Source organism: Ornithorhynchus anatinus, chromosome 13, assembly GCF_004115215.2.
Source record: "Ornithorhynchus anatinus isolate Pmale09 chromosome 13, mOrnAna1.pri.v4, whole genome shotgun sequence".
In the NCBI taxonomy this organism is placed as follows: domain Eukaryota; kingdom Metazoa; phylum Chordata; class Mammalia; order Monotremata; family Ornithorhynchidae; genus Ornithorhynchus; species Ornithorhynchus anatinus.
In genome coordinates, this window is record NC_041740.1 from 37,419,490 (window position 1) to 37,485,608 (window position 66,119).

The following is a 66,119-nucleotide window of genomic DNA, read 5'->3' on the forward strand; positions in this document are numbered from 1 at the left end:
TTTGCACATAGTAAGCGCTTAGCAAATGCCATCATTATTATTCCACTTTTCCGGGGTTCATCCTTCCCCTAGAATGGGTTCAGTTCTCCCAGCCTCATAGGGGTGATGGGAGGTGAAGTAATTCCGCTTGCCAGCTGTGTGACTTTGGACAAGCCATTTAACTTCTCTTGCCTCAGTTCCCTCAACTGTAAAATGGGGATGAAGACTGGGAGCCCCACGTGGGACAACCTGATCACCTTGTATTCTCCCCAGCGCTACAGAACAGTGTTTGGCACATAGTAAGCGCTTAACAAATGCCATCATCATTAATTTTGCAATCCTTACGAAAGGAGCGATTTGGGCAAGAGAAGTGTTAAGTCTTCCTTCTGATTTCTGTTTGTGGCAACACCTGTTCCTCCCCCTCGGGGACATGGGCACTTAGGGACCAGCTGGGATCAGCGTGGCTCAGTGGAAAGAGCCCGGGCTTGGGAGTCATAGGTCATGGGTTCGAATCCCAACTCTGCCACTTGGCAGCTGTGGGACTGTGGGCAAGTCACTTCACCTCTCTGGGCCTCAGTGACCTCATCTGTAAAATGGGGATTAAATGTGAGCCTCACGTGGGACAACCTGATGAACCTGTATAATAATGTTGGTATTTGTTAAGCGCTTACTATGTGCAGAGCACTGTTCTAAGCACTGGGGTACATACAGGGTCATCAGGTTGTCCCACGTGAGGCTCATAGTCTTCATCCCCATTTTACAGAGGTAACAGGCCCAGAGAAGTGAAGTGACTTGCCCACAGTCACACAGCTGACAAGCGGCGGAGCAGGGATTCGAACCCATGACCTCGGACTCCCAAGCCCGGGCTCTTTCCACTGAGCCACGCTGCTTCTCTCCCCCAGCGCTCAGACCAGTGCCCTGCCCAAAGTAAGGTCTTAACAAATACCAACATTATTATTAAGCGCTTAACAAATACCATAATTATTATTAAAATGGGGATGAAGACTGGGAGCCTCACGTGGGACAACCTGATTCCCCTGTCTCTCCCCCAGCGCTTAGAACAGTGCCCTGCACATAGTAAGCGCTTCACAAATACCAACATTATTATTAAGCGCTTAACAAATACCATTATTATTATTAAAATGGGGATGAAGACTGGGAGCCTCACGTGGGACAACCTGATTCCCCTGTCTCTCCCCCAGCGCTTAGAACAGTGCTCTGCACGTAGTAAGCGCTTCACAAATGCCAACATTATTATTAAGCACTTAACAAATACCATAATCATTATTATTAAAATGGGGATGAAGACTGGGAGCCTCACGTGGGACAACCTGATTCCCCTGTCTCTCCCCCAGCGCTTAGAACAGTGCTCTGCACGTAGTAAGCGCTTCACAAATACCAACATTATTATTAAGCGCTTAACAAATACCATAATCATTATTATTATTAAAACGGGTTTGAAGACTGGGAGCCCCACGTGGGACAATATGATGACCTTGGATCCTCCCCAGCGCTTAGAACAGTGCTCTGCACATAGTAAGCGCTTCACAAATCCCACCATTATCATGGTCCTCAAGACCCCAAAGGGGGGGGGTGGAGGGGGAGGAGAGGGGGCGCCCCCTGGCGGTCAGGCGGCGACTTCCGGGGCCAAAGAGGCCACGGTGGCAGCAGCCAATGAGAGCGGGGCGTTCGGCGCGGGCCACGCGGTAGCCGGTGGGGATCGCGGGCGGCCGCCTGGGTTTGGTGCAGGTGAAGCCGGACTCCTTCTTTCCCCCCGCCCGGCCCGGGCCCCGGCTCGACGGACGTCGTCGGGCGGTCCAGGTAAGAAGGCCGGGCCGGACCCGCCTCATCTTCCTTCCCTCAGACCCCCGCTTCCCAGGGGGCTCCGCGCCCGGCCGGCGCCCGAGGGCGGGAGGGGCGCGCATGCGCCGCCTGCGCGCGACGGCCGCCTCTCCTCAAGCCGGCCCGGAGGGCAGAGAGCCCGCCGGAGACCCGTTGGTGTCCGCCTGTCCGATAATAATAACGTTGGTATCTGTGAAGCGCTTACTAGGTGCAGAGCACTGATTACAGGGTAATCAGGTGGTCCCCCGTGAGGCTCCCGGTCTTCCTCCCCGTTTTAGCAGAGGAGGCCACCGCGGGCCCGAGAAGGGAAGCGACTGGCCCCCGGCTGACAGGTGGAAGAGCCGGGATTCGAACCCATGACCGCATGGGGGTTTGTGGCGGTGTGTGTGTGTGTGAGCGGCTGCCTGCCGTCCGTCGGGGCCGGTCGGGGAAGGGGAGGCCACGGCGCCTGCGCAGAGCCGGTCGGGGAGGGGGAGGCCACGGCGCCTGCGCGGAGGCGGCCAGCGGTGGGGAGACCACGGCGCCTGCGCAGACGCGCGGGGGGGGGGGGGGGGGGGGAGGTGATGGCGCCTGCGCAGACGCGGCCGGGCTCGGTCCTGCGCCCCACGTGCTGCCAAGAGAAACTGGAGCGGTGCTGGCGGTGGGGCGGAGGGGGTCACGATGAGGTGACGTGGCACCTCTTTGACCAGGCGGCCTCTCTCTCCTTTCGCTTTCGTTTTCTCCACCTCCCTGCAGTGTGTGTCACCTCCTCCAACAGGCCTTCCCAGCCTCTGCTCCGCCTCCCCTCGGCACCGTGCTCACTTGTTGGCATTTGTTCAGCGCTTACTCTGCGCCAAACACCGTTCTAAGCGCTGGGCTCACTTGTATATAGCATTTAATCGTCATCATCGTCATCGTGGCATTTGCTAAGCACTTACTGTTCTAAGCGCTGGGCTCACTTGTATATATCATTTAATCCTCATCATCATCATGATGGCATTTGTTCAGCGCTTACTATGTGCCAAGCACTGTTCTAAGCGCTGGGCTCACTTGTATATATCATTTAATCATCATCATCATCATGGCATTTGTTAAGTGCTTTCTATGTACCAAACACTGTCCTAAGCGCTGGGGGGTTACAAGGTGATCAGGTTGTCCCACATGGGGTTCACAGTCTTCATCCCCATTTTGCAGATGAGGTCACTGAGGCCCAGTGAAGTGACTTGCCAAAAGTCACACAGGTGACGAGCGGCGGAGCCGGGATTTGAACCCATGATTTCTGACTCCCTAGCCCGGGCGCTTTCCACTGAGCCACGCTGCTTCTCATCATTTATTACCCTATTTATTTTGATAATGAAGTGTACATTCCCTTGATTCTATTCTTCGTGATAATGTTGTCTGGTTTTTCTTTCGTTCAGTTTGGTTCTGCCGTCTGTCTCTCCCCCCGTTTAGACTGGGAGCCCGTCATTGGGCCGGGATGGGTGCTATCTGTTGCCCGATTGTCCGTTCCAAGCGCTTGGTACAGTGCTCTGCACATAGTAAGCGCTCAATAAATACTATTGAATGAATTGAATGAACGAATGAATGAGGGGCGAAGCCTCCCCTTGTCCTTGCCCGCACCCACACAGTGGAGGCGCTTTCGGAGAAGCAGCGTGGCTCAGTGGCAAGAGCCCGGGCTTGGGAGTCAGAGGTCGTGGGTTCTAATCCTGGCCCTGCCGCTGGTCAGCTGCATGACTTTGGGCAAGTCACTTCACTTCCCTGGGCCTCAGTGACCTCATCTGGAAAAGGGGGGATGAAGACTGGGAGCCCCACATGGGACAACCCGATGACCGTATATCTACCCCAGAACTCAGCAGTGCTTGGCGCATAGTAAGCGCTTAATAAATACCATCATTATTACGATTTTGGAGTCGCCCGGTGTCCCCTCTAAGCCCAAAGAGCGCGCTCAAAAGAGCGCAATTGCCTTTCCCCAGATTCCGAATTGTACATTCCAAGCGCTTAGTACAGTGCTGTGCACATAGTAAGTGCTCAATAAATACCATCGAATGTAAAGGCGCCGGCACCGTTTCCTTTGTTTTGGCTCTCCTGGAGCGTGTTTGGAAGGTGTTTGATGATCTCGTGGCAGAGATCGCGAGTCATCAGTTATTTCTCTCTTCCTCGTGGTGGAGGGCCAGCTTGGGATTTCCAAATAGACAGGATGGGGTTCTGGAAAAGGTGTGTGTCGGAGGGGGGGAGCGGGGGACAGACAGAGAGAGACTCTGCAGCCTTCATTCATTCACTCGTATTTAATAATGATAATCATGGTATTTGTTAAGCGGTTACCATGTGCCAAGCACTGTTCGAAGCGCTGGAGGAGATACAAGGACATCAGGTTGTCCCGCGTGGGGCTCACAGTCTTAATCCCCATTTTACAGATGAGGTCACTGAGGCACAGAGAAGTGGCTTGCCCAGAGTCCCACAGCTCATAAGCGGCGGAGGCGGGATTAGAACCCTTGACCTCTGACTCCCAAGCCCACGCTCGTTCCACAGAGCCACACTGCTTCTCATTTTTTGAGCGATTACTGGGGGCAGAGCACTGTGCTAAGCACTTGGAAAGTACAATTCAGCAATAGAGGCAGTCCCTGCCCACACTGGGTTTACTGTCTAGAAGGGGGGAGACAGACATCAAAATAAGTAAACAGGCATCAATATAAATGAATGGAATTATAGATATAGACACGTCAAAACAACCGCACGCATCTAGGAGGGCTGTCTGGGTCCAGCTTAAAGGGACAGTGGGCAGAGAGGCCCCCAGTGAAATTGAGAGCTCTCTGGGTTCAGAGCGACCCGGCCTTTTCCTGGCTACGAAAATGTGGCCTGAGACCAAGGCAGAGTGGGAAAGGTGGGAATTTTCCCTGTTGTGCGCTCCTAGAGGCTTAGTACAGTGCCCTGCACAGAGTAGCCACTCGATAAATCCCAGTGACCGATTGCCAGCTCTCCCCCAGCCCATGGTGGAGCTTGATCCTTTGTGGCAGGAGAAGCAAACCCCTTTCCAAGTCGCCGGGAGGGGAAATTGGTCAATCACTCTATGGTATTGAGCACTTTTCTCTGCGCAGGGCACTGTGCGAAGCGCTTGATCACTTCCGTCAAGGAGCTCTCACTTTAGAGGGGGAGACAGAGACTAAAAGTATGTACGGGAAATACCACCTGTCTGCTATGTGACCATGGGCAAGTCACTTCACTTCTTTATGCTTCTGTTACCTTATCTGTAAAGTGGGGATTAAGATGGCGTTGGGCATGGGCTAATCAGAGTGTATCTACCTCTTGATGGTTAGATGGTCAGCGCTTAGTACAGTGCCTGGTGCTTAGTAAGCACTATCTCCTTGTGGTCAGGGAACAGATCTCCTAATTCTGTTATATTGTACTCTCCCAAGCCCTAAGTACAGTAGTCTGCACATAGTAAGTGCTCAATGAATACCATGATTGATTTAATGAATATCATAAAAAGTACTGTGGGGTCGGGGTGAATATCAGAGTTCTTAAAGGGTCATGGACCGAATTAAAAAAAAACAACCACGATTCGGGCAGCAGAGGGAAGTATGGGTCGGAGAGACAGGATGCGGGGAGGTCACCGAGGATTTTGATGCAGCCGTCGAGGCAGGATGTAAGTGCTTAGAACAGCGTGGTAACAGTTTGCTTCGGGAGGAAAGGGCAGATTTTAGCACCGTTGCGAGGCAGAACTGTCAGGCCTCGCCGACAGACTGACTTAGTGGGTTGAATGAGAAGAGATGAGGATAAGGCCTGTGTTAAGGGGAGGATGATGGTGTTGTCTACAGTGATGGTAGATGTTGGCAGAGTCAGGGCCTTTGGCTGGCTCCCCTCCTGCCACCGCTCAGTCTCCCTCCTGCCCAGAACCTCTTTAGGCGCAAGTCAGGCAACCTTCTCCCTCAGAGAGTTAAGGGGGAAATATAAATGGGATTGATTGTTCAGTCAATTTATACCGATTTACCCCTTTGAAAATATTTCTATGCCTGTCTCTCCACCTGGAGTGCAAGCTTCTTGTGGACTGGGAACGTGTCTTGTGCTTCTCTCGGGCTGTTCCAAGCGCTCAGTACAGTGCACCACATCCAGTAGGTGCTCAAAAAATACCTCACTACGACAACTGCTGCTGCTACTTTTGCTTCCACTTAGCTTTCACTTCACTTAGACTGTGAGGCCCATCTGGGTCAGGGACCGGGCCCCACCTGACAGTCCCGTATCTAACCCAGCGCTTAGTGCGGTGCTTGGCGTATAGTGAGAGCGCTTAGTAAATATATTATTCTGCTGCTGCTGCTGAGGCGGAGAAGTCCCAAGGAGCTGAGAGTTTCTGCAGCAATAGCGATCCCCTACTGGAAAGCCAGGTGTGCTGAAAAGCCGGTGGTCACCGTCCCCGGACCCCAGAGCTAGTGGGTGCTTGCAAGGAGGGGGAGATACTGTGACGCTGAGGCCGCCCACCTGGCACTGGAGACCCCACAGAGGGAGAGTCAGATGGTGGTGGGGTGGGGGAAAGCTGTCAAGGAAAAAAGCAGGAGCAGGTGGAAAAAAGGCGGCCTCCTTCTGTCCCCTGTGTCCCGGGCACGGAGAGGCCAGTTTGGCAGGTGAGGGTTTGTCACCGTGGCCGGGGGAGGTAGGAGGAAGGGGCGAGCAGAGCGGTGGAGGGGGTCTCTAACTGAAACCTCGAGGCGTGGGGAATTCACAACAAAAAGGATGGCACCCTACCCCCACCTAGGGGATTCATGTTCTTAAAAAGATTTCTGTTCTCATGTGTTTTCACCAGTGAGTCCCTCTGAGGAAGGGCAGGCTGGTCAGAACATGAGCGATGGTCTGTGGACCAGCAGATGTGACACCATTTGCTAGGCTGCTGTGGCAAAAACCTAGTGCAGAAATGCCTGGGGCCAGCGGGCCCTCGTGGCCGGGGTAGGGGGACCCAGTGTGGCCATTGGACGATGGGGGGTCGTGGGGGGTATGTGTGTGTCGGGGGAGGTGGGTGGAAGCGAGTCGGTGGTTCAGCAGCGGGAGGGGGCGGGGGTCTGTGCCCTCCCAGCCCAGGGGAGCCGCCGGGACCTCCCATCAGGACTGAGCTCAGTGCTTCTCAGCAGAGGCGCCTCCCCCTGCCGCGCGGGGCCAGTACCTCCCCCCAACCCTGGAGCGGCGGGGACCCACCCCTCTGGAGATGCCACGTGGCGGGGGGGCAGGGGGTGCAAATGTCAAAGGAAGGGTGTGGCCCTGCAACCATGCAGCAGGCTGGCCGCTTGCCTGGGGAGATCAGAAAATGAGGGAAGGAAGAGCGTCCCAGGCCATAAGCCTGCTCCCAGGGCCCTACCCCGCAGCAAGCTTTTTTTTTCCCCCGTGGTATTCGGTAACGGTGTGTTATGTGTCAGGCACTGTACCGAACACGGGTTAGATATAAGATAGGTTGGACACAGTCCGTGTCCCACATGGGGCTCACGGTATCGATCCCCATTTTACACGTGAGGGAAATGAGGCACCGAGAAATTAAGCGAATCGCCCAAGATCGCGCGGCAGACGAGTGGTGGAGCCGGGATCAGAATCCAGGTCCTTCTGACACCCGGGCCCGTGCCGTTTCCCTCAGGCCACACTGCTTCTCAGGATGCTTCTCGTCCTGTTGGATACGGGATGTCATCTGCTCTCTAGGGGCCACCCGCTGGGGCACTGTATCCCAGTGCTAGCCGGAGCAGCGGACTCCAAGAGAGGAAGTGGGCGAGGCACCTGCCCGGTTTTCCGAAAGGAAGGAAGCGTTGGCAGGGGATCCCCAGGAAGTCAGTCGTCGGGCAGGGTTAATGACCAGGGAAGGCCCCGCGGATGGTGTGCGGGTCCGTACGGCGGTGCGGCCAGAGGAGGGGTCATGAGGCTCCCGGGAAGCCGGGCCCAGGGCCGGCTCGGGGAGAAGCGGGTATTTCATTCATTCGATAGTATTTATTGAGCGCTTACTATGTGCAGAGCACTGTACTAAGCGCTTGGAATGTACAAATCGGTAACACATAGAGACGGTCCCTGCCCTTTGACGGGCTTACAGTTTATTGCTGGGTCCGGTTAAAGAGTGCTGCACAACTGCTGTGGCTGTTGAAATCTCTCAAGTAATTCGGTGTGCCGGGGGAGAGAGAGATAATAGGTAAACTTTCTGTTGCACTGAAGTCTACCTATCGCTCAGTCCAGTGCTCTGCACATAATATGCCCTCAATAAATATTATGGCTTGCTCGAGACTCACCGTCTCGGGATGACCTCGGGCTTCAAAGGCCAGTCCTGAGGGCATGGGCCTGGTTAGCCGAACCCCAAATCCTTCCCGTGCCCTTTGTGAGAACCAAGTCTTCAGTCAGTGTGATCGACCGACTGATTGGGCACCAGCGTGGACCTCCACGAGCCAAGCATTCACTGCAAGCACTAGGACCCCGATGCTAGAAAGAGATCCGCGCCGCCCCCCAACCCCCCAAGGCTGTCCGCCTGGGGAGTCCGCATCCTCATCTGGACTTGCTGGACTCACAGATGTTTGTTTTGCCTTCTGTGAAAGCTCTTAGGAAACCCCAGCTTCCAGTGACTCATCCTCCCCTTCCTCCCCTTCCTCCCCCCACTCCCCTCCCAGGCCCGGCCCCTCCGGCGCCCAGAGAAGAGACCCGGTAGTTCGGTTTGTGAGCGGGTCTTAGCAGGGTCCCAAACCGGGCTGCCTAACCACCCCGGGGCCGGGGCGGGGGCGGGGGGCCGAGGGGATGGGGGTTTCCACTTCAGATACAGGCCCGGGCTTGGGGTGGGGAACCGGGGCCCCCGGTTTACGCGGGAAATCTGGGCCTTCCCACCCGAGGGCCTTGTCTAGGACCCAGCCCTGCTGATTCTGTCGGATTTTTTAGGTGCCGCCAGGCCAGGTCAGGGGTCAGGTTTGTGGTGCACGCTCCCTTCGCCCGAGCCGTGTGTCACTGCCCCGCTCCGGCCGCCTTCCTCCCCCGCCGGCCCCCCGGGTCCGCCCGATTCGGGGCTCTCTGATCCTTCGGCCCCAGATCCCCCTCCTCTGGGTGCCCGTCTGCCTCTGCCCGGCCCTCTCCCCTTTCTGCTTCCTCCCTCCCTCCCCCCAAATCGGTTCATGCACCTCACTGAGCAGACTGCTCCTCTGCCCACCGCCCTCCCTACCCAGGCAGCCCCTCAGCCCACCACCTTCTCCACCCAGGCAGCTCCCCGTCGCGGGGCCTCACGCCCATCTCCCCTAACTCCCACAGATGCAGCCTCTTGCCCCGTCTCCTCCAGGAGACAGGAACGATGGCCAGGTTCCCCATCTCCCCTGACACCCCCCACCCCCTAATGGCTTGAGTAGAGGTGGGAGCCAGAGCTCTTGGCCTTGTCGGGGAGGGAAGCGGCCCATCTTCTACGCCCCTCTGACACCCCTCAGACAGACGGGTGGGAGTCCCTGAGAAGGGGAGGGGGCCGAGGACAGCGGCCCAGGGCTGGGGGGGTGGGGCGGGCCTGCTCGTGTCTCTGGGCAGAGAAGCCCAGGGCTCAACTAGTAATGGTGTTTGTGTTGGTATTCATCCAGATATGGTGTATTAAGCACTTTCTCCGTGCAGAGCACTGTACTTAAAGTGCTGGCAGAGAGGCAGAGTGTACACGGGAAGGAATTAGACGTGGACCCTTTCTCTCTCTCCCCTCCCCCCCGCCCCGGCCCCGGGGGTGCGAAACTTAGGCGGGAAAGAGAGAGGGGGAGGGAGGAGTGTGTGGGGGAGTGTGTGTGTGTCGGGGGTGGGGGGACGGACACCCCAGAAGGGCGCATCAGGAGTACCGAAACAGTAGAAGACAAGAAATGCAAAATGTCAGTCAATTAAAGGTGTTTATTGAGCACTTCCTGCTTGGAGAGCACTGTGCTAAGCGCTTGGGGGAGGGCAGGAGAGTGAGCGGGCCCGATAGATCTTAGCAGCCGCTTGGTTGATTGATTGCGGGAGTAGGGCAGGCCGACCCTAAAGGGAGTTACGGGTTGGGGGAGCGGAGTGGCAGATGTGGGGGGGTGGTGCTGGGGGTGGGGGTGAGTGCCCGCCCCCCCCCCCCCCCCCCGTCTCCGGGCAGATCCCGCCCGGCCCGCAGACTCGCAGACCCGCAGACCCCAAGACCCGGAGGCGGGGGCGCAGCGGGGCACGGGGTGAGTGAGGAATGGGGAAAAGCCGCTCTGGTCGTGGAAGGGGCCGGGGGGGTCGGGGGGGACCCGGGGGGCGGAGCCGGGGCCGGGGGCGGATCGGGGGAAGAAAAAGGAAGTGCCCAGCTCTCCGTGGGTCCGGGCTCGGCGGCCGCCGGGGCAGAGAGGGTGAGGGGCCGTGGCCGGCGGGCTCCCGCAGGCTCTGCCCGCACCCGCCTTCGCTCCAGCGGTGAGTCCCCGCCCTGCCCCCCGCGCCCTGACCCCCTCGCCCTGTCCCGCTCCCCCTAACGGGCCCCGCGCGGCCCGGCCCCCGACCCTGCCGGGTGGGAGGAAGTCTGCCCCGGTAACCCTCCCCTCCCACCTCTTCTCGCAGCTCCGGCTCCCGCCACCTTCCCTGGGGGCACCTCGAGGTGGGGGAGGGATGGGGGTCCCCCGGCCTGCCTCCGCTGCTTGGGAGGGGGGAAGAGGGTGTCGGGGTTCAGCCCGAGGGAGGGCAGCCCCTGCCCTGCCTGCCCCCTCCTCGGCCCAGGGGCGGTGGACGGAGCTGCCGGGCCCGCAGAGGGAGGAGAGGATGCGGGGGGCCGCAGGGGTGCGGGCGGACGGAACTGAGGCCCCGGGCTAGGCACTGGGCTAGGTGATCCCCATGAAAGACATCCTCCTGGGGGCGGAGGAGGATCTGTCGCCGGCTTCGGCGGGCAGCTCTAGAGCGGGGGCTCCTTGTCCCGTCCCAGCCCCTACCAACCCACGCCGCCCTCCGGAGAGGCTTCCCAGGTGGGTGGCGCGCAAGTCTGCCCCGTCCGCCTCTCCTGGAGACGGATGCCCACGCACCTGCCCGGGGCCTCGCCGGGCCTCACCCCCGCCGGTCTCCGCGGCCCTGACCGCGGGACTCGTCCCCCGGGGACCGGGCGCGGGGCGGGCGAGAGCCCAGGAGATGGACCACAAAGCGGCTCCCTCCCGGGGCCTCCCCAAATCCCACTATCCTGCCGACCGCGCTGCGGCACCCTGGGGGAGCGAGGGGTTCCCTGCCTCTCAGGGTCCACGCTGGACCGAGCGGGGGAGGCCGGGGGAAGGGTCGGGGGTGACCGACTGTTGCGAGCACGGGGGCGGAAAAGCCCAGAGGTCTTTTTTGCAGGGGGTGGTGAGGACCGGGAGGGGCGGAGAGCTGCCGTTTTGGGTCTCTTGGGCCGTGACCGGACCCCCAGTGTGGCCGGCGGGCCGGACGAGGGAGTCTGGGGGGTGTCCGGCTCGGAACCGGGTGAGGACCTTCACCCTCGGGGAGTGGGCACAATGTCCTGAACCTCTTCTCGGGGTGGTGGGGCAAGAGGAGCCTTCTCCCAGGATGATGGGGGCTAGTGGTGGTGGCCATTGTGCGGTGCAGCCTGGGGCAGCCCCTACACCCCGACTTGGAGGCCCGGAGGACACGGTTGGAGAGCTGGCCAGGGGATAGATCATCTGATTTCCGGGTGTGACTCCCGGTTCAGGAGGAAGGGGCAGGTTGGAGGGACCGGCCGACCGTGGCCTCTCCCCGGGATCGCGAGGTGGGGGTTGTCCGCCACAGTCGCTGTGGTGGCCGCTGCCCTCTGGGGCCAAGGGCGGGGAGGAGGAGAGGGAGCCGCTAGCCACCGCTCAGAGGCCTGGAGACGGGCTCCCTGGGCTTCCCCGGCCACTGAGCTTTCGGAGGCTCCCCCACCCCAGCCCCGGAGCCCCCAAGCGGCCCGATTCACTGAGGAGGAGGTTCTCGGGCGACCCGGGCCCTGCCACTCCCCACCGGCAGGCTCGATCGGTGCTGTTTTTCGAGCGCTTACTGCGGGAGCTCCGAGGAGGAGGCCAGGATGGCGAGGGCAGGTCGAGTCGGCTCAAGGAAAGGGTTTTAGCGGATGCGATCCCTGCCCGTGACGAGCTTCCGGTCTACAGGGGACGAAGGCGGGGAGTGGGAGGCGAAGAGTCTGTGGGGCCACCCCTACGAGGGGGCGGAGGGCCAGAGCCAGGGTCCGGGGTGCCGGGCTGAGGGTTCCCGGCGGCTGGGCTTGCTCACCCCGACCCCGCAGCCCCCTGAGGTCCCTCGGCTCGGGCCCCGCCTCTGCCGGGAATTGGTGGGGCGAGGCCGCCCGGGGTACCCGCGGGGGGCCCAGCCTCGAACCACACTTGCCCTCCTCCGTGCGGCCTTCCCACATTGACCCATCCGGTTCAATCCCCAGGTTCTGTCCGGTTCCCACGGTTCGACTGCCAATCTCTCCCTTCCCCTCCTCCATTAGACCGGACCCCAAGGCCAGACGCCGGGTCCCTTCGTCCTCCTTCCGCTCCCCGCAGCCCACCTCTGGCCCGGGGTTGCGGGTCTCCCCCAGGGACCCGGAAATGAACTGGACGGTCCCCAGAAGGAAGCAGAGACGAGCAGGAGACCAGGGTGGAATGGGGGGAGATCTGGTGGACTTCGGGGCTCGCTGGGCACGGGACGGGAGGTGGGTTTTCCCGGGGCTCCGTCCTGCAGAGCGAGCCGCGGGGGCCGGCCTCTCTCCTCTCCTTGGGTAGTTCTCGGAGGAGGAAGCTGGCGGTCGTAAAGGCTGGTGGTGGTCATTGGTGGTGGGAGAGTTGTGGTCTGGGCTTGGGCCAGCTGTACGGCTGCCAGGGCGAAGGCAACAGGCAGGAGGCAGACTCCGACCCTGCTCCCACTCCAGGCCGAGGCCTCCTTCCTCTTCCTCCTGCAGCCCCCTTGGCTCCCGGGGTTCAGCCCCCCGGTTGGAAGGAGGTTGGGGAAGGGGAAGAAAGCTTGTTTCCGCCTGCCCGGGCCAGAACCCGTGGCGGCCAGCCCGTGCCGGGCCGTGGAGCGTCGACCCCCGACCCGGCACGAGTCCTTCGGGCCCGTGAGCCGATGGGGCTCGTAGTCCCAGTGGAGTCACGGGGACTCTGTGCGTGCCATTTTTGCACAGATGGTGACGGCACAGCACCCCGCACCCCCATCCCTACCGTTCCCCTTCCCCTCCCCCAGCCCCACGGCCAGGGCGTCCCACCAAATTAGTATTTAGCCTTTATGGGTCAGAACCAACCGTCCCCCGCGCTGAAACCTATCAGGAGCGTCCCCTCATCTTTCCCGGCCGGGTGGTTCGGGCGGCGGATGTGTGGACTTCTACCGTGATTGTTGTTTTTAATAGTTCCATCTCCCCTCCCGCCCCTCCCCGCCCACACGCTTTGCTGCCCGCCTCCAGACGGGTGTCGTGGCTCCTTGGCACAGCTGTCAGTGGGTGAGCGGAGGCAGAGAGATGAGCAGAAACTTACTGTCCGCTTTGGTTAGGGAGGAAGTGAAGGAAATCATCTGCTGAAATGACGCTTTTGGTATCGGCCACTTTAATGATCCAAACCCTTTACTGGGAGCGTGGGTCACACAGAGCGGGCTAGAATTTGTTTCTTGAAAGCAGCGGCCCTGGCCTCTCCGGGGCCCATCATCCTCCGGCAGGTGAGCCGGTGACTGTTTCCCAGCAGCCTCCGGGGCCAGCCGCCCCTCTGACCTGGTGACTTTCTGCCGACCGCCCGTCTGCCGTCGGAGAGGGCGGGACTGATTCTCGAGCCACTTCTGTCGTCGTCATCCCCCCCTTCCCCGACCTCCCCGTCCGTCTCACGGGCCGCTTGGGCCTTGGTGGGTAGGGGGAGACCGGCGGTGTGGGTTTCGGAGGGTCTCGTGAGGGTCCGACGTTAACGCGCGCTTGTCGCCGGCCGGCAGTGAGGTGACACGGTTCTGCTCGGGGCCGACGGGGCCGTATCCTTGTCCCGGGACCAGGAGTGCTCCGTTCGGATGCCTCCCCGCTCCGTCCCCCCACTCGGCCCAGTTGGACCCAGGGGATGGCGGTGGGGTTGAGGTGTGTTTGTCCTTTGTTTCGTGGTGGCGTCGGAGTGTGGAGGCAGGCCAGGTGCGGGAATGAGTGAGTCAGTGGCTGGGCGTCGGCTGGGTCCACCTTGCCCGTAAACCTCACTGTCCCTCTTTTCGCCCCCGTGTCGGTCTTCTCTTTTCCAGGCTCTTCCCCTGTGGCGGTCAGCCGGAGGACAGAGGGGGTAGACCGAGAGGCAGCGCTGCCATGGAGAATAAGGTCAGCTCGGGTAACCTGTCCTTGCGCAACTGGGAACGTGCAGATGGCGGCGGAAGGGGCGGGACGGTCCACAGGGGCGGCCCGCAGAGAGGGAGGGGCTGGACCCGTTGCCCAGGTCAGCTTGCGTTCCCCCCCAGCCTTTCTCCGGCCGATGGCGCCATTTTGGCTCCACAGTGAACCCACCAGTTGTGGCCCCCGCCGTGACCCCCAGGAGTGACGTCTGTCAGCCCTGAGGCGGTGCCCGGGGACAGATCCGTCGGGGGCTTCTCCGCGGGCTAGGATGAGGATGATGATTACGGTGGTATCGCGAAGCCCCTACTCTAGGCCGAGCACTGAACCACGTGGTAGGGTAGAAACGAGGTGATCGGGTCGGACGCATGTTCTGAGCCCCTTGTGGCACGGGGACGAAGGGGGAGGGAGGAGAGGTACTGAACCTCCGTTAGACGGATGAGGAAACGGAGGCACTGGTCATAATGATGATAATGGCATTTCAGCACCGTGTGCCAAGCGTTGTACTGAGCACTCAAGATTAATAGGTTGGGCACGGTCCCTGGCCCTCGTGGAGCTCAGTGTAAACAGGAGAAGGAATGTGAATTGAACCCCCGTTTTGCAGCTGAAGAAACTGAGGCACAGAGAATAACGATGTTGGTATTTGTTAAGCGCTTACTATTCTAAGCGCTTACCGTTCTAAGTGCCGGGGTAGATACAGGGTAATCAGGCCGTCCCACGTGAGGCTCACAGTCGATCCCCATTTTACAGATGAGATCACTGAGGCCCAGAGAAGTGAAGTCACTTGCCCACAGTCCCACAGCTGCCAAGTGGCAGCGCCGGGATTCGAACCCCTGACCTCTGACTCCCAAGCCCCGGGCTCTTTCCACTGGGCCACGCCGCTTCTCGGAGAAATTAGATGACCTGTCCGAAGTCACACGGGTAGCTGGCGGAACCAGAATCGGAACCCAGGTTCTCGACTCTCAGGCCCGGGCCCTTTGCACTTGACCACGCCAGAGGAGCTCAGGAAGCACCGCGCGGCCTGGCTTTATTGAGGTCGGGGCAACCGTTTGGCAGTGGCGGAGGTGAACCGGGCGGTAGGAGCCTGACTCCATCCCCTGGAGATCCTCCTCGCTTCCTCATCCTCAGTGGTATTTATTGAACGCTTACCGTGTGCAGAGCACTGTACTAAATGCCTGGGAGAGTACAGCGTTCCGTGCCCACGGTGAGCTTACCTTCTAGAGGGGGAGACGGACCTTAATATAAATAACCGGTAAGTGCTGCGGGGCAGAGGGCGGGGCATCTCTCAAACACCCCCAAAGGTCTCAGATCCAAGCGCGGGGAATAACGCGGAAGGGAGAGGGAGCCGGGGAAAAGAGGACCTCGTGGAGATGTGTCCTTACTAGGCCCTGAAGGGGGGATAGCGGTGGTCTGCCGGGTATGGAGGGGTGAAGGGGTCGGTGATGAGACAGAGGAGGGCGGGGGGGCTTGTGGAACTTGACAGAAATGGGTCAGAGGAGAGTTTCCCTCCCCGTTCACCGTGCGTGTATATATATATATATATATGTGCGCGCGTGTGCCGCAGGTGGGAATCGGCTCCGCGCCCAACTCGAAAGACGAGGTGTGCACGGGCATGCTGGTCTACAGCTTCCTCCAGTGCTCCCGGAACTGCACCTTCCGCGAGGAGCTGCGTTCCATGGGCAGCGACCTGCAGCTGCTGCCCGACGACTTCGACGACGGGGAGCTGCAGACGGACGGAAACCGCAGCGGCCGTTGCCAAGCGCACGGGGTGGAGCAGGGTAGGCGGCTCCTCGGCGTTCGGCCCGGCGGCCTTCCCCGCGGGGGTGGGGGGGGGTCCCCGGCCCTCGGGGGCTTTCTCCCGGCAGCTGGGGTGCCGGCGGGCTCGGCCTAAGGGAGGGGCGCGCCCCCGCCCGAGACGGAGGCCGACGGACCGGGCCGGGACTCGGCCGGGGTCCCGGGGCTCTGCTCCCGGGGGCCGAGCCTTTCGGGCGGGCGCAGCGGGCTGATTGTCCCCCCGCTCGGGGCAGCTCTGGGGCAGTCGGTCCAGACGGAGGGCTGGGGGCAGGGGGCCGGGCACAGTGTCCCAACGCGGGCCGGCGCGGGCTCCGGGTTCCCCTCCCGCCTCCTCCCCACCCTCGCTCAGCGGGGCCCCCCGGGAAGGCTCTCGGCGGACCGACCCCGCCCCGCGCTCATCCGCTCCGGCGGCGTGGGGCTCGGGCCCTCGCCGCCCCCGCCCCCCTCCCGGGCGCGGGAGTCCGAAGCCCCCGAATGCCCCGTTTTGCTTCCTCGGTCGCCGCGACCAGAATCGGGGCACGAGGAGGAAGCCATCCGCCTCATCGCCGAGCAGCTGGCCCAGATCGGGGACGAGCTGGACGGAAACATCCAGCAGGGCCTGGTCCGCGACGTGGCCCGGCAGTTTATGAACGCCAACCTGTCCGAGGAGGTGAGCGGGGTCGCCCGTCTGTCTGGGCCCGGCGGGCTCGCCCCGGGGGCTCCTCTGGCCTTTAGACCGAGCCGGTGACGGTCTCCCCGTTCCAGGACAGGAGGAAGTACCTGGCGGCCACCATGGAGCGCGTGATGCAGGCGGTGCCCCAGGAGCTGGAGCGGGAGAAAGCCACGCTGCTCTTCGCTCTGCTCTTAGCCAAGCAAGTTGTGAACCACAGCCCGACCCTGCTCCGTAGCGTCTTCCGCACCACGGTGGACTACATCAACCGGAGCCTCCTCGCCTACACACGCAACCTGGCCAGAAACGTGAGTCCCGGTCGGAGCGGGGAGGAGGAGACGGAGGGCCCGGTCGCGCGGCGAACTGAGGGAGGCGCGCCCGTCAGGAAGTGGGGCCCGCCCCAAGTTAGATTCGGTTTCGGGCGGCGACGGCTGAGCTGCTTTCGGCCCTCCCCCTCCGCCCGGGCGGGGGGGGGGGAGGGCCCTGAGGAAATCACGGACGGGCCTGCGCCGCTCTGGGCTCGGTCCACCCCTCCTGGAAATCGGGCGCGAGACCCACCTCTGGGGTGCCCCGGTCGGCCCGGTTCCCGCAGCCCTCCCGCGACGTCACAGCCGTGGCCGTTGGCCGGCCGTGACTCACTCTTCCTCCCTCGGGCTGTTCCCCATTCTCCAGGAGGTGGCCTGAGGGGCTCCCGCCAGCAGGAGCAGGCGAGAAGAACAGCCGTCCACTCAGGAGCGCGCCCGGGCCTCTGCTGGTTTAGCGGGAGGAGCCACCGCAGACGGTGGTTAGTAAGCTTGGCCGTTTATTCCCTTAGACTAGGTTCGCTTTTAAGACGGCAGGTCCACCTCAGCCGCACGCCGGGTCCGTAGGCCGAGGCGGGGGGACTGGTTCCCGCCCCCTCCTTCTCTGCGACCCTTCCCTACGGGAAACGGTCTTTATTTAACCGTCGGAACCGGCTCGACGACGGGTGCTCGGAAAGTCTTCCCGCCGATCTCTGACCTCAGCTGTGAATTTTTTTTTTTTTTTTTATCGTTTTAAATAAAAGTTTTGAAATCCCTTGGCAGCCTGTCACCGGGAGCCGGTGTGTCGCTCTCCCTGGCCCAGCACCCCCTGCGGGGAACGGAGCACGCCGCCTCGGTGGTGGTCCCCGCAGAAAATCCAGCCCTGCCGTCCCCCTGCCGCGAGCGGCCCCTCCCAGAGGGGCAGGGCGGACGGGGCAGGTGAGCGGCGGAGGCGGCTCGGCCGCAGAAGCTGCCGCCTGCTCCCTGGCCGAGTCCCTCCGTCCCAGGGCCCCCCCCCCCCCCCCCCAACCGAGCGGGCCGAAGAGCGAGGCCGGAGGAAAAGAGGAACAAGGGAAGGAAGTGGTTACTCGATACAGAACGCGCCTGCAGCTTTCTGCCCTAGGCCTCGAAGTTCTGCGGATGCCGTCTGTCGCTGGAAAGCGACCGGCCCCGGACCGTAGACGAGCAGAAGCCGACGGCGGGCTCCGGCCCCCGAGTGGCTTCCCCGCTCCTGCAACCCCAGACAAGGTGAGCCCGGGGGAGACCCTTCGAGGCTTCTGAAGGAGCAGGAGATGAGACTGGGGCGTCCTTCACTCGGATTCCCACTCAGATCCCGAACCTCAAGATTCTCCTCCTCCCAGAAATCCTCTGCCGCCAGGTAAGCACCTCCCTGCTGATGGAAAGACAGCGGGACGGCGGGCTAGCGAGTGGCTCTGCACAGAGAAGGACTTCCGATAAACGGGGTGGTCGGTCACCTTTGTCAAAGCTCGCCCAAGCGGGGATCCAGACGTTACTAGTGACGACAATGACGATGATAATGTTATCTGTTAAGTGCTTACTATGGGCTAGCCACTGTGCTCAGCGCTGGGGTGCATACAAGCGAATGGAGTTGGACACGGTCCCACCTGGGGTTCACGGTCTTAATCCGGAAATAGCCCGGCCCAGTGGATGGAGTATGGGCCTAGGAGTCGTAAGGTCACGGGTTCTAATCTCAGCTCTGCCACTCGCCTGCCGTGTGACCTGGGGCAAGTCACTTAACTTCTCTGGGCCTCGGTTCCCTCATCTGTCAAACGGGGATTAGGACTATAAGGGACCGTGTCCGACCCACTTACCCCCGGTGCTTAGTACAGTGCCCAGTGAGCACAGTGAGCGCTTGACAATTACCCTATTTTACAGATGCGGTAACTGAGGCACAGAGAAGTTAAGTGGCTTGCCCGAGGTCACACGGCAAGCCAGGGGCAGAAATGGGAGCGGAACCCAGGTCCCTCTGACTCCCGAACCCGGGCTCTAGCTACCTCCAAGTAGAGAGAACCTACCATCAGATCTGGACATCCAAGCGGGGGGCTAGTGTGCTTCGCCAATCCCACGTCGCTAGGACCTGAGAAGCTTGAAGGGAGAAGGTTCCAGACACACGCACGCATCATCCAGTGAGTGCATGATAAAGCAAAGGGAATTTTTTCCCACGGGAAATCGTAAAAGATAAAAGGAAGGGCCTGAGAGACGGGAGGCCTGGGTTCTTAATCGCGGCTCTGCCACTCGGGGCAAGTCACTTAACACCTCTGGGCCTCAGTTTCCTCAACTGTAAAATGGAGGCTCAGTACCTGTTCTCCCTCTGCCTTAGACTGGGAGCCCCACTCAGGACAGGGATCGTGTCCGACCTGACTGCCCTGACTCTACCCCAGCGCTCGGGACCGTGCTCGGCCCGGCGTAAGCGTTTTAAGATACCTTAAAAAAAAAGTCAAGGAGGGAAGCTCCGCAAGTCTCAAGAAAGGCGGGTCCTGGCCGAGGCAGAGACTGCAAAAAGGCTCCGTCGTGGTCTCCCGGACACTCGGTAGAGTGCTCCACGCAGAGTGGACGTACAGCGAAGTTCCACTGATCTACTGGTTAAATAGGTGGGAGGACGACTGTAACCCGCCGGTCTATTAGCGAGTGACCTCAGGGGTACCAGAAAGCGGACCCGTAACAAGAGGCGAGGACTTAGGATTTGAAAAATACTTCTCATCGCCGCAAAAAACCGAAGCCTCCCCTTCCCGCCTGAGTCTCCCAGCGACGAGGACCGGAGCCGGAGGCAGCCCTTCCTGGAAAAAACGTATTTCCGCAGATAAGTTAGCTCCGCCCTGAATCTTCATCCACTTGGCCTCTGCTCTTAGGAAGGTGGGGGCAGGAGGGCCAGAAAGGTCACCGGGGAACCGATCCAGTAGCAGGGCTCGGGAGAAAACGGGAGAAAGCCGTGGCCATTAAAGATGACGACCTGCAGGGCTGCCCGCCCGCCCGGCTCCACCGGTTTGTAAGGAGGAAGCGGGGCCCAGCGGAGAGAGCGAGAGGCTTGGGCTTTAGCCAGAGGGAAGACTTGGTCCAAAGGCTGACAATGACCAGCTGACAGTGATCCTCAAAAGACAAGGGAGAGGGAAAGAAGCCGCGCGCCCCTCAAACTCAGGCACACGGGCTGCCTGAGCTCTCCCCGTGGGCCACACCGGGCCCGGGTCTCTCTCTCTTCCGCCCGTTCCCCCCGGGGACGCTGGAATCGGCCGGAATCCCCACCTGTACGCTGTGGAAACCGAACGGGGCTTGGCCTCTGCCCCGGGACCTCCCGGCTCCCTTCTCACGGACGTCCCCGTGGCGAGGACTGCGAAGAGCGTGGCCTGGTTGGGGTGGAGAGGGGTGGGGGAAGGGGAAAGCTTCAAATTCTGTAAAAAAGAAGAAAAAAAATACAGGCCAACTCACCGGTATTCTTCAGGCCAATCCCCGCCGTGTCCGAGACACCTAGGAGGACGAGCTCGAGAACGGGAAGTAATGCCACGGAACAGTCCCTTTTCCCTTTTAGCAAATCATCCGGCGTTTGATGGAGTCCCCCCCGGCCCGGCCCCTGAAGAGCAGGGTGAGGGCCCGGGGCGCTAACGGTCGGTGGGGCGGCTCTGCTCTCTCGGCCGTCATCTACCGCCCGTTGCCCTTCGGGGAGAAATTTTACTTTCAAACAGAGAAGAGAAATGCCAGCACACTAAACAACACGTGCATTGGGGGATGGGGATAGGGTTTTTTCCTTTTTGTTCCCCGAAGTCATTTTATTACAAAATCCAGGATCTAAAAAGTAATCAGTTACATTTACCGACGAGTCGGAGATGACTTTTTGCACGAGGCACGTTCGGCCTGCGTAACGACACCGTGCCGGCGACGAGGCCTCCGGTCCACCCGACCCCCTCCCCTCATCCGCTCACCACCCCCGCGGGGCGACCCGCGTGGAAACTCCGTCGGGGCAGCGGGGGCGGCCGCCTCGCACGAGCCGACGTTCCGGTCTCGGCCCGGACGCGATCCGTGAACTAATTCGTCTCGGGCGGTCGGCAAAGCTTGGCTCCGAAAACGCTAGTATCGAGACCCGTGGCCCGCCCGAGGGCCGGCCGACGCCGTACCTGGGCCCGGGGCCGCGATGCGGGGGCGTGACGGGGAAGGGGCGGCAGGCGGGCGCTCCCTGGGCGGAAGGGGCCGCGGGAGGCCGGCGGTCTCAGGGCCGGGCCCAGGCGCATCTCGGGGAGGGGGAGGATCCGGCCGAGAGCGGTCCTCCTCCTTCCTCCGAGCGGGGTAGGCCAGACAGCCCCGGCAGGGAGGGGGCTCGGGAGACTTCTAAAGGCAGCATCATTACAAGGTGCGGAGAGGGAAGCTGGGGGGGGTGGGGGGGGGGGGGGAGACGGGCGCGTCAGCACAGACGGCGAGCAAGCACTCCGACCCTGGGGCTGACGGGGAAGCCGGGGAGGGCCGGGGCCGGGGCCGGGGCAGTACCTGAGAGGCGGCTGAAACGGAAGGGGAGAGATCCTCACTCACGCCACGCACGGGACAGGGAGCGGGAGAGGGAGGGGGACGGGGGAAGAGCCGGAGCGGCCGCCGCCGCAGGCTGGGTGTCGGGGAAGCCCCGGACCCCCGGGGACGGAAGACGCCCTGCCGTGGGACCGGCGGTCACCGGGGAACGGAGCTTCCGCCGCCGGATCCTCACCCCCGGTGGCGGTTCCGGGCCCGGGGTCCGGCCGCCGGACCCGCGTCCCGGCGGGATCCGAATCCACGGGGCGCTGGGGCCGCCCGCCCGGCTGTCGCCGAGCCGGCTCCCCCACCGTGTCCACGCCGGCCGGCCGCCGCCCCGTCCCGCCGCCCCTCGCCCTCATCCCGCCCAAGAGTCACCAACGCACGTCCGGTCACCAGCGGCCGGCTCCACCTTGGGTCAACGCAACTGAGAAGGGGGATCCTCTCGCACGCCTCCTTCCCCTCCGCGACAGCCGCTATTTCCTCCTGAGCGCCATGGCCACCCCCACGGCCACCGCCAGGATGGCCACCGCGGCCACCCCGCCGTACAGCAGCACGGACTTGCCCTCGGGCAGCAGGATGGGCTTCTCCTCCGCGACGGGGAGCTTCTCTTCCGAGAGGCGGCCCTCCTCCCGGGCTCCCGCTTCCCCCGCCGGAGGCCGCGCGGTCCTGGGCTGGGGCGCCGGGGCCGCTTCCTCGGCTCTGGGGACCGGCTTCGGGAGAGGCTTGCCCGGCGGGGGCGCCGTCGCCTCGGCCGCGGCGGCGGCGGCCGCCTCGGGCTCCGTCTCCGGCGGGGCCCCGGCCCGTGGGGCCGCCGCGGCGCCCCTGGCCTCCTCCATCCCCTCGGGGAGCTCCTCCTTCTCCACGTGCACGATGTCCGAGTTGGACGAGTTGTTCTCGCTCCTCTCCTCGCCCCCGCCGTTGCTGTCGAGGCTCTTGACGTCTTCGGGGTCCATGGCCACCTGCTGCCACGACTCGGGCCCCAGGGACACGGGGAGGCTCTCGGCCTGCCAGCTCTGGCTGGCGGACAGTGAGACCGGCAGGCTCTCCGACTGCCAGGACGAAGTCACCGTGGGAGACTCCGGCGGGCTGACCTGCCCGGAGTTGTCACTGGTGAGGATGTAGATGTCGTTGCTGTCCTCGGCGATGGCTCCGTGGTACGTTTCCTCTTCCGGCTCCAGGCTGAAGACGGTTCCCTGGGGAGGAGGGAGGGGGGAGGGAGAGCGAGACAGAGGCCACGTGAGCAGAAGACAAGGAGAGGCTGCCGGGTCGCGTCGTTCCCCGAGTGCCACTGCCTGGCGGGGCCGTCCAGCCGGGCACGCGGGACCCCGGGGAGCTGACCGGCGTCGGCTCCGCACGCGGCCGGTCCCGGATCTGTCTAACCAACAACGCTGCGGAGGAGGAGGAGGAGGAGGAGGAGGAGGCAGCCGGGATCACCACCCCTCGGCTAGGCGGGCAGGGAGCTAGGAAATACCGCCGCTCTTCTGCTCCCGCGGAGATGAAACAGGTTGGGGGGCGGGGGTCTCTCTGCCCCTCTCTGTCAATATCCCTACCTCCCTCCACGGCCAGTACTTAATAATAATGTTGGTGTTTGTTAAGCACTTACTATGTGCAGAGCACAAGAACCCAGGATTCTAAGAAAAGGGAATCTGCGCGCACTCCAGAGGAAGCGTCCTTTCCCAATCTTTATGAGGAATCCCTTCGGGCATATCTGACAAGCAAAATACTCTGCCGGTTTCGCCTCTGCCACAGCAGCTCCTAAAGAGGTAGCGTTGCCCTCCGAAGAGCGTGTCTGGTGCCGACGTCCGGCCCTCTGTTTATACCCTCCGGTCGGAAAGCCCAAGCCCGCCTCTGGCCCAAATCACCCGGATGGTCCCGCCCCAAGTCCCGAGTCGAGGCGAAAATCGAAGCCACCCCCCGGCCACAGCACCGCCTTGCGAGGAACCGATGGATACCAACTGGGGGATGTGTCAGGTGCTTACTGAGCGCCAGGCACTGTTCTAAGCACTGGGGGAGATGCGAGCTAATCGGGTTGGGCACGATCCCTGTCCCGCACAGGGCTCACAGTCTTGATCTCCATTTTATAGATGAGGTGACTGAGGCACAGAGAAGTGAAGTGCCTTGCCCAAAGCCACACAGCGGGCAAGAGGCAGGGCCGGAACTAGAACCTGTGACCTTCTCACTCCCAGGCCCGTGGGACATGGACCGTGTCCAAACTGATTAGCTTGTATGTACCCCGGCGCTTAGTACAGTGCCTGGCACGTAATACGCCTTTAAATGCCAGAGGAAAAAAGAAAAGGAACGAGACCACGGTGAATGCCCTTGCCTCGGCCTGACTGCTGGACCTCCCCGAGAATGGAATTGAGAAGGCTAATGCCATCTGACCCTTCTAGTCCCCTCTTGGGGCAGAGGATGAGAGCCGGCTGGTCTCGCGCCAGGCCGCCCTTTCCGGGTCCGGCACAGACTCGGGCCGGTTTCTCTGTGATCTTGCTTTCGGAAAGAGCTTTTTGATTTTTTTTTTTTTCAAACTGTAAAACCTGGTTGCAATTGGAAAATTGTCATTTGCGTCCCCATCTGAGACCACCAGGAGCCAAACCTTCCTCCTAGGGGCCTGCCCTCTCCCGGCTAACTCTCTGGAGACGACTCTTACGAGAGGAGGAGCAGCCGTTTCCGGGAGTTTCTGTCATCTTTTCCTCCTCGGGCCATCGCTCCTTAATGCCCAACTTTACGTTGCAAAATCCTGCCGGGGTCCCACCGATCAGAGGAGCCTTCCCAGAGCAACCTTCCCATTGGACCCGACCCAGGAAAACAGAAATTTTCTTTGCCCGAGGTGGGGGCGGGGTAGGGAAGCTGCCTTGAAAATGTTATTTCGGCAATGTCCTTGGGTGAAACCTTGACCCGTCTCTGCCGAGCGGGTCCCACCCTTTCCCGGCTTCCTCAGTCATCCGAGTGGTTTTAACCCCGCTGTTGGGGCTTTGCCGCGGAACTGCTCACTTCACTAATATTCCTGAGTCACTCCCTCCAGTTCCGCAAGTGGGAGAGGCAAACAAGCTACTCCAGGACCCAAAGGTGGACCGAAGCTGCGGGACTGAGAGATGACTGCAAAAATCAAATGAAAAGAAACTCGAGGGATCTCCCACCCGTCCCCAACCCCGGAAGGCATCAGTTGCCACGCCCTGGCGGGAAGCGGCAGGGGGTTTTGTCCTTCTGGGGCAAATAGACTGCCAGGCTCTCTGGGGGGCTGTCCATCCATCCGTCTGTCTGGCCGTCCGCTCTCCCACCCCGAGGGTCGCCGCCGTTAACAGACTTCAGGTGGGGATTCTGCTCTGCGCCCCTTGTCCCCTCAAGAGCAGCGACGCCTGCGACGCCCCGCCGGACCTGGCCTGGGGCCCAAGCTCCCGTCAGGGCAGTTCCCGCTCCCTGCCCCGGGGCCCCAGCACCCTAATTTGGTCATTTATCCTGAACAAAGTACACAATTAGGTTGTCAACAGGGGAGCGAGAAAAGGCCCGATCTTCGCTTGGGGCCAGAGCCTCCCCTAAAGCTTACGAGGGGCGCTTACTACCCTTCGGATTAAAAAAAACACTCATCATCCTTCATCTTGCAGGCCAGGGGACGCTCTGAGCTAACATTAAGAATTGCCTTTCGAGTTAAAGCAGACCCAGCGTCTGTGTGAGCAGCTCAGCGCCCTCAGATCTGGTCTGCTCACCGGGGCCAGCCGAGAAAAGGGAAATACGAAAGGGTGGGGAGTAGAGGCTTTAAAAAATCCTTACAGACGAGAGAGCTTCCGAGAAGTCCCTCTTCCAAACGCTCTGTAGACAAACGCTTCGTTCGGAGTGTGAACCTTTTTCAGGATTGCTGTAAAGTAGGGCACAAAGGCCAAAAGATGCCCTAAGGTTCGGGGGGGCGGAGGGGGGAGCAGATGGAGGGGGTCGGTTCCAATCTGTCGGTTGCTCCCTGGCGATTCCTCCAAACGCTCCCCTTGGGCAGTGTGGGCCTTGGGAAGACCTTCTGAGGGGGCCAGGCTATGCTGGGTGCCTTTACGAAAGGGAAAAAGGAAGCATCTTACCCTTGCCGACTGATCTGACGGTGCACTTTTCAGAACAAACCTTGTCCCCGGAGGAGCAGAGAGGATGAGTGAGCGGAGCGAGGCAGAGGGAGGGAACGAGCGAGAGGGAGGGAGGGAGGGAGGGAGGGACGGAGAGAGGGAGGGAGAGAGAGACGCGCATGCCAACTAGCCCGGGCCCTAATAAGGCTGCCAGGCAAAAAATAAATAAATAAAAAAGCCTGAGCCTTGACCAAATTGGACCCGAAATCATTCTGCCCTGGATGGAAATGGGAAAGCGGCTGGACCCTTCACGGGCCGGTATGGTCTTAGAAGTAGTCAGTCGGGAGAGGGGAGAAAGAGGCTGAGCACGTCGAAGGGTAACCCCGGACCGTTCGGATGTCCCCGAGGCTCTCTGCCACCCGAACCCCTTCTTCCCGGGAGCTCTGGGGAACTGGGCCCCGCGGAGGTCAGGGTTGGGGCGGACAGATAGAAAAACGGATGGACAGAGAACGAGGGCCCGGCTCCCGGCCCAAGCACGCGGTAACGGGATGCCCTTCTGCCAACGTGGAAAGCCCGGGTGCGGGTTCTGTGCCTAGGCTACGTGACAATGTCACCACAGCAGAGGAACCCTGGCAGAAATCTACATGAAGTTAGAGACGGCGGGTCACCAGGGCGGGGGGCATGGGGTCCCTGAGTACCCCCCTTGCCCCAGGGCCATCGTCTTCCCCTCCCGAGACCCCCGCGAACACGAACAGGGCATCGCTTCTGAGGCGCGGGGCTGGGAGGCAGGAGCCCAGGCTGGGGCGTTGCACTCAGAGCCCCAGGCCGAGAGGTGGCTGGCACGGTGTCAGTACTAGACGCGAGACCGGGCAAGTTGAAGACCGGTCCCGTGGCCACCCCACCTCCTCCCGGCGACACGGCGGTGGTGAGAGATGGGGGTGAGGGGTGGAGTCGGCTGGCCGGACGGGGCAATGCAACTGGCCGGCTGGTGGTGGCACATTTTGATCACAACAGCACGAGTTTCTGCTTTATTTGCCATTACAGAGCATCTTCCCCACAGGGGATCCGGTCTCTCTCGGGCATCATCTAATCCACCTACATGACACCTTTGAGAAGTAGGACAGAACGGGTCGACGGGGAGGGGGCACCACGGGGGCTTCCACCTAGAGGGGTGAGGTGACTCGCTGACCCAGGCCGGGTCCCAGGCAAGGTCTCCCGGGCAGGAGTCAGGGCTCCAGGGCTCTCATCGCTAAGAGACCTGAGGCCTCTCGAAGGAAGCCTAAGGGCACAATACCAGGTTTGGGGCCTGCCCCGTCTAAGCAACGTGGTTCCCGCCACGAGCACTGGGCGGGAAACAGAAGCAAAACACCGCCAGCTCCCATCTTCCCACCACACAACCCGTGCTGGTAAGGTTTAAGGAGCCACGCTCTTCTCTCCAGCTCTTCCTTTTCCCTTCCGCGGGGGAGGCAGCGCCCGGAAACTTCTGCCCGACACTTCCCATTCCCGGGGCCCAGCGGCAGGCCCGAGCACTCCTTCGGGGCAACTCCAGCGAGCGACGCTTCAGGGAAGGGGCCGACCCTCTGGGGACCACCTTCATTTCTTTAACTTTACATGCCAACCTGGCGGGGGGGGGTAAGGGGAGAGTTAGCTACGTCCTCATCAAGGGGCCCTCCCCACCTACCGCCCAGGCTAAAGGTCACCTCATCTAAGTTAGGACGAGAAACCAACCGTCCCAAAGAGGCCTCGAGACCCGCTGCCGAACACTCCAGCGGTACTGAAGCACGAGGTGTGGGGGGAGGGGGGCGAGAGCATCCCCCCTCCTTCCCTGCAAACCCACAGGCCAAAGGGCCTCCGCCCATTCCCGGAACAGGCGCTGGGTTATCACTCCACTTTCACCCAGTCATCAGAGCTGACGGCACCTCCTCCCCTTCTCTGTTCAGTTACAGAAATAGCTCTACCTCCTCTGCTAGGCTGCTTGTGTCATCTTGATTTCTTGCCTGAGTGACTACACACCAACACTCTGCCCATGGCAAACACCCACCCGGGCTCCCAGCTTACATAACTCGCACGCACGGGTCACGCGGTCGCTATCCACCGGGCCTCCTGCCCTCTGGGGACTGTCGGCGTGCTGGGGGCTGGGAGTGCCAGAGAGGGGCCGCCCTCAAACCAAGCTGCCCCGGGCAGGGTCCATCCTGGACCCAGGGGCACCCTCGGTCCTCCAGAGGCTGCGGGGGAAGGGACGGACGCTCACAAGTTCGACCCTCCAGACCAAGAAATGGGCACCGTTCCCCTGCCCCACCCCTAGTGCCTTGTTCCACCCTCGGCTCGCAAGGGGACCTCGGGCCACGCCGGTGAATGAGTGACAAGGTGGGGAGAGGAAAGGCGACCCAGGGAGAAAAAGGACGGGGACGAACCTGAACCGGGAGTGAGGTCCTGCAAACTGACTCTGGCCAGGAGCCTCAGCCAATCCTAGGAGGAGAAATCCCCAAAGGAAAGCGAAGCCCTCAACCGCTGAGGAGAGGCTTCTCCTGCTGGGGCTTTTCATCACTGGATTGTCCTAACCGGCTTTACTCATCCAGCAAACTGAATGGGGAATCATTTCACTAATCCCAGCTTAGAACAAGCTTCGTGCAAAGAGCCCCAGCAGAGGCAGTGCCGCCCATTCACTGTGAGCACAGCTCCCGCCCTCCTAGCCCTCCACCGGCAAATCTGGGCAGCCGCCTGGAATCCAGCAGGCCCCGCTTGCTATCCCGGATACCTGCTTACAGATGGGCTTGCAGTGGTGACACGGCTCACCTCGCAGCTGCTAGAGTTCAGCCCGATTCGGTAGGGCTGCCTCAGTGGGGTTTCTGAAAGCGGGGTTGCTCCGAGCAATGACCCATCCTGGCCCAGCAGGAGGTCCGGGCCCTGCTCTCCCAGGATAGGAAATGGAGTTAGGTTGTGATTGTAAGCACCTCCTGTGGGCAGACACTGTCTGATCTGATTTTCTTTCTAGTCCAGAGCTTTGCCCGGTCCTCGGCGCTTCATAAATCACACAGATATCGAAATGACAACAGAACCCAATAGAGAACTCTGAATGTGTCAAGGTGGGGCCAGGAAGGGAAACTGTGATCACACCACATTCCCAGTGGGACCCGAAACTCAGGAGGGGCCCCGGGGGCTATTTTTGGCGGTTTAGCCCTACAGACAGTAAACTCCTTGTGGGCAGGGATTGAGTCCAAAGAAAAAATACTGTGGTATTTAAGTGCTTACTACCGGTAAGTTAAGTACCGGGCACTGAACTAAGCACTGGGATAGATACAAGATCATCGGGTCGCACACGTTCCCCGTCCCACGTGGGGCTCACGGTCTTCATCCCCATTTTAAAGATGAGGTAACTGAGGCACCGAGAAGTAAAGTGAATTGCCCAAGCAAGCACGGGACAGAACCGGGACTAGAACCTGTGTCATTCTGACTCCCGGGCCTGTGCTCTTTCCATGAAGTCATGTTAGTTTTTTTTTTTTACCAACCCTACTGCACCTTACTTTTCCCAAGCGCTTAATACAGTGCTCTGCCCATGGTAAGCACTCAATAAATCCCACTGATCGATCGAGAGGGGAGGCTACGGGTCGCTGCCGTGAGGTAGATCCGCCCCCTCCAACCGCACCCTCAGCGCGACGCCTCAACGCAGGTCACAGAGTTCCTAGTTCCGGCGGGTCCCCGGCCGCAGCAGCGAGTTCCCTACCTCGCCCGGCTCTCACTCCCCAAGAGCTCCAGCTGCCAAAGGGAAGATCCCACCCGGGGACGAGGGTTTTCCGAGCCCCCGGGGAGGCTCTTGGAGTGTGACCTCGATGCCACCGGCTTCCCGGGCAGCGCCGGTCAGCCCAAACCACCGTCCCCGACTCAGAGGGCAACGGCAGTTTTGGCCCCAGGTCCTCGGGTCCCGCGCCCCCGGGGTTTAGAATAGAGAGAAGGCCGCTGACCTCTGCCCCATACCCCCGTGGGCCAGCAGCCCCGCTCGCCCACCCGCCTACTCCTTACCCATCCGCCCTGCTGGATGATGTAATCCGCGGCGAAGTCTTCCAGGTACGTCACGCCGAACTGCAGCAGGGTCCCGAGGGGCTCCTGTCCGCGCAGGGTCAGCTCCTTCAGCATTCGCTGGAGCACAACCAGAGGCACCAAAACCTTCCGGAGAAGCGGCGAGGGTTGCGGGGGGGTGGGGGGAAAGAAAAAACAGAAATCGGAAAGCTGGAAAATGAGATTTTTCAGGTTCGGCTACCTGGTGATCGAACTGAGCGCGGCGGCCCCAAGGCAGGAAATCATTTCATACTGGCAGAGGGAATACGGCGGCAGTCCTCAACAGGAAAGTTAGCCCAGCGGGCTACTTCCCTGGTGCTACTGCTCTCCTAAACGAAGCTGAAAATCAGGTCACTCTTGCGACTCTCTGATGCACGGCTTCCCCCGACAGGAGGCCACGCAGTCGAGCGAGGGACCGAAAATCAAGAGACCCAGGTTCTGGTCCCAGCTGGGCCACATGACTGCTGTGTAGCTTCGGGTGACTCACTTCAACTCTCCGGGCCTCAGTTTCCTCATCTGTCAAATGGAGATGAGGCATCTGTGCTCACCATCTTAAGACGTGAGCCGCTTGTGGGACTGGGACCGGGTCTGGTGGGACTGTCTCAGGCCCGCCTCAGTGCTTGGCACATTGTCAGTGCTTAATACAGTCCATAATTATGTGAATATCAGCTAGTCGTCTTCTTCCCCATCTCACCCAACACAAACCAGAACTTTTATGTTTCCAAACGACCAGGAAGTCGATCCGGGCCGAGAGGCCGCACAGCCTTTTAAGGCCACTTTGTTCCCCTGCTCCTAGGTCACAGGAATCACCCCGGCTGACTCCCCCATTGCCCAGCTTTCTGCAGAGAGGGGAAATGGAATCATTTTCATTTCAGGTTGGCAGTTGCCCTCTGGGCTCGTTGTTCTTCGAACCTGCGGAACTGCACACGACCGCTCGGCAGTCCTGGAGAAGATAAGGCGTTTGCAGCAAGAAGCAGCGTGGCCTAGCGGATAGTGCAAGGGCCTGGGAGTCAGAAGGACCCGAGTTCTAATCCTACTCGGCCACTTATCTGCTGTGTGACTTTGGGTAAGTCATTTCACTTCCTCTGTGCCTCAATCGCCTCATCTGTAAAATGGGGTTATCACTGTGAGTCCCCGCCTTTGGTACACTGCCTGTCACATAGTGAGTGCTAAACAAATACCATTTTTAAAAAAAGGCAAAACAGAAGCAGGGGAGCCAGATGAGGCCTTTTTATGTCTTGAAAAAAAATTCTACATCTGCCTCCATTGCCAAACAACTACAGCACTACCAATGGGAAGCTTCATGGGATGAGCTGCAAGAGTCAACCTCATTTTATTTATACACATATTATTCTAATAGGCTCAAAAAGCCCAGAAGCACCCATTTCACCAAATTTCAACTAATGGAACTCTTATGAACTTTCCTAATGAACCTTTAAAACCATCGCGATCAAAACCAAAAGAAATAAAAAAATCCTTCAGGCCAAATTGACAACATTTGGGGGTTTTATGACCTTTTTTTTTATGGTATTTGTTAAGCGCTTACTCTGTGTCAAGCACAGTCCTATGCACTTTAGAATAGTGCAGAAGGGCCTTGTTTTTTAGTGAACCTAATCAATTTAGGCAAGAAAAACAACCCCATATCCCCACTGGCAGAATTCAGGGAGACCCCCGGCTGGTTAGGCCCATGCCAGGAGAGCCAGCTACTTCTTCCCTGGGGATAAGTCTCGCCCTCTGAAAGGGTTCTTTTTGATCTCTTGGGAGTGTTTTGTTTGGAAGTGACTGCTTGGGCGCACTAAACCATTTGCTACTGGGCTGAAAGCTCAGGCCAACATCCAGATTAATAATTCCGAGACCCTGAAGCTACTTGCTTGGTCTCTTGAGTCGACCATCGGGAGTTATTTATTAGCATTTTGTGAGAAAGATCCAGGCAGCAGCAATGCTACCAGAAAAATGAACTGATGAAAGTCATCATTTCTGGTCTCTAGTGGGATGTCAAAACCCCCTAAAAAAACCCCGGGATCTCTCTGGAGTATGCAGATGAACTTCTCTTAGAGGTTACTATTTTGATCCGATGATCCTGAGCACGGTGCTTGATCCACCGTCTTTTATCAATCAATGATATTAATTAAGCACTTACTGTGTGCAGAGCACTCTACTAAGTGCTTGGGAGAGATCAAAACAGCAGAGATGGTAGACATGTTCCTCACCTACAGGGAGCTTACAGTCTACAACAACATCACCAACAATATTTAGGGGCCCCTGAACTAGTACCCAGGAGTTGCCTAAAATAACATGGAGGGATGAGGAAGGAATTTTTTAATAAGCCCATTTTATTCTACCCAGGAGGAGAAAAATAACCTCCACTGCAGCACTCCCTGGTAACTTCAATTTCAAGGCCGCTTTGCGATTCACTATTGTTTCTACCCTCCGCTTGACCTCACCAGGTGCACAGAGGAACAGGTCAAAGGGGAAGAAGATGGGTCCAGGAAGACCCCGTTATTATAAATGACTGACCCTCGTATCCTCAAAATATAATATTAATGAGGGTATTTGTTAAGCCCTTACAATGTGCCAAGCACTGTTCTAAGCACTATACGGTTGTTTCCTCCCTCCCCCAGACAAAGGCACGGGCCCTGCGCGTCTCTGCTAGGCACGGAATCTAAGTCAAGGTTTCGGGGTTGGGCCCCTTGCCTTCTCTACAGTTCTAAAAAAAAAATCACCCCTGAATGAAGAGCACTAGCAGGTGCAACTCCCGGAAATACTCGCACACAGTCCTCCCTTGGTCCAAGACTTGTCTGGCAGGATGGGAAGAGGAAATGAAACCAATTCCTCCGTAAGGCCTCTAGACTGCTAGGAGAGACGGCACCTACGTCACCTATCCCTAAATGGACTAGCACTCGGGAAGCAGGCTAGCCAACTGCATGCGAGACACGGATCCTGAAGATTAGAAGGCGCTCCGGGAGACCACCGGACTGCACCGCCTAAATCTCCCCGCCGCCGCCCCTCGGGCCCCAGACCAAAGTCGAATGCTAGCCATAGCCCTCGGTTGCCACCTCTGAGCTTGGTCTGGCTGGGCCCTGCTCCCAAGCTCTCGGGGGCTAAAAATAGCCGGGTGGCCAGCCAGCCACAGCTGATACGGCCCGGTGAGGCCCACTAGCTTGAGTCTAAGGAGGGGCCGGGTTCTGCCCTGCTCGAGAAGCAGCACGGCCTAGTGGATAGAGCACAGGCCTGGAGTCGAAAGGTCATGGGTTTTAATCCCAGCTACGTGACCTTGGGCAATTCATTTTTCGGTGCCTCAGTTAAGCACGCATCTGTAAAATAGGGATTAAGACTGTGAGCCCCGTACAGGATAGGGACTGTGTATAACCCAATTTGCTTGTAGTCCCCGCCCCCGCCACACCAGTGCTTAGTTCAGTGCCTGGCACCTAATAAGTGCTTAAGAAATACCATTATTATTATTATTATTGTTATTATTAGGCTTAGATCGTGCACCCCCCGAGGGGACAGGGATTGGGTCTAATTCCTACCTGTATATTCTCTCCCAGCACTCGGGACAGTGCTCTGCACAACGTAACCACTGTTAGCACTATCGAGTCTACGCAGAAGGGAGAACAGATCATGAATCAACATTTTACAGATGAGGTAACTGAGGCCCCAAGAAATTAAGCGGCTCGTCCAAGGACAAACGGCAAGCATACGTCAGAGCCGGAATGAGAACCCACATCCTTCTAACTCCCAACCCTGTGTTTTTTCCTCTAGGCAACACTGCCATCTGCATTATTCAGAATGTTTTCTAACAGGGTCGTTTTTCAGGACTTTTAAAAATGTTCTGGGGGAAGTGTTTATCTGGCTTTTTTGTACCCTCAATCACATTTAAATTTTTAGAGTTCAAGATTTCCTTGAACTTTTACTTTTCACTGAGCATCATCATCCCGGCAAGTGTTTCGCTGGTACGGTGACTCCAACCTGATGATCTTGTATCAAATTATTACTATTATCATTATCATTAACCCCAGGTGCTTAGTACAGTGCTTGTCACAAACTGAGTGCTAAAATACCACACGTGAAAAAAAAATCGTCAAGACCGAACTGTGTTTTCTTTCAGCCGTTTAAGTCACCAGAAACGTGAGGAGGCAAACTCCAATCTCAGACAACATGCATTTCTGTCCAAGAACAGGAAAACCACATTTATTCGTGGGATGAATTTATGATGATTTGACCCCCTTGCTCCTTCCTTATATTCTTTCGATGGTTGCCAAAGAAAGGTAGGATTTGATTTAAAGCCGGAAATATCTGATTTACCCTGTGGTCTACCAAGCCTCAGATAAACTGCAAACCAAGAGTTAAAAACAAATTCAGGATGGAGTCAGTAGGGGAACAATAGGGGAGGCATGAAGAGTCAGTGATCACAGGCAGACTGAGAGAGATGGAGAAAGACTGGCCAGCAGAGAGACAGAAATATTAACAAGTTTAGATTAAAGCACGGCACCCCTCACTCGGCTAGAACCCCCTCCCAGTACTGTAATAAAATTTACACCCCCACAATGCTGACCTTTCACTATTCTGTCGACAGTCACCTGTCCCTGCCATCCCTTCCCAGGTGAATACCTGGGTTTACCACACTCACGGCAATAGGTCGCATTTTCATTCATGGATTTACATAAAAATACTGGTTAGAGAGTTATGCACATTAAGTGTCGGGCTAGCACAAAAACTTCTATCCTCTCCTGGAATGCAGTGCTAAGAACTCTTCTTCACAACATCCAGATATTAAAAATTCTTAAAAGAAGAGAGATATAAACATGACTTCAGTCAGTACCTTATTCCATCCGCTGGCATGAGAAGCTGTCTCCAGTACACGTTCCCGATATTCCTGATAGGTCACTGGCCTACACGAATTTAAAAAGCATGTATGAGACAAAGATATAAGAAAAGCTCTCATTTCCAAGCTCTCTCTCCCTCTCTGACGAACACATGTAGAGATATACACGCACAGACACATGCTCCTTTAATTATAAAATGACATGGGTCACCCATTCGTCATTCACTTGAACCCTTCAAACACATCACCGACGGGGGTCAGGATGTCCTCTGAACTCAGCAAGCTACATCCGTTTTTGACTCTCCTCCAGAGTAGTGGCCTGAAGCCACTCTCTAAACGGGGGAAAACCATTTGCCGGAGGGAGTCATGTTGAACCTCCTCACCGGACGGCACCATATACGTCCTCCTGCACTCTGAACTAGACTATTCTGTAAGCTCCTTGTGGGCAGGGAAGGTGACTACCAACTTCGCTGTTCTGTCCTCTCCAAAGCACGTAATTCAGAGCTCTACACACGGTAAGGGCTCAGTACATTCAATTGATTGATTTGAAGCTTACTGTACTCTCCCAAGTGTTTAAGTACAGTGTTCTGCACTCAGTAAGCACTCAATAAATATGACTGACATGAATGTCCAGCACATCTTTCTGAAAAACACAATATTTGATTTGAGACACAAATGATCACTCAGAAGTCACCTTTAAAATCAACAACTCAAACACTAAACAACATACTACTGGGTGGGGGGAAATCACCTACCAAAATAGTAAGGTGCTGAACGGTCACTCTCAAGAGAGTGACTCTTTCTTGAACAGTAAAGAACACTGGATTGGGCCGGGTCAGGCTGGGAGGTGGGTGACGCGAGGCCACCTGCTTACTTCACTTTCCCTTTCTGTAAACTGAGGGCCTACTTAAAGTGCCCCTTGCAGCTTCAGGGCATGTGGGAATCGCCTTCCTTGCTTTCCTGAACCCGCTGGACCCCACAGTGACTCTCAGAGGAAATGTGTGTGCCAGGCGGAGACTTTTAGGACGAAACACACTGAAGAGTCAAAGGTCGGAATGCACATGGGAGGGCGACAGCAGCGTTAAACAGAAGGAAAACCCGACGTCTGTCAAAGCCAGAAGGCCTGGTCACGCCTTCTAGACAAAAGGAGTGAGGAAGGTTTGAGGGAAGGTGGGACTCTTCCCGGGCCGATCAGGTCTCGTTTTATTGAAACCATAATGAACCGGGGTGGTTTGATCAAAATGATCAAACACCTGCAAAGTCAAGGCATTTTCCAGTAACTAAGGACACCCCTTATTTACCCACATTCCAACGCAAGCTTCCAAAGGCAATTTCATCTGTGCCAAAATCAAATCTTTGACAAAGATGTCAATTTCAGAATGAATCCTCTCAGTACTCTTTGCTTTTTACTGGACCAGAATTTACCTCGAACGGCTAATTTTGGAGTGGGGTGGAAATGGGGTGAAGAAAAGACTAAAGACCGATAAAGGCCAAGGGATGAAAACAGAAATACTTCAGAGAACTCATTTCTATGAGGACTTCAAAGAGATTTCCAGATGGCTTCTAATTCGCCCTAACAACTCTGAGATAGGCAGAACGGCTCTCAGTCCCATTTGACTGACGGAGAGACTGAGGCACAGAGAAATGGTGATCTAGAATAAGTTGGGAACGGAGCTGGGAACAGGATCCAGGTCTCGCCAAGCTCCCCGATTCAAAGGTCTCCCTTCACTTCCTTCTGCTTCCCGCTCTATCTCGGCTCACTCCGGGCCTTTCTCCCCACAGGGAAATTCAGGAACTCACATTCCATCCTGCTGAATTCCACTCTGATGAACCAGCTCTCAGATGGCAGATGGAGCCATTTTATCCTTTCTCCTGCCCCCGCAGCGTTGTGGAAACGCTTTCAAGGAACTTTTCGACAAATCAAAGGGGAGTTTCAACTGCTTTAATAACTCAAATCAAAAACAGTAAAACTTAGATCTTAAAGTTCAAAACAAATTTCTAATCCTCGTCTGTTTTTTGAAGACCTACCCAGCTACAAAAGAGTAGAGTAAAAAAGAAAATCTGCTTTATAGTTTAGGCCCATTTCAGCTCATTTTTAAGGCCCGCTCACTCTCACTCTCTGCTTGCTTCATCCCAGGCAGAAGCAGCCTGGCCTGCCTGAGGAGGTTGTCTTTCCTGAGAATGAGGAAGTGGCTCAGGGAGAATGAGAGGTGCCAGTCAAGCGGTTTGGGAACATCTGAGTATCCCGAGCCGATGACAGCAGTGGCCTCTCATCACAAGTCAGGGGCCGGGGGTCCAGCGGCTTGGCCTTTTCGGGATTGTGGACCGGTGACTGTGGAGGGGACAAGGGAGGGGCTGGAGGGAGGGGGACAGGGAAATCACTGTAGCTCCTTCCTAACCCGGAGAAAATGCATCTGCCAAAACGGATAGGGATTAGCCGAACAGATGAATCGAGGTGTCAGATCCCCACCGCCCCACGTGACCCCCGGCTCTGAAGCGAAGCCGCCGCAAGGGCGGGGGAGAGAACCGAAGGAGACGCCGGCCCGGTTCCCGGGCCACCGGCCCGGCCCGCGTCCCCGACCGTCCGAGAAGCACGGGGAGCGAATCGCCAACCGTCCGAGAAGCACGGGGAGCCGCTCCCTGGGTGTCGCCTGGCGACTCACCGGCTGAGCAGAGTCTGCAGCGCTTGGTGCAGGGGTTCCTTCAGCTCCTGGGCCACTTTCTCGCCGAGCTGGGCCAAGCAATCTTCTATTGAGCTCTCGGGGTTGGCCGGGCTGAACACCGGAGACGTGTGGCAGTCAAAGCCCGTGCTGGCGAAGGCTGGGGACAGAGATCAGAGAGATCCCGCTAAGTCCAACAACATCTGCCTTGGGGCTAGGGAAGGTCCCCACGCCCCCTGCTCCCAGGAGAACACCAGCAAACTGCAGAGTCACTAAGAAAAGACCAGATGATAACAATAATTGTGGTATTTGTTAAGCGCTTACTATACGCCAGGCACGATTCTAAGCAAATTGGGTTGGACGTAGTCCCTGTCCCGCATGGGGCTCACAGTTTCAATCTCCATTTTACAGATGAGGTAACTGAGGCCCAGAGAAGTGAAGTGACTTACCCACGGTCACACGGCAGACAAGTGGCAGAGCCGGGATTAGAATCCAGGTCCTTTTGACTCTCAGGCCCGTGCTCTTTCCAGTAGGCCAGGCTAGATGACAGGCAAGGAGGGGGCCGGGCCACAGTAATAGGCTAACGAGGAAAAGAAACCCAGCAGAGAACTGCCGACCTCTATCCCGCACACAAAGCAGGTCTCGCAGACCTCAGAGCTGTTCTCTTGCTGGGTGACCTCGGCCTAGTCACTTAATCTCTCTGTGCCTCCATTTCCTCACCTGTAATATGTGGCTTACATACCTGTTCTCCCACTCCTTTAGACTTTGAGCTCCATGTGAGTCACGGACCGCGTCCGGTATCGTGCATCTACTCCTAGCGCTTAGCCCAGTGCTCGGCACATAATGAGCGCTTCACAGATTCCACAACTGGAATGAAATCGGCCAAATTAGGAGACCGAGCTGGGCAAACTCACCTTCCAAAATTTCTTTATCCAAGGACTTTAGCTCCTCTTCAATTTCAGCTTTCACCTTCCCCAGAACCTCTCTGTCCAGCGGTTGAGACGACGCAGGCGGGTGGGTCCCTGAAACAAATCGCAAAGTTCAGTCCATGAAGAAAATTTAAAATGAGTCAGAAGAGTAACAGGCAAAAGAACCCCAGTGGACCAGAATATGTAAAATTAAAGTTCCTGTTACATTTTAAATCGGTGACCGGACCGAGGGAATGCCCAACCGCTCTAGTCGACGGTGTGCCATTTCAGTCGGTCAATCGTATTTATTGAGCGCTTACCGTGTGCAGAGCACTATACTAAGCACTTGGGAGAGGACAATATAACAACATAACAGACACATTCCCTTGCCTACAGTGACTTACAGTCTAGAGTTGGCCCAAGGAAGCCCCAAAATAGGCTGATTTTCACTTGGGTAATGCTGGAACAATAATATGCCGGACCAACTGGCATTGGCGGCTTGCAACCTTTCCGGTACTCTGAATCACGGAAGGGGAGACCAATGTGTCTGTTTGGTGTTACACTGTACTCTTCAAAGTGCTCAGTACAGTGTTTCGCACACTGTAAGGGTTCAATAAATGAGGTCCACCCCTGGCCCCTAGCTGGTGGATTGCTAATTAGCTCCAGGAAGGTGTCACATGTTGGATCATGGGGCGCTCCCAGAGTACCACTCTGAGAATCCGGTCCGGCCCCCTGGGCAGACTTCTCTACAGATCTCGATTGGTTTGGAGGGAGGACACCAACTCAAGTGAACCACAGGGAAGACATGCGGGGTGTCGGGAAGAAGGAGAGAGAGGAAGTCTCATCTGGGTTATCAGAGATGCAGGTCAGGTATAGCCAGAGACCCAGCCCACGGGCCAGGGGTCCCACCACCCTGGAATCTCAGCCACTGGCTTTCTCCCTACTAGCCCGTAAACTCCTGAGGGCAATTAATACATCTTCCAAGAGTATGGTGCTCTGCCCATAGTAGGTGCCAATACCAGCAATCGACCGATTGATTGATGAACTTCACACTCCAAAAGGTTTTATAGAGAGAACTCTAGAAGCTTCAGAAAACCCGCTACCCTCCCAGATGGGATGTCACAAATAGGCACCTCTCATCTCTCCATTTGCCCTGCTATAGAGTGGGGAGGGATGGAGGAAGGGATACAGCAGAGGGAAATTCTAGGAGCCTCTCCAGGATCAAGGATTGAAGATGCCTTGTCACAGAAACACTGTCTGTCCCTCTCCATGTTCATGCCTCCACCCGGGCCCCACTGTCTACACCCCCGTTCGTGGCCAAGGTAGGAAGTCTGAGTTCAGACAGCTGGCTCCCCACCAGCTTTTGATTTTGCTAAACTTTGGCTGCTCTTTAATCTGCATTTCTTCCTGAGATTTTTATCCATGTTCCACACTGGAGCTCTTTCTGGTACATTTTTTCCCTAATACGCTCCAGAGCTTCACTGGGCCTTGCAGGGAGATGGTGAAAGCTGGATGAATTTTTGAATGAAAAAAGAACTCGAAAGAAAAAAAAAGGGAGAGTTGATTCCAGGTTGGATGGAATGAATGAAATCCCAAAATGCTAATTAGTTAATAATGGTATTTGTTGAGCTCTTGATATGTATCAAATGTAATACCAAGTGGTGGGATAGATAGAAGATAATCAGTTCAGATCCAGGCCCTGCCCACATGGAGCTCCCAGTCTAAATGGGAGGGAGAACAGGTATCGATCTCCAATATCAGGGGAAAGAGGAAGGGCGGCCCACATGGAACCGCGGGCAGCAGATGAGATGAGAGGGCACCCGGGGAGATCTCCTTAAAAATGTGACCAACGAGAAGACATGAAAGATGACCAAAAGGCCTTTCAATTGCCGATTCTACAGACCAGCACAACAGGTTGTGGAAGAACACAATCATCTACTGTGATGTTATCTGTCCAGGACCCCGAAGGTAGGACACCGATGATCTGGGTTGGCCATTTTGGACAATAAAAATCCCATAACTTGTTTTATTTCCGTCTCCTTGGTTCAGCCTGTGGACCCCCAGGGGTGTATCACTGAACGCTCACTTGACGACTCAGTCCCCTCAAGCCCGGGAAGGGGGGCCTGCCTGTTGGACATCATCGATTTTGCTTTGGGAAGGATGGAGGGGCGGCGGGCATTTTCTAAAATTAATAATCGGGATCTTTGGTTCTTTTTCTGCCATCCTGTGCCTAATAAAGAATACAAGACTAAAAACATCTCCGTGCGTGTACCTTTAGTCTTAATGGATTTAAAATAGAATGTGTTCGGCTCAATGAAGCGGAAGGCCGGAAAACTGCTTTATCCAGGAAATGTTCGGAGCCCCTAGCAACCTCACTGACCATTTCTCCGCCTCTTCCACATGTGCCCACCGCTAGAGAAAACAACTTGCAGGAGGTGTTGTGCCAGGGCATTAAAACACCTACAGCACCCTAAGCTTGGGCCTCCTCAGCTTGCTCCCTACGGCTCTTGATGAACTATTCATTCTTCTTCTGGCCCTAATACCGGTTCCCCCATTCTTTATTTAGCGCTGAATACCACAACCCATCAGAGCACCCTCCTTAGCTCTAAGTGATGGCTCTTCTATCATTTGCCTCCAGCAGCGAAGGAATCATTCCTCTGCGAGAGAGCTGCCCTCCGGCACGGCGGAAGGAAACCTCCTGAAGAGCTTATTCAAGCAGCTGGCCGACCCAGGCCGGAGAGCGGCAGTTGGATCCAGAGAGCCGCCCATCCTCCCGGGACTGATGTGACGCCGATCGCACACGACCGGCTGTCATACCGAAGAGCAAACCAGGTGGAAAGTGAGAGGCCTAGAACTCCTACTGCTGCCAGGAAACAAACGGCGAGGCTGTATGTCTAAGGTGGCACAATCCGTGGCTCTTTCGACTCTGAAATAGGGAAGCCGGACAAAACCCTGCAGGGATGCTGGGCTCCTCTGAACCTCTGCTCGTGGGTTCAAGGACTCTGAGACAACAAACATTGCGAAGTCTGTTTGTCTTCAGCACTGCTAGGGGAGGGTCCTCTGGCCTCCCAGTTTCCATTAGGGCTCGGCGAGCACCGGGCCTTCTCCCCACCTTCCTCTGCCAACCTAGGACGGCCCAATCTGCAAGGCACCCGGTTCGACGCGTTTCTTGCGTTAGCTTTCCCGGGAGAGGACGAGTTAACCTCGCCCTCTTCCTCTCACCGCGTCTTCGGGGACATCCCCCTCCACTCTCACCCCAAATTCATTTCAAGAGATTTGGGGACAGGGGTGGAGGGGGATGAGGAGCTTCACACTTGACCAATAAATCTCAGGTCGCTAGTGCAGGAGCAGCCAGTTCAAACTGTTTACTGGCTGAACACTAGGAGGCTCATTCCGTTTGTGTGAAAGCGAAGCTGCTAAATGTGCTTGTGCTGATTTTTTATTTTTTTGAATCAGAGCGTGACAAATCTCCAGAGTCTTAACGGACCATCCCGACCCCAGCAGGGGCCCCCTCAGACATCTCTTCCTATCGATCGGTCTCCCGGCAGGCGGGGTATCATTTTCAGAAAAGAGTTGGGCCCGATTTGAGATTCACTGTTGTGGCTGTCACTAAAATGGTGCCAGGAGTCGAACGCTAATGCTGTGGGTCATTATAGAGGGAGTTGTACTAGGTGTCTGGTTCCTTTAAATAAACAAGGCTCTGTCTGGGAAGACAGGAATCTCTCCCAACTCACCCAGGTGTTGGAACAAGCCTGGAAGGACATTTCCCGTGGTTTACAGGATTAAAAAAAAAAAAGCAGCATGTCAGCAGTCATCACCGGTTCACTGCTGATGACTGATGTTTACTGCTCAGTGGTCGCCCCCCCACCTTCCCATCCACTCTGTCATTACCAATAACAACAACAATAATATTTTGTGCTTATATTATGCTTTATTCTAAGCACTGGGCGAGCCACGAGATACTCGGATCGGAGAGTCCCTGTCCCACATGGGGCTCACTATCTAAATGAGAGGGCAAACAAGTATCTTCTCCATGTTGTATAGATGAGGAAATCGAGGTCCAGAGAGGTTAGAAACTTGGACAGGGTCACACAGCAGGTCGGCAGCAGAGTCGGGACTAGAACTTGGGTCTCCTGACTCCTGGCCCCGAGACCTCTTCCCCTGGATTACGTGCCAGTAGAAACAAATTTGATGAATGAGTGATCCAAGGGGAAGACCACCATAGAATAGGAGCAGTAACAGCGGAAAGGGCTCAGTCCCAAACCGACAATGCTTACTTATTTTGGGAAGGACCCTGCTCTCGAGAGGCTTACAATCTATACTGGGGGCCCAAATTATTTATAATTAGCAAGAGCAGGAGGAAAACCAGATAGCAAGAATACAGGAAGAAGATTAGCGAAGTAGTGGAGGAAGATCAAGTATAAATACTATGGGTGGGTGCATACACATAACTATTACGAATGAAAGCTAACACAAACACACACAGGTTTAAACATTAAACTAGAGTGGAAATCCAATTCAATTTCCTCACACTGGCAAACGGGGATTTCCTGTCACGACTGTGGGAGGACACTTTTATCAACGTCTTCAGAGGCAATCCCAAATCATTTTGTCTGGAAGGGAATCCCCGAGGCGATTAGTGTTGATCAAAGAGTCAGCTGAGGTTCAATTCTTAGTTCTACCAACCCGGTCTCCCAAGCCGTCCAGAGAGCCTCCGCATCACAGGAAATGAGGAAGATGCTCCTTGGCTTAGTGGTTAGAGCAGGGGCCTGGGAGGTAAAGAAAATGGGTTCTAATCCTAGCTCTGCTACATGACCCTTCTCTGTGCCTCAGTTACTTCATCTGTAAAATGGGGATTAAGTCCCCGTGGCAACAGGGACTGCATCCAGCCTCGTATCTACTCCAGTGCTTAGAAGAGTGCTTGGCACATAGTAAGTGCTTAACGAACACCACTTTTATTATTCTTGCTATTATTGTTATCATCATCCAAGATTTCCAGTTGCGTCACTGTAAGGTCAGATGTCACCAAGCCAGAGAGACCTCCTCGGGTCAGAAATGGGCCAGTTGGGACCAGGCAAACCTTGAGCGCTCTCCCGGCCAGAAACAAGTCAGTCGCCTGACTCCACCCAACGAGGGCGGTGGAGTGGTCTGCAGGGGTGTCAGAGCGAAGGGTGGAGCCGCCCACCTCAGCCTTCCCCCAGCCACCGCCTCAAAACTTTCCAACCATCCCCTGCCCACGTTAAGGGAGAAGCCGACCGAGGCGGGACCTCGGGGTGGGAAAAATCAGCAGGTGATGTCTCCAAACCTGGCTCGCTCCTGTCCCTCACAACCCCCTCCGCCCCGGGAACCAACAGGGAGACCATGGTGGTGGGGGCCCAGGGAGCCCTGCTTTTGGTACACAGCCCCCAAAAGGCTCTGAGAATGCTCTAATATGGAACCCAAGGGAGGATTTCGGGGCCGCGTCGTGAACAGGGGAACAAGGGTGCTGAGGACGGGGCATCCAGACCGGCAGGGCTTGCTCGGCAGGCTTTCAGCCGCAGGGGGTGGGGAGGCAGCGGCAGAGCGCAAATAAACAAGCCCCAGCTTTGTCTGACCTTAATCAGACTGGCCACCATTAAAAGATGAGATGCAGAGAGCCTCGAGCCAGAAATGAGGACAAACATGGCTTTTTTTTTTTTTAAAGGGTATTCGAAAATGCGCACATATACACACACGATAAAATGAAAAAGATTTTTCACTGGCAACTGGAAGCTCGGTTGGACAACTCTTCTAAGGGGAATGCTAGCGGCAGGGGGAGTTACTCTCGGGGGAGATCAGATGGAATGAAAGGGTCACTGGCCCGCTTTTTTACACTCAAACTGAATTACGATCAGGTGCAGACTATATTCATCATTGATATTCATGGAGCGTGTACTTTCTGCAAGCACTGTACGAAGCACTTGGGAGAGTACAATATAAAAACAAATGATCACATTCCCCGCCCACAATGAGCTCGCAGTCTAGAGAGGAAGACAGAGAGGTGACAAAAAAAATCCTGCTGGGTGGCTACCGCCGCCTTCACAACCTGTTGGTGGCCACACCTTTTGAAAATTAGGCTCTCCTTTTTGACAAGCAATCAATCGTCGGTATTGGTCAAATCTGTTACGTGCAGAGCGCTGTTCTAAGCGCTTGGGAGAGTAGAATTATAGATTGATCCCTGCCCTCCCTTCCTCTTCATAACCGACAGTCCACTCTCCCCACTTCCCAAACTCTCCTAAAAAAATCCCATCTCCTCCAAGAGGCCTTCCCGGTTTAAATTTCTTTATTCCCCTCCCCACCCACGCCTATTCCTAAAGCGCTTTGATTCTCAACCCCGCCCCAAATACTTAAATACCCCTACTATTTCCTCACTCCCTACTCTATTTTAGACGCTGCCTCTGTAAAGTCCTTGGGGGCAGGGGATCGCATCTGCCGACTCTGTTGTATTGTACTTTCCCAAGTAGTTAGTACAGTGCTCTGCACCCTGTAACATCCAATAAAGTCCACTGACTGAGTGAAGGAGCTTGCAGTTCCCTCCCTTCTCCCCACACACCTCGACTTCTCCCTGCTGACATCCCACCCCCCCGCAGTGATCGTTTTTCCTGCCTGTTTTTCCTGCTTAAATCTCTAATCTCCCCACTTTACATTCCCAAACTGCCATTTCAGTCCTTGCAGGCCACCTACACCTTTAAATATCCACTGCGCCCCAGGGGATTTATATGCCTATCTTACAGATAAGAGGAAAAGCAGAAAAGCAGTGTGGCCTACTGGAAAGGGCAAGGGCCCGGGAGCCAGAGGACTTGGGTTCTAATTCCAGCTCCTCTATCTGCCTACTGTGTGACTTTGGGCAACTCACTTCACTACCCTGTGCCTCAGTTCCCTCCTCTGTAAAACGGGGACTAAGCCCTATGTGGGGCAGGGACTGTGTCCAATCTGATTAATTTGTATCCACTCCAGCGCTTGGCACATATTAAATGCGTAAACAATACCATTAAAGAAAAAGAAATCACAGCGTATGTAAGTTGTTTTAGCGTCCGGCTCTCTTAGTAGACGGTACGCTCCTCGAGGGTGGGGATCTCATGTCCTGACTCGTGTTGTCTCTCTCTGCACCCGATTCTGCTGCATATGGTAAATGCTCAATAAACACTACTGATGGACTGGGGTGGTGGGAAAGTCAACTCTGCAAAACAGAAAGTTCGGTTCCAGAGTCCCTGCGAACGGCTCAGTCCAGGCCTGGCTCAGCCCCAGAACGGCTTCTCGCTGGCTCCTCCCGGGGCTACCGTCCTGGAAGTCATTTCCCAGGGTCTGGGGCCTGAGCCCACGGGGGTCTGCTTCGAACAATCCCACCCGAGAGTTCACGTTCCATCTGGGATGGGATACTTTCCCCGCCAGCCTCCCTCTCTGCCCGACGGGCTTCCCGCCTCTGTCTCACGTGCCAAATAGCCAAGCCACAAATAAAGAGGGTTGGACTGCTTATCTTAGAAACGTCCCGTGCTCTCTATCTGCAACCTAGAAGGGCCCCAGAAAGGCCATGGCTCTGCCGCACAGGAGGCTCCGATGATTAAGGGGGCAGAGAAAGAACACGGCTCCACATCATCACGTCCCCCCCGCCCCTCCACCCTGCACACACAAAAGCAAGGATGCCACTAGAAGAAAAAAGTGCCGCGGACACAAAACCAGACAAATAACTCACTGCCCGGTCCTGGGTGCGGGGGGCGGGAGGGGGGTTACAGGAGTTATCTGTGAAATGGAAGTCAAATGAAGGCAGTGGAACAGCTGGGCCGAGATAACGCTGACATTCAATTCCTGACTGGGGCAGCGAAAACGGGCTCGTCTTTGGAATACAAAATGAGGCTGTGGATACAGTCACAGATTAAGTATACGGGGGCCAGGAGGATTTTTTGAGGCTCATATCGAGGGGAGTGAAGTACATGGGATTCCTGCATGGGATGTGCACCTAGCTAACCATGAATACACAGGCTACAGGTTGTGCTCAGGGAGTTTTCTACTTAAGCCACCATTGATCACACTGAGGTCATTTTTTGGGTTTTCTCTTCTCTACTCCTTCTCGCCCACCCAGTCGGTCTCCGAGAAACCCTGAACGTTCGGCAACGTGCCCCGGCAGGGGAGGGGAAAGGAGAGGCAGAGAGTCCGACAGCCGGAGACGGGACAGGGAGCCCCCTCCCTCACTCCTTACAGGACATGGGTTTAAAATAGCTCCGGTAGCATCAAGGAGACGAAGGCAAACAAGGAACTCAAGGGGAGTTAATCTGTCAGGAGGAAGAGGTGAGGGTGCGAGGGGGTTGAACACTGCCCCGCGGGTTTCCCCTGGACTTTGGGGTAAGAGACGACGCTGTCTTCCAGGATTCCTTGTTCGGTCGGTTTGGAAAGTGCTGCCTTTGGGCCCGATTTCCAAGTCAAAGGGCGCCTGCATTCAGATCTCTGGCCCTTTTCTGCCGCCCCTCTGAGTCTCCTGGGATCCTGACATACAAACTGAAACGTGATAACTCTGTTGCCATGTCCCGACTATGCCATCAGCTGCGCCCATGCAGTTCTGGTGTCAGTCTGTCATTTGCGTGATGATCCCCAAATTAGGAAGTTCTCAATCAGTTCTCCACTTGCTCCTTATCCTCCCACCATTCTCCCCTTCCCCGTCCCAGCTCACACTCCTCATTCAGCTTGACCGGAGCTCAACCCTGGGGCTCCAGGGTCCAATTCTGGCCAAAGATAAAGCGGGCTGGAAAGGGGTTTGGGTGGATTTCTTGTGAGGGGAGAGGAAAGAGACGAAAGGGTGAGGTCTGTAGTCCCAGCAACACTTAGAGAAGTGGAAGAGGGGGCAAAATTCACCTGGTACCGTCCCAAATTCCCACAGGAAAGTCTGGATGCAGAGGTAGCTCACGGAAACAGAAAAATGTATTTTTAAAAACGTCTACTGGTTATGGAGGTTTCATACACCAGGCTAGCTTTAAATGGGTTTCCCTACGCTATCACGCCTAATATTCCGGGCACATTTGACATCCGTGTCACTACCGGTTTTCGCGAAAGGGGCTGTTACCGTGTCTGATCGACAACCGTTCCCACCCACTTCCTCCCAGTGCTCAGGACAGTGCTTTACACAAAGAAAGCACTTAATCCATCAGTCATATTTATTGAACGCTTACCGTGTGCAGAGTACTATACCAAGCGCTTGGGAGGGTACAACCCAACAATATAACAGACCCATTCCCTGCCCACAACGAGCTTGTAATTATCACTAGAACCATGGTATAAAGGGGGGCATTACCTTGAGCTGAAGGTGCCTGCAGCTCTCGTGGTTTCTCTTGAGAAAGGAGTCCTAGGTAGCTGAGGACAACGTACTTTGTTTCGTAGTGAAAGCCTACCGGCACGGCAGTTGAGGACGCCATTGGCTCGTCTGGGAGAGTTCCAAAACCAGTCCGAACACCTCCGCGAGTCGTGAAAGGCTGGAAGGAGGAAAAGCCATTTTTTGAGAGTTGGTTCGAATCACAGAGCTTCCCGATTAGGCACCAGTGGTTGACACGATTCCTTTTCTGCTGTTCGCATTACGATCCCAAAGCCAGGTCAAGTTCCTCAGCATTTTTCCCTCAGGGTCTGACGCAGACGTCAGAGAGTACAGAAAATGGAGGCTCAACGGTTCTTATTCGTTACAGAGTAGTGAAATTTCTGAAGATTTGCTGAAATGCCAAGTTCCGGTTCAAAGGGTCCGGCTCAAAGGGCAAAGTTATTTTCACTTTTTAAAATTACACTAGAGATTTTCTGAATCAGAACCCGGGACTAAGAACATCGACTCTCCAGAGACGAACAAGGAAAGGAGTTGGGGCACTATTTTAAATTACTGCCTCAAACCCACTGAACAATTCTAACTCAGCAGTAACTGTTTCTTGGGGCTGCTTCCGGTAATCATTCCGAAGCTGGGCATCCCCCGTTTTTTCTTTGCCAATTCATAATTCTCCCATAATTTGACTTTTGCCAGAATATTTACTACATTGCAAATAGTCGCCGCTTACCAGATAGAATCTGCCTCACGAAAGCCTTTCGAATCCTAATCCCCACAGGGCTTAAAACATCAATTCTTGCAAGATAATAGTGAACACAATATCTATCAACCTATGGCAAAGGGTTTTACAAGGCTCTGATCACACGATCCCCTGTGTAGGATAGAAATTTTCATTCTTCCACTGTTCCACTTTCGAGGGAAATGTTCCAATCAAGTTCCAATTTTAACTACTTTCAAGGACCTCTGACTTTTTCTGTAATTCCAAGTTGTGAAAATTTGAGCCAACGATATCTACTGAGCATTTCGTGTGCACAGCACTGTACTGAGCCCCTAGGAGAGTGCAATATGAGTTAGAAACGTTTCCTGCCCATGAGCCTACAGTCTACTCTGAGAATTTTTTTTCCTGTACTGTTCTTACAGGCAGCTTTGAACATTAATGTGTAAAATGTTCCACTTTTACGAGTGGAGGAAAACTGAACTTCTTAGAGATCAAATGACTGCTTTGAGTCACAAGTCAATCCGGTTCCATGTTCAAACCTGACACGCACACTTCTACAAACGGAATATCCAAACTGCCACAATCCATTCCTTTTTTCTGAATTCTACAATCTTACCACTCTTCCACAGCAGCACTACATCCCAAAATGCTCCAGACACCGCCCGGCCCCTGCCAGGAAAATACACCGCCTGGGTCAACTGCATGAATATTTACTTTATAACCTCAGCGACCGGCCCAATTGAAACAGGCTTGTCTAAATGAAACACTTTGCTTCCACCCTGTAATAACTGATCTACAGGATCTTCATTCATTCTCTATTTCTGAAGCACTTTCCTTCCCCCGCAGCTAAGTTCAGTGGGTTTTCTTCACTTTGAGAGATAAAAGAGTTCAAACATTTCAGGAAAAAACCCGGGCATCAGAACTGGTTGTTAGTCCAGGGTCCGTCACTTGCTTGCTGTGTAAGCTTGGGCAAGGCACTTGACTTCTCTGTGCCTCAGTTTCCTCAGCTGTAAAATCCCTCCTCTCCCTCCATTAGACAATAAGCCCCATAAAGGCCGGGGACTGAATCTGATCAAATAATCCTGAATGTTCCCCCAGCACACAGTAAGATCTTAATTCCTTTATTATATTTCTTTCTTTACCTTTCCTCAACTGACTTCGCCCCCTCAACTCAACTACAAATAGCAAACCGATTGGGTAACACTCAAAAGTTCTGTAGCAACTATTTATTTGGAGTGGGGCATTAGTCGAAATGGTTGGAAAAAAACAATTCATTTCAGTCCATTCTTTCACTTAAAAAGTTTGCCGAAGAACTGAAGTCCTAATAATAACAGTAATAATAATTGTATTTGTTAGTGCTATCTGTCACACGATGTTCTAAGCGCTGGGGTGGATGCAAGCTAATCAGGTTGGATGAGTTCCTGTCCCACTTAGGGCTCAGGGAAAAGTAGGAGGGGGAACATTGGAATCCCATTTTACTGAGGCACAGCGTCATGATAAGTGTCTTGCCCAAGGTCACACGGCAAACAATCGGTGGACTCGGTTTTAAAACCAGGTCCTCTGACTCCCAGGCTCAGGCTCCTTCCACTAGGACATGCTGCTCCTTTTCCATCCACTGCTGTGAAAACGTTCTTTAGTTCCGCTCCATTCTCCTACCAAATCAAAAACGTGTTTTGTGACCACCCCACCTCCCCCGGTTCGGTCTGTGAACTCTGCTCTCGGGCCGAGGACTTCAAAACTCCCCAGAACGAAGCCACAACAACCGGAGGCCGAAGAAGCAGCGTGGCCTAATGGAAAGAGCACGGGCCTGGGAGTCAGGACTTGGGTCCTAATCCCGGCTCGCCCACTGGCCTGCCGTGTGACCCCGGGCAAGGCACTTGAATTCTCTGTGTCTCCGCTACTTCATCTGTAAAATGGGGGTTAACGGTGTGAATCCCGGGTGGGACATGGGCTGTGCCTAACCTGATTAGCTTGTATCGACCCTGGTGCTTAGCACGGTGTCTGGCCCATAGTGTAAGCGCTTAAAAACCCTAAAAAGGGTCGCCCAACGCTGACCGTGAAGAGGGACAAGGGTGGGTCCAGGTAGGTAACGGGCGCTCGGGAAATCGGGGAGACGGCGAGCCACGTGTGGCCTCCCCAAATTCCCTGTGCAAACCACCGAGCTCAACACTAATTATAATAATAATGATAATGACGATGGTGTTTGTTAGGCGCCTACTACTTGCCAAGCACCGTTCTAAGCGCTGGGATAGATACAAGTTTATCAGGCTGTCGCACGTGGGGCTCACGGTCTCAATCCCCATCTTATTGGCAACCGAGGCACAGTGAAGTTAAGTGACTTGCCCGAGGTCATCCAGCACTGTCCTAAGCGCTTGGAGCGTTTAACTTAGCAATAAAGAGAAGGGGCGTGGCTCAGTGGCAAGAGCCCGGGCTGGGGAGTCAGAGGTCACGGGTTCTAATCCCGACTCCGCCGCTGGCCAGCTGGGTGACTTTGGGCAAATCACTTCACTTCTCTGGGCTTCAGTTCCCTCATCTGTAAAATGGGGATGAAGACTGCGAGCCCCACGTGGGACACCCTGATCGCCTTGTATCCCCCCGGCGCTTAGAACAGTGCTTAGCACATAGTAAGCGCTTAACAAATACCAACAGTGTTATTATTATTACTCTCTGGGCCTCAGGTCTCTCAGCTGTCAAATGGGGATGAAAACTATGAGCTCCACGTGGGACAACCTGATCACCTTATATTCATTCACTCCATTCAGTAGCATTTATTGAGCGCTTACTATGTGCACAGCACTATACTAAGGGCTTAGAATGTACAATTGGGCAACAGATAGAGACAATCCCTGCCCAATGACGGGCTCACAGTCTAAACGACAGGCTCACAGTGTAAACGTTTGTATCCCCTCCAAGTGCTTAGAACAGTGCTTGGCACATAGTAAGCGCTTAACAAATACCAACGTTACTATTATTCTCTGGGCCTCAGTTGCCACCCCGTCAAATGGGGATGAAAACTACGAGCCCCACCTGGGACAACCCGATCACCTCGTATCCCCCCGGCGCTTAGAACAGTGCCTGGCACACAGTAAGCGCTTAACAAATACCAACATTATTATTATGAAAACTGAGAGCCCCAGGGGGGACCACCCGATCACCCCGTATCCCCTCCAGCGCTGACAACAGTGCTTGGCACAGAGTAAGCGCTCAACAGATACCAACATTATTATTCTGCTCTGTGCCTCAGTTACCTCAGCTGTCAGATGGGGATGAAAACCGAGAGCCCCACTTGGGACAACGTGATCATCTCGTATCCCCTCCAGCGCTTAGAACAGTGCTCGGCACAGAGCAAGCACTTAAATCCCAACATTATTATTATTATGAAAACTGCGAGTCCCACGTGGGCCCACCCGATCACCTCTTATCCCCTCCAGCGCTTAGCACAGTGCTTGGCACAGAGTAAGCGCTTAACAAATACCAACATTCTTCTTCTTCTCTGGGCCTCAGTTACCTCAGCTGTCAAATGGGGATGAAAACGGAGAGCCCCACGTGGGCCCACCCGATCACCTCGCATCCCCTCCAGCGCTTAGCACAGTGCTTGGCACATAGTAAGAGCTTAACAAATACCAACCTTATTATTATTATTATTACTCTCTGGGTCACAGGTCCCTCAGCTATTAAATGGGGATGAAAACTGCGAGCCCCAGGTGGACCCACCCGATCACCTCGCATCCCCTCCAGCGCTTAGCACAGTGCTCGGCACACAGGAAGCGCTTAACAGATACCAACATTCTTCTTCTCTGGGCCTCAGTTACCTCAGCTGTCAAATGGGGATGAAAACGGAGAGCCCCGGGGGGGGGCCCACCCCATCACCTCGCATCCCCTCCAGGGCTTAGAAGGGTGCTCGGCCCAGAGTAAGCGCGGAACGAATCCCAACATCATCATTATAACGATTCTTCTTCTTACCCCGCTTAGGACGACTGATGGTCAAGAGAGGCCATCCCTGCCCGCGAGGGGCTGAGGCGGGCTGGAAGTGGGGGGTGGAGGGGGAGGCCCGTCTTCTCCCCTCCTCCTCGTCCTCCTCGTCCCTCGCCCGGGCGGCGGCCGCTGCGGACAAGCTCCCCCCGGCGGGGCTAACGGGCCCCCGCCCCCGCCGCCGCCGCCGCCATGCCGGAGGCTGAGGTCACCTCAGCGCCGCTCCGTCACCTCAGCGCGGCGGGGGAGGAGGGAGAGGCGGGAAGGACCGGACTTCCGGCGGAAACGGCGCGAGGGCGTCGGGGAGCCCCCCCTCCCCACTTCCGGACTCTATGATCCTCCCAGCGGCCCGGGGGAAAGTCCGCCCCCCCCACCTCCGTTTCCTTCCGTCTCCAGCCGCAGCGCCGCCCGGTGGAAAAGCGCAGAATGGGGACTCGGGGGGACTCCGGGTCTAGTTGTTAATGTTGGCATTTGTTAAGCGCTTACTATGTGCCGAGCACTGTTCTAAGCGCTGGGTCAGGTTGTCCCACGTGGGGCTCACAGTCTTAATCCCCATTTTACAGATGAGGGAACTGAGGCACCGAGAAGTTAAGTGACTTGTCCAAAGTCACACAGCTGACAAGTGGCCGAGCCGGGATTCGAACCTATGAGCTCTGACTCCAAAGCCCGGGCTCTTTCCACTGAGCCACGCATTCAATAGTATTTATTGCGCGCTTACTATGGGCAGAGCACTGGACTAAGCGCTTGGAATGAACATCTACGTCCCCCTCCCCGCTTCGCCTTTTAGGATATTCCTAACGTTATTCGTAATAATGATATATAAATGTTACATGATGATAATAATAATGTTGGTATTCGTTAAGCGCCGGGGGAGATGCAGGGTAAACAGGTGGTCCCACGTGGGGCTCCCAGTCTTCATCCCCATTTGACAGGCACAGAGAAGTGAAGTGACTTGCCCACAGTCACACAGCTGACGATAGTAATAATAATCATCATCACCATCACCATCATGTTGGTATTTAAGCACCTACTATGTGCAGAGCGCTGTTCTAAGCGCTGGGGGAGAGACAGGGTGATCAAGTTGCCCCACGTGGGGCTCCCAGTCTTCATCCCCATTTGCCAGATGAGGGAACTCAGGCACAGAGAAGTGAAGTGACTTGCCCACAGTCACACAGCTGACAATAATTATAATAATGTTGGTATTTGTTATGCGCTTACTCTGTGCAGAGCACTGTTCTAAGGGCTGGGGGAGATAGAGGATCATCAGGTTGACCCACGTGGGGCTCCTAGTCTTCATCCCCATTTTACAGATGAGGTCACTGAGGCACAGAGAAGTGAAGTGACTTGCCCCCCAGTCACACAGCTGACAAGTGGCAGACCGGATTCGAACCCATGACCTCTGCCTCCCAAGCCCGGGCTCTTGCCATTCAGCCACGCAATATTATATATTATATTGTACATTACGTATTTTATATAATGTAGTATATATTTTATACATTATATTGTATAAGATATGTAATGTATAATAGTATGTAATATATTGTATAATATATTTTATATGATGTATGATGTACTATTATCTATGTGCTATATATTATATAATGTACGTGCTATGATTATATGATTATATAATATGATGTATATTATATGCTATTATATATTATATATCAACCAGTACCAACATTATTATATATTGTATAATAATTATAATAATAATGGTATTTGTTAAGCACTTACTATATGCCAAGCACTGTTCTAAGCGCTGGGATAGATACCAGTTAATCAGGTTACCCCACGTGGAGCTCACAGTGTTAATCCCCATTTGACAGATGAGGTAACTGAGGCACAGTGAAGTTGAGTGGCTTGCCCAAGGTCACACAGCAGACAAGTAGCAGAGCCGGGATTAGAACCCCTGACCTCTGACTGCCTAGCCCAGGCTCTTAAAAATGGCGCTGTGAGACTTTTGTCGATTCCCCAACATTATTACGTTGCGACCGATAACAGGGCTGGGGACCCCTGAAGCGGAAGATAGCTGTAACCATCATTGTCATTCTTATGACAGCGTGGCTCAGTGGAAAGAGCCCGGGCTGGGGAGTCGGAGGCCATGGGTTCTAATCCCGGCTCCGCCGTTCGTCAGCTGTGTGACTTGGGGCAAATCACTTCACTTCTCTGGGCCTCAGTTCCCTCATCTGTAAAATGGGGATGAAGACTGTGAGCCCCACATGGGACAACCTGGTCACCCCTTGTATCCTCCCCAGTGCTTGGAACAGTGCTTTGCACATAGTAAGCTCTTAACAAACGCCATTATTAGTAGTAGTAGTGTTATGTAAAGATAATGAGTCAAAAGCAAGGGGTGGTGGGTTGTTGTTTTTTAACCCACTCATTCCCTCTCCCTTCTGGTCACCCAGCACATTGCATTTTTCTTTCCACGGACAGGCAGGGAATGCGTCCTTTATTATCGTATTCTACTCTCCCAAGCGTTTGGTACAGTGCACGCAGTAAGCGCTCAATAAATACCTCCGAATGAATGAATGAAAAATACCTGACTTGGAAGAATCCGGCGCTATATCCTCGTTCTGCCGCTTACCTGCTTGGGCGACCTCGGGCAAAATCGTTTAACTTCCGGGGTCTCATTTTCCTCATCTGTAAAATGGAGATTCGATGCCTGTTCTCCCTCGTCCTTAGATGGCGAGGCCCGTGTGGGACCTGGTCGGATCTTCTTATCCCGTTTCTACCCCAGTGCTTAACACAGTGCATGACTCCAGTAAGCGCTTAACGAGTACCACAGTTATTAGGGATAGGCTAGCTGTCAACGGGACTGTCCAGCATAAAAGTGGACAAATAACCCCTGAAACTCGATTCAGGTGAGAGCTGCGGGGTGAATTCGGGCCTCCAGTTGGGGGTGGCATCAATCAATCAGTCAATCGGTAGTATGTATTGAACTTTTGGGAGAGTACACTAGAAGACAGGATGAACCCTGCCCAGGAGGAACTTTCAATCTGGTGGAGAGTGTACAATTGATCGGATCTTTGCTTTTTTGCAACTTTACAGTAGTTCGTACGGTAAAATAGCCAAGAGTTTACAAGGATGTAAAGCATTCTGCTAGAGGTGGATCTGACCGTAATGCGGGAATCTGTAGTAAAATGTCAGTTCCGGAGGATTCTTTGACCCACTTCGAACCACTAATCCCCCACTGAATTGGCGGTTGTCGTAACACAGTTTTCCTATAAATTGTGGTTCCTCGAGAACACCACTGTGACTTTTACAACTCCTCCTCTACAATGTCAGGATCCTCTCATAGGCACATCGTTCCTTCCTTCATTCATTCAGTCAGTCGTATTTATTGAGTGCTTACTATGTGCAGAGCACTGTACTAAATGCTTGGGAGAATACAATACTACAATAAACAATCACATTCCCTGCCCCCAACAAGATTACATTCTAAAGGGGACTGTCCCTTATAACGGGTTTGGGAAAGAGACTGCTAAAGGGGGGCTACAGCCTAGGGGACTTGGGGGTGGATACCACCGATGGAACTCAGATCTAGTGAATTCGTCAGTTCGGGAGCCTTTTTCTAAAGTGCTGAATTGTAGGGAGACAAAGGCCAGTTTCTGGTCCTCCTGGAACCTTCTTGAAGCCTCTCTAGGCCCTCTGGTCGGGGTTAAGGACTTTTAAATTTTAAATTTGATGGCCACCTCCCAGGAACGAGAGTCTGAATGGAGAGACTTCCAGGAGTTCTCCAGGAAACAGGTCCAGGCAACCGGTACCTCTTCAATCCGGGAAAGGGATGCGTCCCATCTAAGGATCTGGAAGAGACAGGAGCAGGAGTCATGGCCGTCAGAGCTGAGGCAAGAAGAAGGGCGGTGCCCGCCCCTGCTCTGTGGCCCATTTCCTCCCTTTTACTACCAGTCGAAAGAGCCCAGGCCTGGGAGTCAGAGGACCTGGTTTCTAAACCCCGGCTCTGCCAATTGCTTGCTCTGTGGCCTTGGGCAAATCACTTGACTTCTCTGTATCTCAGTTTCCTCAACTGTAAAATGGGGATTCAAAACCTGTTCTCACTCCTACTTAGACTGGGAGCCCCAAGTGGGAGAGGGATTGTGTCCAACCTAATTGACACATACCTACACCAGCACTTAGAACGGTGTTTGACACAGTGAGTGCTTAACAAATACCATAAAAAGAAAAATAAAGAAATAAATGAAATACAGTGGAGCGACCCGAAGCTTCAGCACCTGTATTTGTCTAGGACTTTGCACCGCTCAGACTCGCTAGACCGTGGCCCTGTCCACCTTTCCAGCACTCCTAAAATGCCACCTTCTCCAACATGCCTTCCCTAATTGATTCTCCACAACCCAAGGTGTGACAACCCAAGGGCCACTTTCATCACTTGCCCATAGCAACTCCTTTCCCCCTATTTTAGCCTCTGGTTCAGTGATTCCTTAAAGCAGGGGTGGAGGGAGGGTCGGGAGCCTATTAGGCTGTGGGGACCCTTTAACATACTAATGATCCCTGTAAGGGATTTGCTAAGGGCTCACTATGTGCTGAGCACAGTGTTAAGCTCTGGGGTATATACAAGATAATCAGAATGGACGCCATTTCCTCTCCCTCAAGGGGATCCTAAGGAAGAAGCGTGGCCTAGTGTGCCAAAAGCACAGGCTTGGGAGTTAAAGGACGTGGGTTCTACTCCTGGTTCCACTTCTCGCTACTAGGTGACCTTGGGCAAGTTACTTCACTTCTCTGGGTCTCAGTTCCCTCATCTGCAAAATGGGTATTCACTACCTACTTCCCTTCTGCTTAGACCGTGAGCCCCATCTGGGCTGCGACAATAATAGCAATGGTATTTGTTAAGCGCCAACTGTGTGCCATGCATTGTTCTAAGCACTGACGATCTTATACGATGACGGTGATGGTATTTTTTAAGCCCTTACTACGTGCCAAGCGCTGTTCTAAGCGCTGAGCACTGTTCTAAGTGCTGATCCACACCCGCGCCGCTTACAGTCTAAGGAAAACAGGTCTATTTAATCCTCATTTTGCAGATGAGGAAACTGAAGCACAGAGAAGTGAAGTACCATGCTCAAGGTCACCCAGCAGGCGAGCGACAGAGGTGGGATTAGAATCCTGAGCTCTTGCCAAGTAGTTCTGTGCTCTTTCCACTAGGCCACGCTATGTCTCTAACATATTCTATAAAGGAAATCTGGTTCCAGCAGGGGCTTGCCGTAAGCAGCGACGAAGATGCTCCCGGGCCCCAGGTCGATTTTCAGCAGCACGTTCCGGGCACTGGGGAGTGGGAGCGGGAGAGGAAAACCTAATTCCGATTAGTGCGGTCGGGGGGCAAAAGGGGATTCTGGAGAAACTAAGCTTCCAAGACCGTTTCCTGAAATCTCACCAGGCCGGGCAGGGATCGGTACTTACTGCCGAAGGGCCAGAGGAAGCCAAGGACCTGCACTTCGCAAGGGCCGATGGCCCCTCGTCTCCTTGGCGTGACCACCGACCCGTAGCGGCCTCTCGTTCCGGCGCGACTGAAGGAAAGGGTTTCCCCGGGAACCGTGGAAGTGATGGTGGCTCAACTGGAAAGAGGCCAAACTCTTCCTCAGTCTGAAGCGGGCGATAGAGTTTTCCTTAGGGAGGAGGTCAGTGAGGGGAGAGGGGAGCTGAGAGGAGGGTAGATAGTTCTGTTGGTATCTGGGAAGAGGCTGCCCCTAGGCTTTACAAGGGGACCATTCATAAGACAAGGCTCTACAGCAGAGCTTTAGGGGATCGAGGCCCCTAGCTCTGGGGAAAACAAGCCCTTTGATGTAATAACAATGATGATAATAATAACAATAAATAACAATAGTATTTGTTAAGCCCTTACTTTGCGCCAGGAACTGTCCTAAGAGCCGGGGTGGATACAAGCAAATCGAGTTGGACACAGTCCTCGTTGCACATGGGGCTCAATTCCCCTATGTTACGTTGTTACATGAATAATAATAATAATGGTACTTGTTAAGCACTTACTATGTGCCGAGCACTGTTCTGAACCCTGGGTAGGTACAAGTTAGTCAGGTTGGACGGAGTTCCTGTCCCCCATGGGGCTCACACTCTTAACCCTCATTTTACAGATGAGGTAATCGAGGTCCAGAGAAGTGAAATGACTTGCCCACGGTCACACAACAGACATGTAGAGGAGCTGGGATTAGAACCCAGGTCCTTCAGATGCCCAGATCTCTGCTTTATCCACTAAACCAAGTTGCTTCTCTGCACACTGTAAGTGCTCAATATATACCTTTGATTGACCAACTTGAATGATGTGCACCACAGTTACCAGAAGACTTTGAGCCTTTAAGCTCCACTCCTATCCTTCTCGCTCCTCCCGTGGTTCATTATGAAAGTGGGTCCCAGCCCAGAAGCCAGGCCCGAATCCTTTAGAGTGCTGCTCCCTGCCCTCCTTAGTAGATAGTGGAAGGAGGCCAAGAGATCTGAAATCCTACAGGACCATAGGGGCTTTGGAGTAGCTTCAATCGGCGAGGGGAGGTTCTCAGACCACCAGTCTGAGCGTCCGGAGGGAAATCAGGAGATTGTTTTTAGGATTCCAGAGTTGTCGAACCTTTCCGATTCAGGTTTTGGATGGATTTAGGAAAAACATTAACCTGTCAGATGGAAGTGGGCAAAGTTGATGAATGTAATTTCCAAAGCACCATCATTCCAATAATAATAATAATAATGTTGGTATTTGTTAAGCGCATACTATGTTCAGAGCACTGTTCTAAGCGCTGGGGTAGATACAGGGTAATCAGGTTGTCCCACGCGAGGCTCACAGTCTTCATCCCCATTTTACAGCACTGGTAACCATCGCGGCAGAGACGACGTACGTCGCGTTCAGGTCCACCGTCCACCACGGTTCAAATTCTCTGTCGGCGTGACTACGGGATCCGTTATGGGAAATGTTGGTTAAAGACCCGTCGACGGCTTTTTCAGAAGTGCCGTGCGGATGAGAGATGCTGGATTGGGAAGTTCCTTTTTGCAGTGCTAAATCTGGAACTGAAAAAGAGCGGTTCTTGAGGCATTATGGCTGAAGAAATTCTCAACCGGTACGAATACAGGGTGACTGCAAGGAAGGTGGGGGGAGGTGGGCAGAGGAAATGTTTAAAGAGCGTAGCAAAGAGCAGCCTCGGATAATGTGGCATCACAGCTGAAAGCTGGGAGACAACTCCAGCAGACAGACCAGACTGGCAATACCGCAGTCAAGAAAAGAGCAGCTTTTTTTTTTTTTTTTGGCAGAAGCTTCAAGATCATGAGGCAAAGAGGCAAAACCAAAAACAGTTCCAAACAGAGAGCAGTCAGAACAACAAGAATCTATCTTTGTGTGTTCTGGATTGTCACAGTGGCCTTTTCAGTGACACCCTTTGCCTCTGATGATGTTCATCTTTGAATACTAAGGATCGCTGTATGTAGATCTATCTATCTATCTGGGTATATGTAGTGCCGAATAGGTTCTCAGCAGCCACGGCATCGCTTTTTTCTAAGGTCCAATTCAAGCTGAATAGGAAGAAGTTACTATAGCACACAAAGGGACACTGCAGCTTCCTAAGGTCCCTAATTTTCTCCCAGGGCAGAATTTGTACCATGGGAGAAATTTACATTATCTAAGAATGGATCCAGCACTATTAGAGAAACAGCTTAGTGGATAGAACACGGGCCTGGGTTCTAATCCAGCTCCGCCGCGTACCTGCTGTGTGACCTTGGGCAAGTCACAACTTCTCTGGGCCTCATCTGTAAAATGGGGATTAAAACTCTGAGCCCCATGTGGGACAGGGACTGTGTCCAACCTGATTAGCTTGTATCTCCCCCAGCCCTTAGAACAGTGCTTGGCACACAGTAAGTGCTTAAGAAGTACCATAATAATAATAATTATTATTATTCCCAAGCTCCTGAATCATTCATGTGAAAACTGGCTCGCAAATCGGGAGTGTAAAAGTTCAATCCCTGGCCAAGAATCAATCCTTAAAAAATGTCATTAACACCTAAAACTAGACTTCGGTTTAGGGCTAGAAATCAACAGTCCATTAGACTACAAGCTCCTCAGGGGTGAGGATTTTGTCTTTTCCCTCTGTGGTAACCTCCCATGGATTTAGTACAGTTTTCTGCCCACAGAAGGTGAATAATTAAACACTATTAATTGATTGAGTGGCCCTTGATATGTTCATGATTTAATTTGTCAACAATTCTTTATATGACCACCTGGCCCTTCCTAGAACGACACCTTTCCAGAGCGGTGTATGTAGTAATAATAAGAACAATAATAATGATACGAAAAATAACTCTGTGGTATTTGTGAAGGGTTTACTATGTGCCAAGCACTATCCTCAGCACAGGGGTAGATGTAAGATAATTAGGTCAGACACAGTCTAAGTAGGAGAGAGAACAGGAATCGAATCCCCATTTTGCAGAGGAGAAAAGGGAGGCACAGAGAAATTACATGACTTGCTCCAGGCCACACACCTGGGATTAGAGGGGCTTTCATTTCATTTTAGCCTTAAGCAATCGGAATGAATAATTACGGTGTTTTTTAAATATTTTCTTTATATCAAAGCACTATTCAACACGCTGGGGTTGCTACAAGATAATCCGATTGGTCCCGGTCCCTGTTCTGGCTCCCAAATCTAAGAGGTAAGGGAGCGCGGCTATCGTCTCTCTCATTTTACAGATGTGGAAACTGAGGCCTGAAAAGGCTAGGAGCCTTGCTGAAGATTGCAGCACTCAAGGTCAGTGGCAGAGCCGGGATTAGAACCCAGGTCTCTTGACTCCCAGTCCCGCTTCTTTCCATATGTCCCGCCGCCTCCTTAGGCACCAAAGGTCGATCTGCGGGCTTATATTGCAGAGGAAGATAAGACTGCACCTGAGGTGACAACCTAGTTTTGCTCCAGATATGAGACACTCTCCGGAGGCAAGGATGGTGGGGATATTTTCTGGGTGCAGTGGAAAAACACAGAGATCATTAGCTCTGAGAATGCAATTGTAAAAGAAGCAAACATGGTACTGAGGGAGCTATTTTGACAGAACAGAAAATGAAAAGAAGCCAGAAATAGATGCTGGACTCTTAAAAACGACTACCTGCTTTGGTTCCATAAACTGTGATGGGAGTCTCTCCTCTGCTGGGAACTAGTTAGAAGTAGAAATGGGAAAATTCCACAAAAATCAGTCAAGAAATATTATAACGATATTTATTTAAATGCTTACTATGTGCCAAGCATTAAACTAAGCTCTGGAGTAGTTACAAAACTATTAGGGTGGACACAGTCCCGGTCTCGCGTGGGGCTCACGGCCTAAGTAGGTGAAAGAAAGAGTATCGAATCCCCATTTTGTAGATGAAGAAACTGAGGCTCAGGAAAGTCAAGGGGCTTGCCCAGCATCCCGCAGCAGGCAAGTGATGGAGCCGGGATTAGACCCAGGTCTTCCGATTCCCAGGCCAGGGATCTTTCCACTAAGCCACGCTGCTTCTCAGTTTGCTAGGTTAGGCCCAGTCTTAACTTTGAAACCCATTCCAGTACAACCATTCTTCCCGAGTGGCTTCTTTTGTTTTCTCGGCTAAACAATTTCACGTCTCATTTCACCTTGCTTTTTCCTCTTTCCACAGGTTTCTCCAATCAGTAATCTCCCTCAAATTACAGCACAGCACATGGAATTTGCATTCTTGGAAGACCATATTAAGGAGAAACTTAATGCAGTGAAGGAGTGTGGCCTGGGAGCCAGAGGACCTGAGTTCTAGTCCCAGTTTCACCACTTGTTTGTTGTGTGACCTTGGGCAAGTCACTTCACTGGGCCTCGGTTTCCTCATCTGTAAAATGGGGATTAAATACTTGTTCTCCCTCCTTAGACGGTGAGTCCTGTGTGCAGACAGGGACTCTGTCTGATTCGATCCTATCTTCCCCAACATTTAGTGCAGTGTTTGGTGCATAGCAAGTGCTTAACAAATATCACGATTATTATTAACTTCATTCATGTATACATGCCTCGACCGGTGCCATGTGAATACACACAACCTCTCCTTCGAACATCGCATCGTGTTCCATCCATCCGGACTCACAGTATCAGAGGGACATTCTCGAAGCCCCCCCAGTGTGATCTCCTTATCATGCCATGAACCCACGCGCTCTACAATTGACTGGAATTCAAGGCCGCACAGATGGGCTTGTACAGATCGGTCTCATCCACTACTGCTAGGTTCCGATCTCGGCTCCGGCACTTGCCTGCTGTGTGACCCTTGGCAAGTCACTTCATTTTTCTGGCCCTCAGTTTCCTCATCTGTAAAATGGGGATTCGATGCCTGTTCCCCTTCAGACTTAGATGTGAGCCCCGTGTGGGAAAGGGACCGTGTCTGACCTGATGATCTTGTATACATCCCAGCGCTTAGTACAATGCTTGGCACAAAATAAGTACTTAACAAATCGTTCCTGGACATGCGACAGCCAGGGCTCAAACTTCCTTCCCCAAGGAGAGAATCAGGAGTGAAGACACTTTTGGGAGGCATTGAGGGAGGCAGGGTGGACTAATAGAGAGCACATGGGACTTGGAGTCAAAGAATTCTAGTGCTGTCTCTGCCACTGGCCTGCAGTGTGACCTTGGGAAGTTGCTTAAACCCTCTGTGCCTCAGTTTCCTCATCTGTCAAATGGGGAGATTACGCCTGCCTCTCCTTCCCTCACAGGGACGTTGTCCCCCACTCCACTGAAAGCTCCTTTAGGGTAGGGATTCTCTCAACCAACCCTACTGTATTGTACTTTCCCAAGCACTAGGTACGGTGCTCTGCACAGAGTAAGGGCTCATAAATATCCTTGATTGATTGATTGATTGGGGACAAAAAAGGAGATAAACAGTGGGAAAGCTCTATACAAAATTCAAGATATTCTTTGGGGTGAAAAGCTCAAGGTTGGAATACGACTGTGCAGCTCAAGCGAAGTTTGGGAGAGGACTTTCCAAGAAAGCGGGTTCACAGAGAGCATTACCACGAGGTCTAGAGAACAGTGTTCACCACTGGAGAGCCACAGAATACCAAACTCTTGCACTTCACACAGGCTGAATTGTTCTTCTCTCCCGGGAAAGGTCACAATCACATACTGACCTCTCATTCCCCGACAGTTGAAGGAATAGGTCTCTCCCAGGCCCATGTAGGTGATTTCAACGCACCTGGAAAGACACGGTTTTCAGTCGGGCACTGATCCCGTGACTCTAATCTAAGAGGCCCATATAGACCGTGCAAGCGTCACACGATCTTCCTTAGTTGCGCCGGAAGAGAAGCCGAGCCTCCACTTGGGGCCAAATACCTGGGATTGTGTTTTCCGCCTTCTTCCAATGAGTCTCCGACGCGAATCTCAGCACCACAGCAGTCTCCTCGGCTGGGGATCACAATGGAATCCACGATGGAAGTCCAATTCAGGTCGACCAACCACCAGGGTTCGAACTCCCTTTCGGTCAACGTGCAGGATCCTCGAAAGAAGTCACTGGAGAGGGACCCCTCGACGGCTCTCTCCGAGCTGCTGTTGGGATGCAGGGTGCTGGACTGGAAAGATCTTTTCCTCAGGGCTAAGTTGGGTTCTAGAAAATCGTAATTCCCTCAGCTCTTATTCACTCTCAGGGATTTACAATATTCAGTACAACCATCAGATACCGGCACGGTCACCCTTCGGTTTGAAGATAAAGCTCTCGGTGGCTAGATGGCAAACTCCCTGAGAGCAGGCATCGTGTCTGCTAATTCCACGGTACTCTCATGAGCACTTAGTACAGTGGTCAACAGTGGAAAGAGTACAGGCCTGGGAGTCAGAGAACCTGGCTTCTAATCCCTTCTCTTCCCCTTGCCTGCTGTGTGACCTTGGGCAAGTCGCTTCACTTCTCCGTGTCTCAGTTTCCTTCTTTGTAAAGTGGAGATTCAATATCTGTTCTCCCTCTTACTTAAACTATAAGCCCCACGTAGGGCAGGCCCTGTGTCTGACCTGAAAATATTGTATCTTTCCCAATGCTTAATATAGTATTTGGTATAGAGTAAGCACTAAACATTATTACTACTGATTGACTGAGACTGCAACTGTGAGCGCAAGGGTCTGTGAGAGAGAGTTTTGCAAGCTTTGCCACTTTCATGCCCCTTTCCTGGCCCACTGCCATTTGGGTGAGCGTTGCTCTGACATCAGTGGTCGAGAGGGGAAAGGGTGTGCCCCACTGCCAGTGAGAGCTCCTCCTATTATTCCTTGAATACCAGTCAGTCTAGTCTTGGCCAGACCCAAATGGGAATCGGGTTTCTGAGAAAAAAGCCCACAAGTACAAAGCCCCGCGCCTCCGGGCCCAAAGAATTCGTCATTGGAACTCTAGACTCTAAGCTCGTTGTGGGGAGGGTACAAATCTGCCGACTCTGATGTACTGTCCTCTCCCAAGCCTTAGTACAGTGTTCTGCACAGAGTTAGAGCTCAACAAATACCACTGATGATATTAGCAGGGGCAATTTCACGGCTTAGGAGGTCTCATAATGAGTAGACAGAGGCAGATGCTTCTGAAAGGAGAAGAGGCCCAGAAGAGGCAGGATGCATGCAAGAAAACAGAGGACAGCCTTCTTTCTGGGATGAAAGCATCTCTTTTCTCCTTCCCTTGCTGGGTGATACAGATTCTGGTGTCAACCCCGAGGCCCCGGAGGGCAGACCAGGAGGTTTGGTTGGAGATGCTGGATAGAGAATAGCTTTGGCATCACTACAGAGACATAACGCCCCCCGAGGTGATATTTCTGGAAGGATCCCAAAGCTTGAACCTACCTTTGATCCTATCACCTGAGAAAAATGACAAATGATCTTTTTTATGGCATTTGTTAAGCTGTCGCTATGTGTCAGGCACTGTACTAAGCACTGGGCTAGATACAAGATAGTTTAGACACAATTCATGTCCCACATGGGGCTCGCTGTCTTAATCTCCATTTTTACAGATGAAGCAACTGAGGTAAGGAGAAGGCAAGTGATTTGCTCAGGGTCGCGTGACAGACAAGTGGTGCAGCCGAGATTAAAACCCAGGTCCTAATGACTCCCAAACCCAAGCTCTGCCCACTAACCCGTGCTGCTTCTCCACATAACCCAGGGGCATAAATGGTGACACGTTTCATGGCTAAGAAGCCTACAGATGCTCCATAAAGCAGTCAGAGAGAAGGCTGCATGTCAACTCTACCATTGATTGATTATTTCAAAAATAGTAGGTGGGAAGCCTTCTCAGATTAGGTTCAATAGTTATATAGACTCTCCTAATCCTTAGAGGTGGAGGGAGAGGGGCTGGGATTACTGGGATTACTTCCTTGGAGAAAAAGTGGCTGGGATTCCTCTGAATGCATTCTATCCCCTTGGGGACAGAGCTCTCTACACCCCCGTGGTGTGGTTAAAATCAAAGGAACCCAAACCTCATTCCAAACCCCAAGAACTGAGGACCTGAAAAATCGGAGCCTTTGAAAATGACAGAAAGAAGGAGAGGCAGTGGTGGTTGGGCTCGCAGTGCTTCGCCACCGAAAGGGTTGCGGGAGAGTATCTGACTTCTGCGTCCTTCAAGGGCTGTTATTTGTTCCTTGTCTTTATCCCGTCGAGTCGTTTCCGAGCCGTAGCGACACCACGGACACATCTCTCCCAGGACGCCCCGCTCTCCGCTTGCTATCGTTCTGGTAGTGGATCCATAGAGTTTTCTTGGTAAAAATATGGAAGTGGTTAACCACTGCCGCTTTCCACGCAGCAAACTCGAGTCTCCTCCTTCGACTCTCTCCCCATCACTGCTGCCCAGCACGGGTGAATTTTGACTTGTAGAAGATTGCCTTCCGCTCACTCGCCCCTGCCCAAACTAGGAATGGAATGGGTAGGCCTCTGCTTGACTCTCCCTCCCGTAGCCGAGACTGGTAGTGTGCTGGAAACTCCCCAGGGCCTATTTATTCCTACTCCTATCTATTCCCCTTGCTATTGATCTTTGAGGATACTGCTGCCTGGGCCTCATCTATAACTTATCTCCTCCCCACACGGAGAGTAGGAACCCCTCGTTGCTAGGGCTCGCCTCAGGATTCACCCCAGCATTTTGCACGGTGCTCAGTGCCAAACGAAGTCCTCGGGAGATACCATGGCTATTCTCGACTTGAAGAACCAGGGCAATAGGTGGGCTGCGGCGATGAAGAGAGAAGTTGGGGAAGAGGGAAACACGTCCAAACGGGAAACCGAGAGAGGGTTACCCTTGGACCACCTGCTTGGGAGAAGCAGCGTGCCTCAATGGAAAGAGCACGGGCTTGGGAGTCAGAGGTCGTGGGTTCTAATCCCGGCTCCGTCACTTATCAGCTGCGTGACTTTGAGCAAGTCACTTCACTTCTCTGTG

General features: G+C 54.5%; 2 protein-coding genes across 7 annotated transcripts; one reads left to right on the forward strand and one right to left on the reverse strand.

Annotated features, from left to right (window-relative positions):
- Positions 1-1,680: 1,680 nt before the first annotated feature.
- On the forward strand, positions 1,681-17,552 carry BID (BH3 interacting domain death agonist). Of its 6 annotated transcripts, none has more exons than XM_029078107.2 (6): positions 1,681-1,800; positions 13,957-14,029; positions 15,603-15,816; positions 16,342-16,481; positions 16,577-16,789; positions 17,154-17,552. In XM_029078107.2, exons 2-6 carry the CDS (start codon positions 14,018-14,020, stop codon positions 17,163-17,165), a joined length of 591 nt encoding a protein of 196 aa, XP_028933940.1. In that variant the 5' UTR covers positions 1,681-1,800; positions 13,957-14,017; the 3' UTR covers positions 17,166-17,552. The 6 variants fall into 6 exon arrangements, with proteins under 6 accessions (XP_028933940.1, XP_028933941.1, XP_028933942.1 ...); XM_029078108.2 differs by lacking the exon at positions 1,681-1,800 and adding an exon at positions 1,944-2,003; XM_029078109.2 differs by lacking the exon at positions 1,681-1,800 and adding an exon at positions 2,078-2,153.
- A 2,940-nt stretch (positions 17,553-20,492) lies between these two features.
- On the reverse strand, positions 20,493-52,013 carry BCL2L13 (BCL2 like 13). The gene is made up of 7 exons (XM_029077822.2): positions 51,761-52,013; positions 47,068-47,245; positions 37,773-37,880; positions 36,862-37,018; positions 34,196-34,265; positions 29,338-29,481; positions 20,493-22,467 (listed from the first exon to the last, which is right to left on the reverse strand). The coding sequence occupies exons 2-7, from the start codon at positions 47,186-47,188 to the stop codon at positions 21,748-21,750; spliced, it is 1,320 nt and encodes a 439-aa protein (XP_028933655.1). The 5' UTR covers positions 47,189-47,245; positions 51,761-52,013; the 3' UTR covers positions 20,493-21,747.
- Between the last annotated feature and the right edge of the window lie 14,106 nt (positions 52,014-66,119).

Bases quoted from the DNA above. Each gene is read 5' to 3' on its own strand.
- BID (XM_029078107.2), top strand. The intron at 15,817-16,341 runs GTAGGCGGCTCC...CGCCGCGACCAG, and splicing joins AGCGCACGGGGTGGAGCAGG to AATCGGGGCACGAGGAGGAA. The intron at 16,482-16,576 runs GTGAGCGGGGTC...TCCCCGTTCCAG, and splicing joins ACGCCAACCTGTCCGAGGAG to GACAGGAGGAAGTACCTGGC.
- BCL2L13 (XM_029077822.2), bottom strand. From the start codon at position 47,188: ATGGCGTCCTCAACTGCCGTGCCGGTAGGCTTTCACTACGAAACAAAG. The intron at 37,019-37,772 runs GTGAGTTTGCCC...CTCTGTCCCCAG, and splicing joins GGATAAAGAAATTTTGGAAG to CCTTCGCCAGCACGGGCTTT. The intron at 34,266-36,861 runs GTGAGTCGCCAG...AAATTCGTGTAG, and splicing joins CTGCAGACTCTGCTCAGCCG to GCCAGTGACCTATCAGGAAT.